This window comes from Euprymna scolopes, chromosome 8 (assembly GCF_053919585.1).
Source record: "Euprymna scolopes isolate OS-2025 chromosome 8, ASM5391958v1, whole genome shotgun sequence".
Lineage (NCBI taxonomy): Eukaryota > Metazoa > Mollusca > Cephalopoda > Sepiida > Sepiolidae > Euprymna > Euprymna scolopes.
Genome location: NC_136489.1, coordinates 169,843,058 through 169,915,146, shown reverse-complemented (window position 1 = coordinate 169,915,146; position 72,089 = coordinate 169,843,058). Strand labels below are relative to the sequence as shown.

The following is a 72,089-nucleotide window of genomic DNA, read 5'->3' as shown; positions in this document are numbered from 1 at the left end:
AAATTTGAACATACCTGTTCCCTATGGACCCATGAGCCTAGTAACACTAATGAGTCTCATGACATTTTGGTGGGAAAATAAAAAGCAGTACTCAATTTGGACATTGAGGGGTGTAGTTTCTTAGGGGTGTACTCATTTTTGTTGGAAGGAGTTTAGCTTTTAATAGTTACATTTTGAAGGGAAAATAAATTAACTTAGTTATATAAGCTGCACACAGACTACTTTCATTGTCATTTTGTCAGTGTTGTCCAATGAAGAGATATACTTAAATATCTGCAGAAACGTAAGAGGTATACTCACTTATGTGATGCACTATATATATATATATATATATATATATATATATATATATATATATATATATATATAAATAAATAAATGACAATGTATCTATATTCAAAATTCCAAGATGTTGTCCATCTTACCATTTATTTCATGCTCAAAGAAACTTACCTAGTTGTAAAATACACATACCGAATATTTTGGTGTACAAGACAGACGGGTAAATTTACAGGTCCATTCTTCTTTTGTCAGGAGGCGGGGGGGGGGGAAATCATGGCTTGTTTACTATCTTTCATCTCATTAAAACTTTCAGTCAATATTTATCTTTTAAAATCAATTAAACAAACTGATATTTTAACTTACTTTTTATAGACTTATGTTTTTTTTCTGTGAGTGTAGTAGAAAGAGCGGATGACAAGTTACAAGTACTTCTATGCTTAACAACTGCCGTATTTGTTTGTCTTTCTCTTCCATGTGGAATAGAAAATCAGTTGGCCTGAGAGTTTTCATGAAATGTGAATAAAATATTGTTGGAAGTGATGTTAAGGCATTTAAACTATTGAATAGAAAATCAGTGGGCCTGAGAGTTTTCATGAAATGTGAATAAAATATTGTTGGAAGTGATGTTAAGGCATTTAAACTATTGAATAGAAAATCAGTGGGCCTGAGAGTTTTCATGAAATGTGAATAAAATATTGTTGGAAGTGATGTTAAGGCATTTAAACTGTTGAATAGAAAGTCAGTTGGCCTGAGAGTTTTCATGAAATGTGAATAAAATATTGTTGGAAGTGATGTTAAGGCATTTAAACTGTTGAATAGAAAGTCAGTTGGCCTGAGAGTTTTCATGAAATGTGAATAAAATATTGTTGGAAGTGATGTTAAGGCATTTAAACTGTTGAATAGAAAATCAGTTGGCCTGAGAGTTTTCATGAAATGTGAATAAAATATTGTTGGAAGTGATGTTAAGGCATTTAAACTGTTGAATAGAAAATCAGTTGGCCTGAGAGTTTTCATGAAATGTGAATAAAATATTGTTGGAAGTGATGTTAAGGCATTTAAACTGTTGAATAGAAAATCAGTTGGCCTGAGAGTTTTCATGAAATGTGAATAAAATATTGTTGGAAGTGATGTTAAGGCATTTAAACTGTTGAATAGAAAATCAGTTGGCCTGAGAGTTTTCATGAAATGTGAATAAAATATTGTTGGAAGTGATGTTAAGGCATTTAAACTGTTGAATAGAAAATCAGTTGGCCTGAGAGTTTTCATGAAATGTGAATAAAATATTGTTGGAAGTGATGTTAAGGCATTTAAACTATTGAATAGAAAATCAGTTGGCCTGAGAGTTTTCATGAAATGTGAATAAAATATTGTTGGAAGTGATGTTAAGGCATTTAAACTATTGAATAGAAAATCAGTGGGCCTGAGAGTTTTCATGAAATGTGAATAAAATATTGTTGGAAGTGATGTTAAGGCATTTAAACTATTGAATAGAAAATCAGTGGGCCTGAGAGTTTTCATGAAATGTGAATAAAATATTGTTGGAAGTGATGTTAAGGCATTTAAACTATTGAATAGAAAATCAGTTGGCCTGAGAGTTTTCATGAAATGTGAATAAAATATTGTTGGAAGTGATGTTAAGGCATTTAAACTATTGAATAGAAAATCAGTTGGCCTGAGAGTTTTCATGAAATGTGAATAAAATATTGTTGGAAGTGATGTTAAGGCATTTAAACTATTGAATAGAAAATCAGTGGGCCTGAGAGTTTTCATGAAATGTGAATAAAATATTGTTGGAAGTGATGTTAAGGCATTTAAACTGTTGAATAGAAAGTCAGTTGGCCTGAGAGTTTTCATGAAATGTGAATAAAATATTGTTGGAAGTGATGTTAAGGCATTTAAACTGTTGAATAGAAAGTCAGTTGGCCTGAGAGTTTTCATGAAATGTGAATAAAATATTGTTGGAAGTGATGTTAAGGCATTTAAACTGTTGAATAGAAAATCAGTTGGCCTGAGAGTTTTCATGAAATGTGAATAAAATATTGTTGGAAGTGATGTTAAGGCATTTAAACTGTTGAATAGAAAATCAGTTGGCCTGAGAGTTTTCATGAAATGTGAATAAAATATTGTTGGAAGTGATGTTAAGGCATTTAAACTGTTGAATAGAAAATCAGTTGGCCTGAGAGTTTTCATGAAATGTGAATAAAATATTGTTGGAAGTGATGTTAAGGCATTTAAACTGTTGAATAGAAAATCAGTTGGCCTGAGAGTTTTCATGAAATGTGAATAAAATATTGTTGGAAGTGATGTTAAGGCATTTAAACTATTGAATAGAAAATCAGTTGGCCTGAGAGTTTTCATGAAATGTGAATAAAATATTGTTGGAAGTGATGTTAAGGCATTTAAACTATTGAATAGAAAATCAGTGGGCCTGAGAGTTTTCATGAAATGTGAATAAAATATTGTTGGAAGTGATGTTAAGGCATTTAAACTGTTGAATAGAAAGTCAGTTGGCCTGAGAGTTTTCATGAAATGTGAATAAAATATTGTTGGAAGTGATGTTAAGGCATTTAAACTGTTGAATAGAAAGTCAGTTGGCCTGAGAGTTTTCATGAAATGTGAATAAAATATTGTTGGAAGTGATGTTAAGGCATTTAAACTGTTGAATAGAAAATCAGTTGGCCTGAGAGTTTTCATGAAATGTGAATAAAATATTGTTGGAAGTGATGTTAAGGCATTTAAACTGTTGAATAGAAAATCAGTTGGCCTGAGAGTTTTCATGAAATGTGAATAAAATATTGTTGGAAGTGATGTTAAGGCATTTAAACTGTTGAATAGAAAATCGGTTGGCCTGAGAGTTTTCATGAAATGTGAATAAAATATTGTTGGAAGTGATGTTAAGGCATTTAAACTGTTGAATAGAAAATCGGTTGGCCTGAGAGTTTTCATGAAATGTGAATAAAATATTGTTGGAAGTGATGTTAAGGCATTTAAACTGTTGAATAGAAAATCGGTTGACCTGAGAGTTTTCATGAAATGTGAATAAAATATTGTTGGAAGTGATGTTAAGGCATTTAAACTGTTGAATAGGAAATCGGTTGGCCTGAGAGTCTTCATGAAATGTGAATAAAATATTGTTGGAAGTGATGTTAAGGCATTTAAACTGTTGAATAGAAAATCGGTTGGCCTGAGAGTTTTCATGAAATGTGAATAAAATATTGTTGGAAGTGATGTTAAGGCATTTAAACTGTTGAATAGAAAATCGGTTGGCCTGAGAGTTTTCATGAAATGTGAATAAAATATTGTTGGAAGTGATGTTAAGGCATTTAAACTGTTGAATAGAAAATCGGTTGGCCTGAGAGTCTTCATGAAATGTGAATAAAATATTGTTGGAAGTGATGTGAAGGCAATTAAACTGTTGAATAGAAAATCAGTTGGCCTGAGAGTCTTCATGAAATGTGAATAAAATATTGTTGGAAGTGATGTTAAGGCATTTAAACTGTTGAATAGAAAATCAGTTGGCCTGAGAGTTTTCATGAAATGTGAATAAAATATTGCTGGAAGTGATGTGAAGGCATTTAAACTGTTGAATAGAAAATCAGTTGGCCTGAGAGTCTTCATGAAATGTGAATAAAATATTGTTGGAAGTGATGTGAAGGCATTTAAACTGTTGAATAAAAAATCAGTTGGCCTGAGAGTCTTCATGAAATGTGAATAAAATATTGTTGGAAGTGATGTTAAGGCATTTAAACTGTTGAATAGAAAATCGGTTGGCCTGAGAGTTTTCATGAAATGTGAATAAAATATTGTTGGAAGTGATGTTAAGGCATTTAAACTGTTGAATAGAAAATCGGTTGGCCTGAGAGTTTTCATGAAATGTGAATAAAATATTGTTGGAAGTGATGTTAAGGCATTTAAACTGTTGAATAGAAAATCGGTTGGCCTGAGAGTTTTCATGAAATGTGAATAAAATATTGTTGGAAGTGATGTTAAGGCATTTAAACTGTTGAATAGAAAATCAGTTGGCCTGAGAGTCTTCATGAAATGTGAATAAAATATTGTTGGAACTGATGTGAAGGCAATTAAACTGTTGAATAGAAAATCAGTGGGCCTGAGAGTTTTCATGAAATGTGAATAAAATATTGTTGGAAGTGATGTTAAGGCATTTAAACTGTTGAATAGAAAGTCAGTTGGCCTGAGAGTTTTCATGAAATGTGAATAAAATATTGTTGGAAGTGATGTTAAGGCATTTAAACTGTTGAATAGAAAATCAGTTGGCCTGAGAGTTTTCATGAAATGTGAATAAAATATTGTTGGAAGTGATGTTAAGGCATTTAAACTGTTGAATAGAAAATCAGTTGGCCTGAGAGTTTTCATGAAATGTGAATAAAATATTGTTGGAAGTGATGTTAAGGCATTTAAACTGTTGAATAGAAAATCAGTTGGCCTGAGAGTTTTCATGAAATGTGAATAAAATATTGTTGGAAGTGATGTTAAGGCATTTAAACTGTTGAATAGAAAATCAGTTGGCCTGAGAGTTTTCATGAAATGTGAATAAAATATTGTTGGAAGTGATGTTAAGGCATTTAAACTATTGAATAGAAAATCAGTTGGCCTGAGAGTTTTCATGAAATGTGAATAAAATATTGTTGGAAGTGATGTTAAGGCATTTAAACTATTGAATAGAAAATCAGTGGGCCTGAGAGTTTTCATGAAATGTGAATAAAATATTGTTGGAAGTGATGTTAAGGCATTTAAACTATTGAATAGAAAATCAGTGGGCCTGAGAGTTTTCATGAAATGTGAATAAAATATTGTTGGAAGTGATGTTAAGGCATTTAAACTATTGAATAGAAAATCAGTTGGCCTGAGAGTTTTCATGAAATGTGAATAAAATATTGTTGGAAGTGATGTTAAGGCATTTAAACTATTGAATAGAAAATCAGTTGGCCTGAGAGTTTTCATGAAATGTGAATAAAATATTGTTGGAAGTGATGTTAAGGCATTTAAACTATTGAATAGAAAATCAGTGGGCCTGAGAGTTTTCATGAAATGTGAATAAAATATTGTTGGAAGTGATGTTAAGGCATTTAAACTGTTGAATAGAAAGTCAGTTGGCCTGAGAGTTTTCATGAAATGTGAATAAAATATTGTTGGAAGTGATGTTAAGGCATTTAAACTGTTGAATAGAAAGTCAGTTGGCCTGAGAGTTTTCATGAAATGTGAATAAAATATTGTTGGAAGTGATGTTAAGGCATTTAAACTGTTGAATAGAAAATCAGTTGGCCTGAGAGTTTTCATGAAATGTGAATAAAATATTGTTGGAAGTGATGTTAAGGCATTTAAACTGTTGAATAGAAAATCAGTTGGCCTGAGAGTTTTCATGAAATGTGAATAAAATATTGTTGGAAGTGATGTTAAGGCATTTAAACTGTTGAATAGAAAATCAGTTGGCCTGAGAGTTTTCATGAAATGTGAATAAAATATTGTTGGAAGTGATGTTAAGGCATTTAAACAGTTGAATAGAAAATCAGTTGGCCTGAGAGTTTTCATGAAATGTGAATAAAATATTGTTGGAAGTGATGTTAAGGCATTTAAACTATTGAATAGAAAATCAGTTGGCCTGAGAGTTTTCATGAAATGTGAATAAAATATTGTTGGAAGTGATGTTAAGGCATTTAAACTATTGAATAGAAAATCAGTGGGCCTGAGAGTTTTCATGAAATGTGAATAAAATATTGTTGGAAGTGATGTTAAGGCATTTAAACTGTTGAATAGAAAGTCAGTTGGCCTGAGAGTTTTCATGAAATGTGAATAAAATATTGTTGGAAGTGATGTTAAGGCATTTAAACTGTTGAATAGAAAATCAGTTGGCCTGAGAGTTTTCATGAAATGTGAATAAAATATTGTTGGAAGTGATGTTAAGGCATTTAAACTGTTGAATAGAAAATCGGTTGGCCTGAGAGTTTTCATGAAATGTGAATAAAATATTGTTGGAAGTGATGTTAAGGCATTTAAACTGTTGAATAGAAAATCGGTTGGCCTGAGAGTTTTCATGAAATGTGAATAAAATATTGTTGGAAGTGATGTTAAGGCATTTAAACTGTTGAATAGAAAATCGGTTGGCCTGAGAGTTTTCATGAAATGTGAATAAAATATTGTTGGAAGTGATGTTAAGGCATTTAAACTGTTGAATAGAAAATCAGTTGGCCTGAGAGTCTTCATGAAATGTGAATAAAATATTGTTGGAACTGATGTGAAGGCAATTAAACTGTTGAATAGAAAATCAGTGGGCCTGAGAGTTTTCATGAAATGTGAATAAAATATTGTTGGAAGTGATGTTAAGGCATTTAAACTGTTGAATAGAAAGTCAGTTGGCCTGAGAGTTTTCATGAAATGTGAATAAAATATTGTTGGAAGTGATGTTAAGGCATTTAAACTGTTGAATAGAAAATCAGTTGGCCTGAGAGTTTTCATGAAATGTGAATAAAATATTGTTGGAAGTGATGTTAAGGCATTTAAACTATTGAATAGAAAATCAGTGGGCCTGAGAGTTTTCATGAAATGTGAATAAAATATTGTTGGAAGTGATGTTAAGGCATTTAAACTATTGAATAGAAAATCAGTGGGCCTGAGAGTTTTCATGAAATGTGAATAAAATATTGTTGGAAGTGATGTTAAGGCATTTAAACTATTGAATAGAAAATCAGTTGGCCTGAGAGTTTTCATGAAATGTGAATAAAATATTGTTGGAAGTGATGTTAAGGCATTTAAACTATTGAATAGAAAATCAGTTGGCCTGAGAGTTTTCATGAAATGTGAATAAAATATTGTTGGAAGTGATGTTAAGGCATTTAAACTATTGAATAGAAAATCAGTGGGCCTGAGAGTTTTCATGAAATGTGAATAAAATATTGTTGGAAGTGATGTTAAGGCATTTAAACTGTTGAATAGAAAGTCAGTTGGCCTGAGAGTTTTCATGAAATGTGAATAAAATATTGTTGGAAGTGATGTTAAGGCATTTAAACTGTTGAATAGAAAGTCAGTTGGCCTGAGAGTTTTCATGAAATGTGAATAAAATATTGTTGGAAGTGATGTTAAGGCATTTAAACTGTTGAATAGAAAATCAGTTGGCCTGAGAGTTTTCATGAAATGTGAATAAAATATTGTTGGAAGTGATGTTAAGGCATTTAAACTGTTGAATAGAAAATCAGTTGGCCTGAGAGTTTTCATGAAATGTGAATAAAATATTGTTGGAAGTGATGTTAAGGCATTTAAACTGTTGAATAGAAAATCAGTTGGCCTGAGAGTTTTCATGAAATGTGAATAAAATATTGTTGGAAGTGATGTTAAGGCATTTAAACTGTTGAATAGAAAATCAGTTGGCCTGAGAGTTTTCATGAAATGTGAATAAAATATTGTTGGAAGTGATGTTAAGGCATTTAAACTATTGAATAGAAAATCAGTTGGCCTGAGAGTTTTCATGAAATGTGAATAAAATATTGTTGGAAGTGATGTTAAGGCATTTAAACTATTGAATAGAAAATCAGTGGGCCTGAGAGTTTTCATGAAATGTGAATAAAATATTGTTGGAAGTGATGTTAAGGCATTTAAACTGTTGAATAGAAAGTCAGTTGGCCTGAGAGTTTTCATGAAATGTGAATAAAATATTGTTGGAAGTGATGTTAAGGCATTTAAACTGTTGAATAGAAAATCAGTTGGCCTGAGAGTTTTCATGAAATGTGAATAAAATATTGTTGGAAGTGATGTTAAGGCATTTAAACTGTTGAATAGAAAATCGGTTGGCCTGAGAGTTTTCATGAAATGTGAATAAAATATTGTTGGAAGTGATGTTAAGGCATTTAAACTGTTGAATAGAAAATCGGTTGGCCTGAGAGTTTTCATGAAATGTGAATAAAATATTGTTGGAAGTGATGTTAAGGCATTTAAACTGTTGAATAGAAAATCGGTTGACCTGAGAGTTTTCATGAAATGTGAATAAAATATTGTTGGAAGTGATGTTAAGGCATTTAAACTGTTGAATAGGAAATCGGTTGGCCTGAGAGTCTTCATGAAATGTGAATAAAATATTGTTGGAAGTGATGTTAAGGCATTTAAACTGTTGAATAGAAAATCGGTTGGCCTGAGAGTTTTCATGAAATGTGAATAAAATATTGTTGGAAGTGATGTTAAGGCATTTAAACTGTTGAATAGAAAATCGGTTGGCCTGAGAGTTTTCATGAAATGTGAATAAAATATTGTTGGAAGTGATGTTAAGGCATTTAAACTGTTGAATAGAAAATCGGTTGGCCTGAGAGTTTTCATGAAATGTGAATAAAATATTGTTGGAAGTGATGTGAAGGCAATTAAACTGTTGAATAGAAAGTCAGTTGGCCTGAGAGTCTTCATGAAATGTGAATAAAATATTGTTGGAAGTGATGTTAAGGCATTTAAACTGTTGAATAGAAAATCAGTTGGCCTGAGAGTTTTCATGAAATGTGAATAAAATATTGCTGGAAGTGATGTGAAGGCATTTAAACTGTTGAATAGAAAATCAGTTGGCCTGAGAGTCTTCATGAAATGTGAATAAAATATTGTTGGAAGTGATGTGAAGGCATTTAAACTGTTGAATAAAAAATCAGTTGGCTTGAGAGTCTTCATGAAATGTGAATAAAATATTGTTGGAAGTGATGTTAAGGCATTTAAACTGTTGAATAGAAAATCGGTTGGCCTGAGAGTTTTCATGAAATGTGAATAAAATATTGTTGGAAGTGATGTTAAGGCATTTAAACTGTTGAATAGAAAATCGGTTGGCCTGAGAGTTTTCATGAAATGTGAATAAAATATTGTTGGAAGTGATGTTAAGGCATTTAAACTGTTGAATAGAAAATCGGTTGGCCTGAGAGTTTTCATGAAATGTGAATAAAATATTGTTGGAAGTGATGTTAAGGCATTTAAACTGTTGAATAGAAAATCAGTTGGCCTGAGAGTCTTCATGAAATGTGAATAAAATATTGTTGGAACTGATGTGAAGGCAATTAAACTGTTGAATAGAAAATCAGTTGGCCTGAGAGTCTTCATGAAATGTGAATAAAATATTGTTGGAAGTGATGTTAAGGCATTTAAACTGTTGAATAGAAAGTCAGTTGGCCTGAGAGTTTTCATGAAATGTGAATAAAATATTGTTGGAACTGATGTGAAGGCAATTAAACTGTTGAATAGAAAATCAGTTGGCCTGAGAGTCTTCATGAAATGTGAATAAAATATTGTTGGAAGTGATGTGAAGGCAATTAAACTGTTGAATAGAAAATCAGTTGGCCTGAGAGTTTTCATGAAATGTGAATAAAATATTGTTGGAAGTGATGTTAAGGCATTTAAACTGTTGAATAGAAAATCAGTTGGCCTGAGAGTCTTCATGAAATGTGAATAAAATATTGTTGGAAGTGATGTGAAGGCAATTAAACTGTTGAATAGAAAATCAGTTGGCCTGAGAGTCTTCATGAAATGTGAATAAAATATTGTTGGAAGTGATGTGAAGGCATTTAAACTGTTGAATAGAAAATCAGTTGGCCTGAGAGTCTTCATGAAATGTGAATAAAATATTGTTGGAAGTGATGTGAAGGCATTTAAACTGTTGAATAGAAAATCAGTTGGCCTGAGAGTCTTCATGAAATGTGAATAAAATATTGTTGGAAGTGATGTGAAGGCAATTAAACTGTTGAATAGAAAATCAGTTGGCCTGAGAGTTTTCATGAAATGTGAATAAAATATTGTTGGAAGTGATGTTAAGGCATTTAAACTGTTGAATAGAAAATCGGTTGGCCTGAGAGTTTTCATGAAATGTGAATAAAATATTGTTGGAAGTGATGTTAAGGCATTTAAACTGTTGAATAGAAAATCGGTTGGCCTGAGAGTCTTCATGAAATGTGAATAAAATATTGTTGGAAGTGATGTGAAGGCAATTAAACTGTTGAATAGAAAATCAGTTGGCCTGAGAGTCTTCATGAAATGTGAATAAAATATTGTTGGAAGTGATGTTAAGGCATTTAAACTGTTGAATAGAAAATCAGTTGGCCTGAGAGTTTTCATGAAATGTGAATAAAATATTGCTGGAAGTGATGTGAAGGCATTTAAACTGTTGAATAGAAAATCAGTTGGCCTGAGAGTCTTCATGAAATGTGAATAAAATATTGTTGGAAGTGATGTGAAGGCATTTAAACTGTTGAATAAAAAATCAGTTGGCCTGAGAGTCTTCATGAAATGTGAATAAAATATTGTTGGAAGTGATGTTAAGGCATTTAAACTGTTGAATAGAAAATCGGTTGGCCTGAGAGTTTTCATGAAATGTGAATAAAATATTGTTGGAAGTGATGTTAAGGCATTTAAACTGTTGAATAGAAAATCGGTTGGCCTGAGAGTTTTCATGAAATGTGAATAAAATATTGTTGGAAGTGATGTTAAGGCATTTAAACTGTTGAATAGAAAATCGGTTGGCCTGAGAGTTTTCATGAAATGTGAATAAAATATTGTTGGAAGTGATGTTAAGGCATTTAAACTGTTGAATAGAAAATCAGTTGGCCTGAGAGTCTTCATGAAATGTGAATAAAATATTGTTGGAACTGATGTGAAGGCAATTAAACTGTTGAATAGAAAATCAGTGGGCCTGAGAGTTTTCATGAAATGTGAATAAAATATTGTTGGAAGTGATGTTAAGGCATTTAAACTGTTGAATAGAAAGTCAGTTGGCCTGAGAGTTTTCATGAAATGTGAATAAAATATTGTTGGAAGTGATGTTAAGGCATTTAAACTGTTGAATAGAAAATCAGTTGGCCTGAGAGTTTTCATGAAATGTGAATAAAATATTGTTGGAAGTGATGTTAAGGCATTTAAACTGTTGAATAGAAAATCAGTTGGCCTGAGAGTTTTCATGAAATGTGAATAAAATATTGTTGGAAGTGATGTTAAGGCATTTAAACTGTTGAATAGAAAATCAGTTGGCCTGAGAGTTTTCATGAAATGTGAATAAAATATTGTTGGAAGTGATGTTAAGGCATTTAAACTGTTGAATAGAAAATCAGTTGGCCTGAGAGTTTTCATGAAATGTGAATAAAATATTGTTGGAAGTGATGTTAAGGCATTTAAACTATTGAATAGAAAATCAGTTGGCCTGAGAGTTTTCATGAAATGTGAATAAAATATTGTTGGAAGTGATGTTAAGGCATTTAAACTATTGAATAGAAAATCAGTGGGCCTGAGAGTTTTCATGAAATGTGAATAAAATATTGTTGGAAGTGATGTTAAGGCATTTAAACTATTGAATAGAAAATCAGTGGGCCTGAGAGTTTTCATGAAATGTGAATAAAATATTGTTGGAAGTGATGTTAAGGCATTTAAACTATTGAATAGAAAATCAGTTGGCCTGAGAGTTTTCATGAAATGTGAATAAAATATTGTTGGAAGTGATGTTAAGGCATTTAAACTATTGAATAGAAAATCAGTTGGCCTGAGAGTTTTCATGAAATGTGAATAAAATATTGTTGGAAGTGATGTTAAGGCATTTAAACTATTGAATAGAAAATCAGTGGGCCTGAGAGTTTTCATGAAATGTGAATAAAATATTGTTGGAAGTGATGTTAAGGCATTTAAACTGTTGAATAGAAAGTCAGTTGGCCTGAGAGTTTTCATGAAATGTGAATAAAATATTGTTGGAAGTGATGTTAAGGCATTTAAACTGTTGAATAGAAAGTCAGTTGGCCTGAGAGTTTTCATGAAATGTGAATAAAATATTGTTGGAAGTGATGTTAAGGCATTTAAACTGTTGAATAGAAAATCAGTTGGCCTGAGAGTTTTCATGAAATGTGAATAAAATATTGTTGGAAGTGATGTTAAGGCATTTAAACTGTTGAATAGAAAATCAGTTGGCCTGAGAGTTTTCATGAAATGTGAATAAAATATTGTTGGAAGTGATGTTAAGGCATTTAAACTGTTAAATAGAAAATCAGTTGGCCTGAGAGTTTTCATGAAATGTGAATAAAATATTGTTGGAAGTGATGTTAAGGCATTTAAACTGTTGAATAGAAAATCAGTTGGCCTGAGAGTTTTCATGAAATGTGAATAAAATATTGTTGGAAGTGATGTTAAGGCATTTAAACTATTGAATAGAAAATCAGTTGGCCTGAGAGTTTTCATGAAATGTGAATAAAATATTGTTGGAAGTGATGTTAAGGCATTTAAACTATTGAATAGAAAATCAGTGGGCCTGAGAGTTTTCATGAAATGTGAATAAAATATTGTTGGAAGTGATGTTAAGGCATTTAAACTGTTGAATAGAAAGTCAGTTGGCCTGAGAGTTTTCATGAAATGTGAATAAAATATTGTTGGAAGTGATGTTAAGGCATTTAAACTGTTGAATAGAAAATCAGTTGGCCTGAGAGTTTTCATGAAATGTGAATAAAATATTGTTGGAAGTGATGTTAAGGCATTTAAACTGTTGAATAGAAAATCGGTTGGCCTGAGAGTTTTCATGAAATGTGAATAAAATATTGTTGGAAGTGATGTTAAGGCATTTAAACTGTTGAATAGAAAATCGGTTGGCCTGAGAGTTTTCATGAAATGTGAATAAAATATTGTTGGAAGTGATGTTAAGGCATTTAAACTGTTGAATAGAAAATCGGTTGGCCTGAGAGTTTTCATGAAATGTGAATAAAATATTGTTGGAAGTGATGTTAAGGCATTTAAACTGTTGAATAGAAAATCAGTTGGCCTGAGAGTCTTCATGAAATGTGAATAAAATATTGTTGGAACTGATGTGAAGGCAATTAAACTGTTGAATAGAAAATCAGTGGGCCTGAGAGTTTTCATGAAATGTGAATAAAATATTGTTGGAAGTGATGTTAAGGCATTTAAACTGTTGAATAGAAAGTCAGTTGGCCTGAGAGTTTTCATGAAATGTGAATAAAATATTGTTGGAAGTGATGTTAAGGCATTTAAACTGTTGAATAGAAAATCAGTTGGCCTGAGAGTTTTCATGAAATGTGAATAAAATATTGTTGGAAGTGATGTTAAGGCATTTAAACTATTGAATAGAAAATCAGTGGGCCTGAGAGTTTTCATGAAATGTGAATAAAATATTGTTGGAAGTGATGTTAAGGCATTTAAACTATTGAATAGAAAATCAGTGGGCCTGAGAGTTTTCATGAAATGTGAATAAAATATTGTTGGAAGTGATGTTAAGGCATTTAAACTATTGAATAGAAAATCAGTTGGCCTGAGAGTTTTCATGAAATGTGAATAAAATATTGTTGGAAGTGATGTTAAGGCATTTAAACTATTGAATAGAAAATCAGTTGGCCTGAGAGTTTTCATGAAATGTGAATAAAATATTGTTGGAAGTGATGTTAAGGCATTTAAACTATTGAATAGAAAATCAGTGGGCCTGAGAGTTTTCATGAAATGTGAATAAAATATTGTTGGAAGTGATGTTAAGGCATTTAAACTGTTGAATAGAAAGTCAGTTGGCCTGAGAGTTTTCATGAAATGTGAATAAAATATTGTTGGAAGTGATGTTAAGGCATTTAAACTGTTGAATAGAAAGTCAGTTGGCCTGAGAGTTTTCATGAAATGTGAATAAAATATTGTTGGAAGTGATGTTAAGGCATTTAAACTGTTGAATAGAAAATCAGTTGGCCTGAGAGTTTTCATGAAATGTGAATAAAATATTGTTGGAAGTGATGTTAAGGCATTTAAACTGTTGAATAGAAAATCAGTTGGCCTGAGAGTTTTCATGAAATGTGAATAAAATATTGTTGGAAGTGATGTTAAGGCATTTAAACTGTTGAATAGAAAATCAGTTGGCCTGAGAGTTTTCATGAAATGTGAATAAAATATTGTTGGAAGTGATGTTAAGGCATTTAAACTGTTGAATAGAAAATCAGTTGGCCTGAGAGTTTTCATGAAATGTGAATAAAATATTGTTGGAAGTGATGTTAAGGCATTTAAACTATTGAATAGAAAATCAGTTGGCCTGAGAGTTTTCATGAAATGTGAATAAAATATTGTTGGAAGTGATGTTAAGGCATTTAAACTATTGAATAGAAAATCAGTGGGCCTGAGAGTTTTCATGAAATGTGAATAAAATATTGTTGGAAGTGATGTTAAGGCATTTAAACTGTTGAATAGAAAGTCAGTTGGCCTGAGAGTTTTCATGAAATGTGAATAAAATATTGTTGGAAGTGATGTTAAGGCATTTAAACTGTTGAATAGAAAATCAGTTGGCCTGAGAGTTTTCATGAAATGTGAATAAAATATTGTTGGAAGTGATGTTAAGGCATTTAAACTGTTGAATAGAAAATCGGTTGGCCTGAGAGTTTTCATGAAATGTGAATAAAATATTGTTGGAAGTGATGTTAAGGCATTTAAACTGTTGAATAGAAAATCGGTTGGCCTGAGAGTTTTCATGAAATGTGAATAAAATATTGTTGGAAGTGATGTTAAGGCATTTAAACTGTTGAATAGAAAATCGGTTGACCTGAGAGTTTTCATGAAATGTGAATAAAATATTGTTGGAAGTGATGTTAAGGCATTTAAACTGTTGAATAGGAAATCGGTTGGCCTGAGAGTCTTCATGAAATGTGAATAAAATATTGTTGGAAGTGATGTTAAGGCATTTAAACTGTTGAATAGAAAATCGGTTGGCCTGAGAGTTTTCATGAAATGTGAATAAAATATTGTTGGAAGTGATGTTAAGGCATTTAAACTGTTGAATAGAAAATCGGTTGGCCTGAGAGTTTTCATGAAATGTGAATAAAATATTGTTGGAAGTGATGTTAAGGCATTTAAACTGTTGAATAGAAAATCGGTTGGCCTGAGAGTTTTCATGAAATGTGAATAAAATATTGTTGGAAGTGATGTGAAGGCAATTAAACTGTTGAATAGAAAATCAGTTGGCCTGAGAGTCTTCATGAAATGTGAATAAAATATTGTTGGAAGTGATGTTAAGGCATTTAAACTGTTGAATAGAAAATCAGTTGGCCTGAGAGTTTTCATGAAATGTGAATAAAATATTGCTGGAAGTGATGTGAAGGCATTTAAACTGTTGAATAGAAAATCAGTTGGCCTGAGAGTCTTCATGAAATGTGAATAAAATATTGTTGGAAGTGATGTGAAGGCATTTAAACTGTTGAATAAAAAATCAGTTGGCCTGAGAGTCTTCATGAAATGTGAATAAAATATTGTTGGAAGTGATGTTAAGGCATTTAAACTGTTGAATAGAAAATCGGTTGGCCTGAGAGTTTTCATGAAATGTGAATAAAATATTGTTGGAAGTGATGTTAAGGCATTTAAACTGTTGAATAGAAAATCGGTTGGCCTGAGAGTTTTCATGAAATGTGAATAAAATATTGTTGGAAGTGATGTTAAGGCATTTAAACTGTTGAATAGAAAATCGGTTGGCCTGAGAGTTTTCATGAAATGTGAATAAAATATTGTTGGAAGTGATGTTAAGGCATTTAAACTGTTGAATAGAAAATCAGTTGGCCTGAGAGTCTTCATGAAATGTGAATAAAATATTGTTGGAACTGATGTGAAGGCAATTAAACTGTTGAATAGAAAATCAGTTGGCCTGAGAGTCTTCATGAAATGTGAATAAAATATTGTTGGAAGTGATGTTAAGGCATTTAAACTGTTGAATAGAAAGTCAGTTGGCCTGAGAGTTTTCATGAAATGTGAATAAAATATTGTTGGAACTGATGTGAAGGCAATTAAACTGTTGAATAGAAAATCAGTTGGCCTGAGAGTCTTCATGAAATGTGAATAAAATATTGTTGGAAGTGATGTGAAGGCAATTAAACTGTTGAATAGAAAATCAGTTGGCCTGAGAGTTTTCATGAAATGTGAATAAAATATTGTTGGAAGTGATGTTAAGGCATTTAAACTGTTGAATAGAAAATCAGTTGGCCTGAGAGTCTTCATGAAATGTGAATAAAATATTGTTGGAAGTGATGTGAAGGCAATTAAACTGTTGAATAGAAAATCAGTTGGCCTGAGAGTCTTCATGAAATGTGAATAAAATATTGTTGGAAGTGATGTGAAGGCATTTAAACTGTTGAATAGAAAATCAGTTGGCCTGAGAGTCTTCATGAAATGTGAATAAAATATTGTTGGAAGTGATGTGAAGGCATTTAAACTGTTGAATAGAAAATCAGTTGGCCTGAGAGTCTTCATGAAATGTGAATAAAATATTGTTGGAAGTGATGTGAAGGCAATTAAACTGTTGAATAGAAAATCAGTTGGCCTGAGAGTCTTCATGAAATGTGAATAAAATATTGTTGGAAGTGATGTTAAGGCATTTAAACTGTTGAATAGAAAATCAGTTGGCCTGAGAGTCTTCATGAAATGTGAATAAAATATTGTTGGAAGTGATGTGAAGGCAATTAAACTGTTGAATAGAAAATCAGTTGGCCTGAGAGTCTTCATGAAATGTGAATAAAATATTGTTGGAAGTGATGTTAAGGCATTTAAACTGTTGAATAGAAAATCAGTTGGCCTGAGAGTTTTCATGAAATGTGAATAAAATATTGTTGGAAGTGATGTGAAGGCAATTAAACTGTTGAATAGAAAATCAGTTGGCCTGAGAGTCTTCATGAAATGTGAATAAAATATTGTTGGAAGTGATGTGAAGGCAATTAAACTGTTGAATAGAAAATCAGTTGGCCTGAGAGTCTTCATGAAATGTGAATAAAATATTGTTGGAAGTGATGTGAAGGCAATTAAACTGTTGAATAGAAAATCAGTTGGCCTGAGAGTCTTCATGAAATGTGAATAAAATATTGTTGGAAGTGATGTGAAGGCATTTAAACTGTTGAATAAAAAATCAGTTGGCCTGAGAGTTTTCATGAAATGTGAATAAAATATTGTTGGAAGTGATGTTAAGGCATTAAAACTGTTGAATAGAAAATCGATTGGCCTGAGAGTTATGAAACCTCATAAGAGCTAAGTTGAAAAGCTCTTGTTTTTAGCTGGGAAATTGATTAATGGAACTAAAGTATGCAACCTGCATCATGAAGCTTGAATCAAAGAACTCGACTAAACAAGTGTAAAACGATTTATGAATAAATTATTGTTTCGTTATATAAAAATGTCCCAGAGTTTTTCCTTGTTTCTCGCTTGCCGGCCTGAATGAAAATGCAGTTTGTTTCAGGTATGCCCTGACGCCAGATGATGAAGGAGACAGACTGGGTCCAGCACGAAGCCAGAGTGACGGCCGAAATTAACGATGTTGCCACACGGACTTAGGGTCATGCACATTTCGCGTGCCCTGAGCAGCAGAAGGATATTTTCCAGTGACCAGTGAGAGTCTGGTCACCCTTGAGGGGTCCACCACTAGACAAGTAAGAATGTAGCCCTGCTGGGTTGCATCTATGGTCCTGTGAGCTGGGAGCGACGAACACGGCCAGAAGTACATCACAAGTATGCTCCAGTGAACCAGGATAGCGACGGATGCGGCCTGGTCCTCGGATGAGAGAGGGGTAGGGTTATATTATACATGGAAGTAAAAAAAAAAAAAAAAAAAAAAAAAAAAAAAAAATGGAAAAAAATAAAGAAAGACAATTAAACTGGCAAAATCAACTGGGATTATTTGTTTTTGTGAAGCAGAAGATATCAAGTAGAAAATACACTGGGGCTTCTATATCGTGATTAGGCCCAATGTTTCAAATTCAAAGACAGATATCAGGAATCAGCAAACAAAATACTCAAAGATATGTAAACTTGATTATTGATTTGCATTGGATTAGTTTTTTTTTTTCATTACTTTTCATGGTTCCAATAATAGTTCGTACACTCATGCTTGTCAAACAATTTCCTTCCATTACATGTAAACAGTCACAAAAATGGATTCAAAATTTTGAGGACATCAGGGACTTACCAATCCAATAACTTTCAAAAGATGCCCTCAGATACCTTCAGACTCAAGTCCCGAAAGCTTTTCTACAACTCAAAAAGCAAAAATTTCTACCCAGTTGAGACATGAAAGCAGGAATGGAGAAACAATACTTCCAAAGGAGAGGACATTGTTGAAGACCCAACTTTGTGCCTCCCAGGTTTTGCTACAAATAGTACGAAGCAGTGAGTAGCTGCAAGCTGTATCAGAACAAGACATTGCAGGACTGCAGTAAACAAACACAGGTAGCGACAAATAGACTCCCCAATCTGTTCAAAGTGCAAGGAAGCTCACCAGGACACAGACCACCTGATCCTAAACTGTCGAGTCACCTGACTGGAAAAAGGCTACGCGACAGTTCATTTATCTGAAGACAATTTCTGAGAGTGGTTTGAAAAAAAAAAGTGGTATAGAGTTCTAACCCATACGATACAACGGGTCACAAATAAATATCAGTAAAAAAATAGAAACTAACAAAATCATTTCAATATTTCCTTTTTTTACAGGGAACGATTGCTTTCCTATACGAATTTAATGAATACCCATAACCAAAAACAGTTATTGTTAAGTCTACATATATAACTGATAATAGAAGTATTGGTCTGTGTGTGTAGGGGAGGGGCATGATAAAAGCGACTACTTCTCAGTGAAATATTAAAAAAAAAAATGATCATGCAGGAAAATACCCGAGTTTGGTTAAGATTGAAGATAATGAACTTCAACAAACAATCTACATAATATAAAACAAACTTTTCTTTTTAACCAAACTTATCCTTCAACTAAGTTTCATTTCAAGCTTACAGAGGCAACAAAAATGCTTCCTTAAACAATGTTTTCTGCACATCTTTTTATCGTAAGAAAAGGATTTAATAGAATATTTTAGGTTGCACTGGCAAAGGAGATAATAAAATCTCAACAAATAATTTCTTTTTAGAAAACGACCCCAGACTTTTTGACATCTGGAAACATAGTTCAGTGGTAGAGCATTCGACTGCAGATCGAATGATCCCCTGTTCAAGCTCAGGTGTACCTCACCATTTTATTTTAATTTTTTCTTATTAATAAATTCAATTTACGATAAAAGAGATACCATTTAAAATTGTTGCAAATCATTTGTTTGCATATTTTAAAACTAAACATTAATAAAAAGTGACTTTTCCAGGGCATTCATCGTCAAGCCCAAATATCAGCTGACGTGATATTGTAAACAAAAACAGACAGAATTTGATGAATGAGATTATCATTTTTAATTATTTTATTTTTTTGTTTGCGAATTAGTCAACCAAGCAAATTATTCCTTGTAATATATAATCTATATCTATAATATAAATCTCACCTGTCTGTTTAAATGTATGTATGTATGGCTGCCTAAAACTTCGACAGAAGCGACGGATTTTCACGATGAAAAAAAAAGATGATGAAAAAAAAAAAAAGATTGCTAAAATATTGAAAAGGTCTAAAAGCGTTGTTTTTCAGGTTATTGAAAATAGGAAAAAAAAAAAAAAAAAGGTTTGTTATTGACTGAAAAGAAAAAAAATAATTCCCAATTTTAACCGTAATAATCATTGTCAACATACTCCGCAAATGCTTAAAAAAAAAAAAAAAAAAAAAAATTGAGGGGGTGGTAGTGTCAGTAGGTTGGGTGGTTGTTTTACGGCATATCAACCCTTTTCAAGTTATTTAATGCCGAATCCAGTGATTTTGGAGAAAAAGTTTTTAATAGAACATGTTTTTTTTTTTTCAAGTCAGTTTCTATTTAACCCATAATTGGAATCCTAACAGGTACTACAACTCCGCGTCAGAGTGAACCTGGGAGCAGTGGCAATTATGGGGTGGCTTCACACTCGCCAAAGCCCGCAAGCTGGGGCTTCACCATTGGATATAGTTTAAGGTCATATCCAGGACCGTGTCAGTAGGAGAGAAATAGACTTGTTTATCACGTGTGTGTGTACAAACCTGGCAGCTAATGAATACAATGTATGATACAGGTCTTTATGTCTCTATAAGTACTGATCTCCACAAAATTTGAATGAGATTTTCTTAATAATCATAGTAGAAAAACCTATAAAAGGCGTCATTCTAAAGAAAATTGTGGAAGTGGATCTAATGTACAAACTTACCCTCCACCAAAAAACAAAAAAGTTAACGTGTGTGCAATTTTGAGAATCAATCCCGAAAAGAAATTTAAATAAAATACTCCACTGAATTTAATTCCCTAATTATTCAAATTAACGTAAAAAAAAAAAAATAAATAAATAAATAAATAAAAAAGGTATTTGCTTGTTTGGTTATTGGCCTTTTGGTCAAGATCAAAGTGTAGTATCTGTTCTTCAGATGCTGCACTTCCATTTTTTGTTCTCTTTCGGTGGAGGAGAAATCCTTCACGACTGAGACAATTTTTATTTTTGTACCTTTTCTCCACGTTAAAAAACGACCCTGGTGTCTAACTCTGTCCCGTGGGGAGGCAAAGTAAATAGGTACATTAAAATTTATGGAAATGCCTAAATATTTAGATATGGCTACATTTCCATACTTTGAAATATCTTACAATCTGCCATAGCAGTGTCGTCCACGTGTTTACGAAATTTGAAATTCAGATACTTATATTCTAATATTTTTGCATATTATTATAGCAAATCATCATATGAAAACAATCCAGTAAAAACAGTTGCAAAATGCTACGGGTGTAATGGCTCGGATCACATACATAAGCAAACAAGATGTCCAGTATTTGGGAAAAGAATATAGCTACTACAGAGTAACAAATCACTTTGAAAAAAAAAAAAAAAAAACATGCTTAAAAACATTGACTATTGTGGTCATATCCAGGCTGATAGACCAACCTCTAGTCTATCCCTTTTAGAGTATAAAAACATTCTCTAATCTAATAAATCAGGTACTGTCTACCAAACTCCAGCCCCATCACCACACTGTTGAATCCATGGTCTTCGTCCACTAGTACTTTCATGAAAATGTGCCCCGATGAACTTCCTGTACTTTGACACCTGACGACAAACTATCCTTTCACTGTAGAGGTCCCTCAGATGCCAGAAAACATACTCTTGCCTTTGAAATTCCCTCCTTGCTCTCCAACTATACCAATATGCAGAAATTTAAATGTAATGTGAACAAACGTCTTGCTGCCCAACTCAGAATACTCCCTATAAACCTGACTCCTAATGTCTCAGTTACAATGTGCCTAATCTATAAATATAAAAGCGAAAATGTGTGTATGTGTGCCTGCTAAAAACTTTCGACAGACACGACGAAAATTCACAAACTCGGTATCATATTGAAGCCCCATCCTTTGCTCGAAAAATATCAAAAAATTGGCCAAAAACATTAAATTTTTTTCACCCCGAAATCGACAATTTTTGACAGGGTGTCAACAAAAACGGTCCTCTTGCGACGACGTCATGACCTGATTTACTTTAAATAGTTGAAAAAAAAATGACTAAATTTCATGTAGGTCATGTTAGCTCAGTTGGTTAGCGCGTTGGTTCGTTATCCAGTATTCGTTTTGGGTTCGAATCGTGGTGTGAGATATCTTTTTTTTTTTTTCAATTTTTTAAATTTAAATATTGAACCAGTGTTATTTAAGCCATTTTTCACGTAACGTTCGTTTTTCTGTTTTTTTTTTTTTTTTTTTTTTTACTTCGCTTATCCACCCCCGACCACACACCCGGGTACCCACAGATTTTTAAAAAATTTTAATATCGAAACAGGCTTATTTAAGCCATTTTTCACGTGTTCGTTTTTCTGTTTTTTTTTGTTTTTTTTCGATTTTTACATTTAACATTGTTCGTTTGCCTTACGTTAGTTTTTTTTTTTTTCGATGTTTTGATTTAAACCTTCGCCACTTCCGGTTTGGCAATCCATTGCAACAGCAAAGACATCACATTTTTTTTCACGTTATTTTCCTCCTTCACAGTACGGGTTCGAGTCTGCCTGTCTATTACCACACTTTTTTTTTTTTTTTTTTGATCACCACACCTCCAAACATGCGGGAGATGCCGGGCATCCAGGCTAGTTTGGGGGGGGGGAGAAAAAAAGTTACTAAGAGATTTTGGATATTTGTTGAAGAATACAACTTATACCCGTTATGTAAAGCCGATAGTAGCAAGGAAAAAAAAGACAAATAAATATACTGTGACCTCGTGACCTTTCAATTATAACAGCATCAATATTTATTGCGGTGATGCGACACTCTCCAGTTATTTGTTTCTGCAACAATAGAAAATTTCCAACTGCTGAAGTGATGAATATTTTGATATATTCTCTTGATGCATTGGTTCATCTGTGTTTCAAGCTGACCCAAACTGCTCAGTTTTTTTTTTTTAATCAGCTCCAAATGGTCTTTTTATTTCCAGGTTGACCATCTTGTCTAAATTAAAAATAAAACATGCGAAAGGCCCCAGAACTTTGAAGAGTTGAATCTTTTTCATATCCGTTCAAACATATTTGCAATGCAAAACAAAAACTGACCCAACATTTTACGTTAGGTCTGAACTATTTTATTTAATGTTGTGGAAATTTAGTTGGAAATTACTTATTGAATTAAAAGTATGCTTTAATGATCCCATGGCCAGATGAGACGTCATTGCCATTGTTTTTATAAGTATCATGTTTGTCAAGCACTGCAGTAGTTGGAATGTTCTATAGCCTCTGCCGTTTCAAACTTTTATAAATGCTTTAATAGAAAGCTTCTATTGCTTTGAGAACGTTATCAAATTTAAGAATATCCTTTAACAACCACCTCCCCATCAAGTCATTACAGAGACAAGTGAAGTTTTTTTTTTTTTTTTTTTGCACAATTTTATTATGAAAATAGAAAAATAAAAAAATTCTTTTCATCTTTGGACTTTCAGATGACAAAAATAAAAAAATACAAAATGTCTACACATGATTGATATTTTGAACTTTGGTTCCATGAAAATCATTTTGAAAAAAAAAAAAAAAAAGATTTAAATGATTTACAATAAAATCGAGAATAATAATTATATCTCGTGAAGTTAAAAACATTTGGAAAAAAAAAAGACATTTTGATAATTATGATCTGAAGATAGAATATTTGTCTTTTATGCGTTTAAATAAAAATTCTGAAAAAAAAAAAAAAAAAAAAAAATGCGAATACAATGAGCTCTTCCCGAGATAAGAAGCATGTTACCAAATGAGAGTATTGACAAATTATGAACAAAATGTACATACTTATATTTCTTGATTCAATATTTCACTTCAGTTATGAAACTTTGTCAAGAATAGCATTTTATTGTACAAAGTCAGATGAAATATACAAAAGCTTGGAGAAAAATCTTTAAGATGGATGCGTGAATGGGAGAATGTTTTTCTTGGAGGATGGAGGTGGGTTGTAGATAAAAGGTATGTGAAAGATGAAAGATTTAATGCATAGATGATAGAGGTGCATATAGGCAGCTGGATACAAAAAAAGAGTAAGATAGAATGATATGTTGAATGGTGGACCAGAAGGGAAGAAAAAAAGTTGAAGTGATGATGCAGACTTTTTTTTTTTTTTTTTTTTTTTTTTTTTTTAAAAATACAAAATGGAAATTTATATTTTTGTTTTTATTATATTTTTAGCTACAAATGCTGCTATTTGAAATAATCCCTGTCTTTGGTTGATGTGATATTTTAGAATATAGTTTAGTCTCGTAATATATATATATATGTAATGCTTTCTCAAAATCTTTAAATGCTGCTTTGATCATTATAATTCAAGAAAATAAAAATGATTTTAAATGAACAGATTGAATAATTACAAAATGGTTTTAAAACAGATTATTTGGGCATCACACACAATATAAAATTGCCCAAATTTAGACACTCAAATATTTTTTCTTCATTTTTTTTTTCAAATCCAAAATCTTGGAAAATTAATGCTTACTATAACAAAATACAAAAAAAGTTAGCATCACTAATTTTTCAAAAGTAACCAATAGGTTTCCACATGGTAACATCACCACAGAAAAGATTAAAAAAAAATATTGTTTGAAGAATTTAAACAAAGAATAAATTTTGTAAACTTCTTTGATTGTAAACATTTCAGATCATTTAATAAGTAACTGAAAGAAATACTAGAAACACCAGAATTTGTAAAAATCATTAATGGGGGCTCACATGAAGAGCATAGCATCTCCAAAAAATTCTTCACAACTATAAAACAAACATTGAAAATCAAATCAGTGAACAGAGATTAAAAGTGGCAACAAGGCCAACATTTTTCTTATAGTAGAAAATGTAATTATTCTAGAAAGCTTAATTTTTACATAAAATAATGTAAAGTGAATGATTGAATACAGTTTTTAATCAAAATATTTATAAACTTCTGATAAATTTGATTCATAAAATTTTATCAGTATACACCCAATCAATTAAATATGAAGCAGAAACAGAAATATTGTTAATATCATGGTTGCCAGTAAAGACTAAGAAAACATCAGTTTCTTCTTGCACCCTCCCTCCAATTTTTTATTTCCTTTACAAATTTAACTGATTATTAGGCATATTCTTACGACGTGCAGCCCAGGAAATGAATTTATCAAAAGTTTATAAATATTTTTTAAATTATGTATTGTCCTCAGGTTGTGACAATGGCAAACCTCTGGAAAACTATGATTTGAGAAATTTTAAATGCTTGCAGATTGCTGGACAATTTAACTAAAAGAGAATAATATATATATATATATATATATATATATATATATATATATAAATATGCAAATAAAAATATCACCAACTTGAGCACTTTTCCTGCCTAGTAATAATGAGATGTTCTTAAGAGCACCAACTTGAGGTAAATATTTGAAATAATTTTTTTTTTTTTTTTTTTTTTAAAACAAATTTTGATCTTTTTACAAAACGTTTAGAAATTATACCATGCCAGATTCAAGCACTGTTAGAAAGAGTTAAAGGGGAATAACTCTAGGGGAATGACACTTAAATTGGTTATAGTTCTTATACTGTTTATAAGCAAGTTATATTTACTTTTACGTTATGATGAACAATTACATCAGACACAAAATGTCTCACACTTATTTTACCATTTTCAATTTGGAAAAAATGCATATACATAACTAGTGTAAGAACCATGCAAATATGCAGGATATATAAAGGTTATGTTTTTATCAGTTGTTGAGAATAATTAACTAGAATTGAAGTAACAACAGAAAGGATTTTAAAGAGACGTGTCAAACATGTCAATTAATAACTGACATTAATAGTAATCATATTTCATAAAAAAAAGTTTTGGTAAGGTTAGAGTTATCTCCCTTACATATTTGGACAGAGTCTAAACAAGCTTACTTCCCTTTGCATGTGATTGAACACACATCTGCCGTCACCCTTGTTACTGATCAAAAGGCACACCTGTTGAATAAATTTCTTGCTTCAATCCATTTCCAACAATTTGTTTATTATTTTAGTTTCTTCTATGATAAACGCAAACTCTTGTCAGTCCATTTTTGTTCTTTAACAGTTATTTCAATACCAAAATTTGTCAAAATGTGTATCTTTATATATGCTTAAATTTGTAGGGTTATCTCTTGGTAGTTATAAGGTATAACCGACTATACATGTACTTTTACCAAAATTGCAAATGGTTGCTTAGCAAAATAAGGACGCTTCTATATTAACGGAAGAATATTGAATTTCAAGTGAAATAAATGGTACCTTTGTAATTATCAGGTCTCAAATAGTAATATATCCAAAAATTACGAAAAACGATATGATAGAAAAATAATTCTTAATGAAAAAAAGAAATTTGAAATGGAGCGAAATCATTGTTATCAGGTCTCAAATAGTAATATATCCAAAAATTACGAAAAACGATATGATAGAAAAATAATTCTTAATGAAAAAAAGAAAATTGAAATGGAGCGAAATCATTGTTACGGTTACTAAAAAGAAAAGAGATAAGTTGAAAGGGGAGATAATTAAGTTCTGTCGCTTACATCAAATAATTCAAAATGTCGGACAAATTTTATTTATCATCTAAACTTTATCGAAAACTTTCATTTATAATTTTTCTACCTATCGTTTTTCGTAATTTTTGGATATGTTACAATTTGCCACATGACAATTATGTAGGTACCATTTTTTTTTATTTGAAATTCAATATTTTTTCGTTATTATAATATAGTAGCACCAAAATAACTATTGAGGATTTTGTTTCAAGTAGGTGCATTTGAATGTTAATCACATTCAATCCAACGCTAACCACAAATCAAAGGAAAAAGATAATGCCCATCTTTCGTAATTCGATGAAGGATATGAGATTTGAAAAAAGAAACAAAATTCAGTGAAATAACATACAGAAAAAAAGTTTGTCTAAAATTCCCCCATATTTGAAAAAAACAAAAAAATCTATGATGTAATGTACCTGTGACAAAACAAATGTCATATTCCAAAACTCACATAAATTGATCAAGTAGTTTTAAGAAAATCAAATTTTATGAGCAAGTAAAAATGGATTGTATCGTGTGACATCTTGAAGAAACAAGGGCAGATAACCCGGCAATGTATTACATCCCATTACACACTTAAAATCGCTCAAAAATTATTTTCTGTATAAAAACATAACTACTTGACCCATTTACATGATTTTTTAAAATATGATTTTTTTGTTCAGTTACAGGTATGTACACGATAAAGATTTGTATTTTTTGTTTTAATATAGAGAAAAGTTTTGACAACTATCCAGAAAAATGGAATGGAAAAAAAGAAGAAAAAAAAAACTCAATTGTGCATTTTACGTTCGGAGGACATATTTTTGGTTTTCAGTTTTGAAGAATTCTAAGGGTTACATGATTCAAGCATTTGTAAAAGTTTCAGATAACACTAGAAAAAGCTAAACACACTGAATTAGAAATAACAAAAATAAAACATTTGAACATTTATTGAATTAAAATAAAATTTAGATTTTTAATTACAATTATCATTCTTTGTATTAAATAAAAATTTATGACTAAAAAAAAAAAAAAATTAAAAAAAAAATAATAAAAAAAATAAAAATTAAAAAAATAAATAAATCAAAAAGAACTTTTTGAAAATGTATGACTTTTTAAACAAACTCTTAAATGAACAGTCTCTCTAAAAAAGAAAATTCTGCAATAAATGAAATTGATCATATAAAAAATGTACGGCTTCAAAAGAAATTTTTGTAAAGCCATTTTACAAAATTCATCTTTTGTAATAAATCAAAATAATCATTACAAAATTATAAACTTTAAGAATTTCTTGAATTATCTCCCCTTTAAATTCTTTGAAAATAAAAACAAAACTGTTCTCCAAACAAAAAAGTACAAAAAAGTGCAAGGAAATTAAATGAATGCTTAAAATTTCTTCTCCACTTGTTTACTTCTATGAATTCAATTTTGGATGTTAATATTTTCTTTCATCAATTCTGCTGGTAACATATTCCAGTCAATTGGTTTTTTGTTTTGTTGTACCAGGTAGTCGTTACACTTGGAAAAATGGTGACAACCAAAAAATCCACGATGGGCAGATAACGGGGATGGATGAACTCCTTTCAATACGCAGTGTTTCTTCTATAAAAAAAAAAAAAAATAAATAAATAAAATCATAAGATCAAACTTTAACAGCTTTCGTTAAGGGTCACACTTGTTGGTTTGCATAATAATTTGGTGGAAATGACGTCAGAAAATTTTTTAAATACGGATGACCAAAATAAAATATAAAAATATGAAAAGTTGAATAAAACTTCTAACAAAATTATAAACTTAATAAAAACATGTTTATACATTTTTTTTTCTTTCAAAAATCAAATATCAGGTGTTAATTTTTTTCCACATCAAACATAGAAATAGAACTTAAAAAAAAAAATATTTAACTATTTTTTTTTTTTTTTTTAATCTATTTATGTACTGTTTTTATCCCCCAATATAGTTTATGATTTTTTTTTTCGTTTTAAAAACAAAATATTTTTTAAACAATATCTCGTTGGGGGAAAAAAAGAAAAAAAAATGGTTCATAAATATTTTTCATAAGTTATATTTATAAAAATGAGAGGTAGTTTGCTTGAAGCATTGTGTGAGATAGGTATATACAAGAGATTTAGAAAGCTAATTGAATGCAGTAGGTGTTGAGGAAGAAATAGGTATTCAAGAGAAAACTCACAAATTTAACAAGTTATTAAGAGTGCTCAATAAAAAAAAAAAACAAGATATATTTTTATTGATATAGATAAAATTACATGGTCACGATACTGGACATGTATCACAGCTCATCAGTTCGACTGCCCGTACGAGTTTCGACCAATTACGCTAAACTGCCGCTGCTGTGCAGGTAGTGAATTAATGAAGTTTTGACATCATCCGAATACCTAAGCTCGTTTTGTTTACACAAAGAGCATCGCTTAATACACTAATGGTATATCGTGAATCACTTCCCAATATGTTCAACTCAAGATAAGGAGCATTATACAGGGTGTTTCAAAAGTCTTGGGAACATAAAGATTTTTAATAACTCAAAAACTATTAGGAGTTAAAAAATGAAATTGGTACCGTTGGAAAGGTTAAAGTTTCAAGTTTTGTGGGGAATCTTAAAACTTGCTCAATATGAGCACCATTCGTCACACGGCAGACATCTAGTCGATAGTCCATTTCCTGCCAAACGCGTTCCAGCATCTTGACGTCAATGGTTCCCACAACTGCCGTTATTCGAGTCTTTAGTTCGTCAATATCTCTTAGAAGGGGCGGCACATAGACTTGTTGCTTGACAAAGCCCCAAAGGAAAAAGTCACACTCAGTACCCCATATGCGAGTGCTATGCTTGTTAACTTTGCCATTCAGATAGAAGGTCGCCTCATCGCTAAAAACAAGCCGGTCATCAAAGCCGTTATCTTCCAACTTCTCTTGCATTGCAATGCAAAAGTCACGGCGAAGTGGCTTATCAGTGTCCTTCAACTTTTGGACCAACTTGAGCTTGTAAGGTACCATTTGCAGTCGTTTCCTTAAGACACGCCAGACAGTTGCTGGAGCAAGCTGAAGTTCCCTGCTGGCTCTTCTCACTGATTTACAGGGGCTCTGCTGAAAGGCTTCCGGACTTGCTCAACTGCATCTTCTGAAGTTGAAGGGCGACTTGTTCGCTTACTTGGGCATAAACATCCATCTTTCACAAATTTAGCATGCCATCTGACAATGGGTTTCCTTTCAGGGACTTCTTTTTTAAATTTCCTGCGAAATGCATGCTGAACACATGTCCACGATTCAGTCTTTGCAAATTGGAGGACGCAAAACGCCTTGTCTTGTTTAGAGAACGCCATTACTGCACATGGAAAGATAAGACGAAAATCATTAGTATGACCAAAAATTTGATTAAGCAAGCTTTAAAATGGCACCAGTTTCATTTTTCTACCTGGAATAGTTCATGAGATATACGCATTTGTAATGTTCCCAAGACTTTTGAAACACCCTGTATATTAGCCACTTAATATCTGAAGGGTCTTCTTTTATTATTTTTATTTTTTTAAATTTGTTTATCTTTTTGTCATAAGTAGTCCCATAATAACAATGGTTATTTTTATATGCCAGCCTGAACTATTTAATTATTACTCCTAAATTTGTTGACTAGTTAATTGTTAATGATTTATTTTTTATCTTATTTACGGGATTTTATGTTATTGATGGGAATGTTTCTATAAAAGAATATTATAATATTTAATAGTTGTGTCAGTCATGATATGTGGTTTTAGTAGTTCATTTAGTGGTTGCTATCTAATATTGATTTTATTAACTAATTTAATTTTAATACTTATACATCCTTTGAACTGGATGTAACTCAGCATTCGCTCAACTTTCTCCAGAACACAACGTCAACAGTTCGGGTTTAGCTGCTGTTGGACGTAACATGGAAATCAGCCAATCACAACGCTGTGCGCATGAGCAGCAAACAAGAATTTGGATACCAATTGTAAGAAAAAAAAAAAAACTCCACCTTACATTTGGCGAGATTATTTTGTCAGGAATCCCTGGCAGATAGGAGACCCACGCCATATGGTGGAGACAGATGAGTCCGTTTTTAACAGACGCAAACACAACCTCGGCAGACTACTCACATTGGATATGACCCCACTGATAAGGATGGTTTCTTAGTGAGCGTACCAAACCGAAATGCAGAAACCCTAACCCTTCCGCTAATTTAAAAAAAAAAGAAAAAAAAAAATTCAAAGTTAAAAACATGCACTAGTACCAATTTTAATTTATTTTATTTTTTTAAATTTTATTTTATTTATTTTTTTTTATAATTCAAATTAATTTTTACCTTTTTTTTTTATTATTATTTTGTATTATTTTTATTATTCTATTTAAATGTTATTTGGATATTTTCCTTTCAGGAAGTTTAATTAAACATATTTAACTGTGTTTATTAGATACCTTGATTTGATTAGGCATGTTAGCTTAACTTTAAGATTAGGGTTATTAGTTTATTTATGTATTTATATTTTGTTTTATTAATTTACTAGCAGGAGTGCCTGACATTGCCCAGGTGTTTGAAGGTATGTGTCGAGCAAAAAAAAAAAAAAAAAGTGGTAGTAGGCAGGCAGGCAGGCTGGAACCTGTGACGCAAAGAAGGAAAAGAAAGTGAAAGAAAACCTGACATCTTACTGCTATGCTATGACGCGACAGGAAGCAAAAAGCGTTCAAATTTGTTGATGGCAATCAAAAAGTTGCAGAAATGGATAGTTAAGTAAATGAGTTCACACAAGCGTTAAGCTTTCAGCTTTCTGCCTTGTAATTGTTTCCCCATGATGTTGGGGAAAACCAGCTCCCCACAAAGAAGGGGAAATGCTGGCAGTGTCCAAAGGAATAGCAATTGTCCGATATGAAGGATTTTCCCCACATTGATCAAAGCTGTTCGCCTTCAAGATGTCCTGGCCATGAAGGCCAGCGAGTGACTTTGCTTCAGTTAGTTTCGCTTTATTTACACGAGAAAGAGAAAAACACTGGAAATCAGGGATTTGTTAAAAAGTCGATCAAAATAAAGATAGAGACGATGTCCGTCCGCAAATCGGAGATATTACAATCTATGGAGTATAAGGAAACTTCTCTAAAATAGTAACCTTGTCGAGAACCCCCGCGAAAAAAGAGAGCCTTTTTTGTACATACAAAAATGTGCACAGCCGTTTTGCCTTTTATATATATATATATATATATATATTTTAATAGTAAAGCCATATTTGTACTAGTAGGTTAGATGTAAGAGAGGGATGTAGTGGTATAGCCATATCTGTTCTTGTTAGAATAGTAGAGTATGGGGAGATGGTCGTGGTGGAAGCTATATAGAATGCTACATAACGAATCATGAACTGAGTTCTAGTCTGTTAAGTTCCGTCTGTAGTGATTTCTTTATACAAAGACTTCCAACGTTGTGTTCTGTGGTTAAAATATCAACTTTAATAGATCTATTTAAGTTTCTGCTGAGGTGTTTGTGGAATGATGATGCTTGTATCTGTGTGTGTTCTTTGATTCTTATATGTAGGAGCGTCATAGTGCTACCCATGTAAAATTTTTTGCAGATGGAGCACTCTAACCTATAGACTTATGTGTGCAGTGACAAATGTTTGTGGAGTATATAGAGCAATGTGTATAGAGATGGGCCATCATTGTGCTTCTGTTTAGAGAGCTGCTGTCTAAGGAATGGACCAGAGTGGGCCAATTGCATATTAAAGCAATCTCTTCTGATAGTCCTACAAATAGGTGTCGTGATCCAGTCGCTGAGGTGGGGTATTTTAAGGAAGCAGGTATTGGAAGGGAAGCTTTTTGCTCTTTTTTTTTTTTTTTTTCCCCCCCAGAGGCGTTCGGTGAGTGTTGGGATATCCATTCGTTTCCAGCACCTGAAAGAACTGTTTAGTGCATTCTATCTTGTCTGCTGTTTTACTGCACTTGTTTTGTATGCGGATGACTATTCGCTGCGTATCTGATTATGGCGTTAGTAGGGAGGGCTGACTTATAATTTACAAATATGTTTTGGCTGGCTATCGGTCTTTAGAATTTTGTAGTGATAGTCCCCTCGTCTGAGATTTTGATGTTAAAATCCAGGAGTGAAAAGGATCAATCAGCGCCAGGGTGTTCAATGGTGAATTCTATTTGTGGGTCGGTATCAGAGAACATGGCGTAGATGTTCTCAGCATCAGCGCGTGATGATCTGAGGATGAGGACGTTGTCGACATATCTTGAGAGAAATGCGACCAAATTGCAGGTGTTCAGAGCTCGACATTCTAAATCTGTCCATGTACAAAAACAGCAAGAAATTCTTAGAGACTGGATCCCATAGGCGGTCCTGTGATTTGTCTGTTTGGTGCTGGAATATGAAGAATGTGTTATCGACTATTATGAGTAAGAGCTTGTGGATGTCTGAGGGAGTAAGGTTGAAGCACTATAAGTCATCGGAGGAGATGTGGTCAGTGAAGCTGGGTGTGCTGTAGTGTAAAGGGTAACTACATAGAGACCAAAAGTGCATTTGTTTTGTCTAAGTTTGAAGGGTGTGTAGACATCTGAATACTTCATCGGAACTGATGACATGTCAAGGGAAGGAGAAGCGTAAGGATTTGAATAGTTGCATGAAAAGCCAGATCTTATACAAAGGTCCTTCGATACTTGACACTATTGGTCTAATTTGTGGGGTTGACGTGGTTTAGTGGGTTTTAATGAGGTGGTAAAAAGTAGAGAGCTAGCTATTTTTAGTGATGAAGTTCTGTTTATGTTTGTTGGGGAGGTTTTTACTTCTACATATGTTGGTCCATGCAGAGTTTATATGATTTTGGATCTGTGTGGATGTGAGGTCAGCTACTGGTGTGTATAGGGTGTCATTTCTTAGGTGCACAGGGTTTCATTTCTTAGGCGCACAGGGTGTCATTTCTTAGGCGCACAGGGTGTCATTTCTTAGGTGTGTGAGTGCAAGATGTGTCTTGGGGTATGATGTAGAACTCCTTCCCTTTATCGGAAGAGAAAGTCTTCATTTTTGAGGCTCTCAAGTAGGCAGCGTTGTTTGTATGAGATGTTTTGTACAATGCTTGCTTGTCTGTGTTTGATAATGTCGAAAATGTTGTGTTTCAATCTTGAGAACTTGATGTCTAATTCTGGGTCATTGGGTGGAGAACGCAACGGGTGATCTAGTTGGGGAATCCGCCAGTAGTGTGGGGAGTGCGAGTGTTGATAGTGGATAGCCATTTTAGGTTGTAGACTGCACTGCAGAAGTGTGCTATTAAGTTGAAAAGAGTGTCATTAATTTTCTAGGTGATAATGAATTTGGGTTGGATACTAAGAAGGTCCTTTTCCTCGTGTGTGACAAAATTCCTGAGGTCTGTGACTAGGGTGTGCATGAATATTAGGAGTGGTGCCCTCTTGTCCAAGAGGGTGTGTGGGGTTGTTTTTGTGTAGTAGCCATGTGAATTTGTCTAGTGGTAACATTGGTCTAAGGCTGTAATTATTTTATGACGCATAAATATAGAAGTTATCATTAGTTTAGGCTCAGTGGCGTTGAATTCTTCAATATGTTGGTGAAGATATTAAAGGAGTTTCTCCATGCAGTTTGAGGTTTCGTGATGGTTTGAATTTAGGTAAGTGGAGGAATGAAGATAGGTGTAAATTGTTGGTGTTGATGCAGCGCTTGATGAAGTTTGATTTGTCATCCAGTTCTAGCACGTAAAAAAAAAAAATAAATAAATTACCAACACCTCTAATGTTTGATTAAAAAAAAAAAAAAAAAAAAGAACACAGTTCATAAACATATTTCTATAATAAAAGGTTATAATTTTGTTATAAAAGTTCGGGTTTGTATTACTGTACACAGATTCGAAAAAGTTGTCAAAAAACAAATATATAACAAATAAATGTTATTAAAGGCAAGATAAGTTACTTTTCTACCTAACTGGATAATTTTTTGTGTTTTTATTTAATGTAGCATGTTTATTCAGCTCGAAAAACATACTGTGTTTACCGATGTATTGGAAAATTCAAAATGGCGCCCGACTCTCTCGTTAACGCGGTAAGTTTGGGAAAAGGTGCTATAAATATAAAACTAGACAAAATACTGTTAGAAACTTGCTCAATATGTTACCGTGACATAGGTTGACATATATTCGGTGGGTTTTTAATAGTATTTTGTCTAGTTTATAATTTATAACACCTTTTCCCAAACTTACCGTGTTAAAAAGAGAGTCGGGCGCCATCTTGAATTTTCCAATACATCGATAAACACTATGTTTTTGGGACTGAATAAACATGTTACATTGACTAAAAACACGAAAAATATATCCAGTTTGGTAGAAAAGTAACTTATCTTGCCTTTGATAACATTTATTTGTTACATATTTGTTTTTTTGACAACTTTTTCGAATCTATGTGTACAGTAATACAAACCCGAAAGTTCAATAATTTTGTTATAAAAGTTCAAACAAAGACTGAATAAAACTACATCACATACAGTGCTGGTCATTTGCAACTTAAAATTTTTCTGATGTCACTTCTGCCAAATGGCTTTGTAAATAAAGTGTGACTCTTAATGAAAGCCACTTTAATATGTTTCATCACTCATTTCAGGTTTTAAAAACATATCAACTCTACCAATAAGCTACCCTTGATAAGAAAACAAGCACATATCTTATCTTGAAAGTGACGTCAAACATGAATCCTATGTGGTGGCAGATACTATTAATAAAAAAAAAAAAAAAAAAAAAAAAACCCAACTTATCCAGAATTCCTGCCCTACGAAACAAACAAAAAACAAATATATAGAAAAATCTGTATGATGTACGTACCCATGACAAAAAGAAAATATCTTTCACAAAAGACCACATAAATTGATCAAGTAATTTTATTTTTATAAAAAAAGAATTTTTAAGTGAATTGAGTTTTTTCAATGCTCTCCATAACCCACGTTAAGAATAGTTTTCTAAAATCTTGATATGGAGTTATCTCCATTGTTCCTTCAGACTGTTTTCAAGATACTGCTGCAAGATCGGCACTAGTAGTTTAGTCATAAAATTTGATTTTCTTATTTAAAAATAAAACCACTTAATATGATTTTTGGTATACAAAATGCTTTTTTCCATCACTGGCAAGCACATCCTTTTTCAGATTTTTATTTGAAGGTTCATGAGAGGAGAATTCTGAACAAATACAAAAAAATAAAACTTTTTTTAAGCTTTCTGAATACGACAAAAGTTTATAGATTGAAAAACACAACTTAATGCTTCATTGTAAGCATGTTGTTTTTTGGCATCATACAAATTCTACTAGTAAGCCAGCCTTTGTTTGATAAAAAAGAAACCAACATCTTAAAAAGTGACAAACCATAAAACTAAATCATATTAAATGATGCATCTGGAGGATATATCACTATATCTTCTAGTAGATAAGACATTGATGAAAGTAAAAAAAACTGAAAACATTAGGAGGTAGGTGATGACACATTGATAATCTGAAAAAAAAAAAATTACATGAAATACAAGGAGCTCCTGCTGAGCTCCAAATTTTATTTCAAGTGGAACAAGACTAGCATGTGGAGTCCCCCTCCATTAGTGAAAAATTTACTTTCACTATGACTAATGTTTGTGCAAAATTTCAAAAAATCCAAGGTGTGGTTATTGAGACAAGTGCAAACAAACAAACGGACAAACGATTTTGGGAGCAATTTTACAACTATAATGTAGGTTCGTTTTGGGGATTAAAAAGAAAAAAAAAAAACAGTTTGATTTTTATCTGGTCTAAATACTGGACCAGTACTGAATAAATTTTAATTTGATTTCCTTGTAAAAAAAAAATATATATATATATATATATATATATATATATTGGTATTGAATCATTTTTGATCAGGATACAAATGCGGTGGTCGGGTCATCTTGTAAGAATGGATGACTCAGAGTTCCTAAGCAACTTTTTTATGGGCAACTGACAAATTCTTGCTGTTCAATCGGCCGTTCCCTGCTTCGTTACAAAGATAAACTAAAAGACAACCTGAAACGTTGTGGAATTTCTGTGAGTTCCTGGGAGAGTGCAGCAGGGGATCACAGAGAATGGAGGAAGATGTGTTTCCTGGGAATCAAAGAATTTGAACATAACCGCCTTTGTCATAGGAACACCCTTCGTACAAATATGAAGGCAAAACACAAGAAAAATCCACCTAAAAATGAATATGTATGCCACTGTGGTTTCAGAGCACGCAGCAAAGCAGGGTTATCTGTTCACTCGAGAAGGCATCTTTGACTGACGAGCATATGAAAGTTCACCATCTGCGGAGGAGTGTGCCGGATGTCTACAGGATTGCAATTATACATGTGGTGGCACAGAGCTTAGAAGCTGCTGAAGATTGCATACCGAATCCTCATTCATTGTCTTCGATGAGAGAATCCACCATATATATATATATATATATATATATATATATATATATATATATATATATATACACACACACACACGTCATTTTTTTTTTTTTTCCATCAAACAAAGACATTTTTTCTTGCTTTAAATGTTTTTTTTTTTCATGTTGGAATGCCACCTCCAATTTGATTTCAATGTCCTTTTTGATTCAGTATTTTTCATCTCATAATTCTGCGTCGACAAAAACTAATTTAGTTTGATTCAAAAACCGTACCAGTACCAAAAGTTTATTAAATGACATTTTTGGAAAAGATGTAATTTCAGTTTACACGACACGAGTTTCATATGAGATTGCTTCTTTTTTTTTTTTCTCCTTAATTTCTGTAACTTTTTTTTTCTGCTTCAGTTTCCTTTTCATCATTGTGCAAGTTTGGGAATTGTTATTTTAGCAGATTTTGTGAAGGTTTTCTTTGATCTTTAAATTTTCAGTTTTCCCCTTTCAACGTGAAGCCTACAATTATATCTCCCATATGATAAAACCTGTAATCCCAAAACACTTATCACGGATTAGAGAAAATGACTTTATAGTTACTTTGAATTCCAAACTTACAGCAACAGGTATTCCAAAATTATCACAGGTCTCAGTACTGACTAGCCACATGTTTCCTAACGTGTTATCTGATGGAAATGCGAAATAATCACGATGCATGTAAGTACATTGTTTACATCTCATTCAATTTTGTGCAAACGAAGGCCCCACAATATTATTGGCATGAATAAATAAAATTATTTAAAAACATGCATGTTCACACACTAAATATATAGTTTTCTTGGTTTTATTTGTTTAAAAATTGGCTAAGATCAAAGTGTAGTACACGTTCATCACAATATCAGCATCATTTGATGCCATAACTTTTCATATAATTATATTCTTTGAAAAATTCAAAATACAGACATAAAGAGAAAGGTATTAGGTATTTAATTTTTTTCTTCTTTTTTTTAAAGATTTTCTTTTTCTTTATGGATGTTTAAGTTTGACCACACTCAATTCATCAATAAAAATTACGCACTATTTATAAATACCCGTGTGATAACTCGTGTTGGGATGATTAATTTGCAGTATCAGAATCGGTATCGGAAAACTTTGAGCCTATTTTCTGATGCCAAAACCGATTCCTTAAATTATCTTTATTTGATTTTAGTTTAAGAAACATCTTCCACTGCTTGTAGCAATAATAAAATAAATATTTATTGATTTAAACTTCCAGTAGGACTAAAATCTCTTGATCACACCGTCACAAATGTGTTTTACGTTTGATAAAATATATGCACATTTAAGATGTGGTTTTACAGTAATCGGGACAAAATAACACTTCTATAGCTAAATATTTAGAGATTAATAATGAATTGTATCGGAATTGGGGAAAATATTAGAATCGTCCTATCACTAGTGATAACTAATGATACAATAAATAAAACTACATGAAAAAGTATACCATCATTTTTGACACTGTGATAATTTTAAAACTTATTTTGATTAAACTGTGAAATTTCTATCGGTCTTGCTGGTTAGGATAACAAGACTTACCTATGCATCCATTCCTTTTATGGACTGTTGTTTTCATAGTTTTTGTTTCACCACATTTCAACCAACTAATCCTCTGGTTTGCTTGGCCAGGATGGAAATCAGATAATGCTCACCTGGAACCATAGAGATGCAACACCTTTATCCACTGCTTCAGGGCCCATGACACAGTAGATGGAGGAACCGAGTCTCTATGGTTCTAGGTGAGCATTGGCCGAAGATAGCGATTTCAATCCTGCTCAAGCAGGCCAGAGAATTGGTTGGCGAAAAACATGACAAGACAACAACTATAGAAGACAGTAATTACTGTGGCTAAGTTACAAAACTCGGCATTCCTATGTTGCAATTAATCACCTGAAGAAGGCCAGAAGAGGAATTGGCTGAAGCGTGGTAAAACAAAAACTATGAAGTCCGCAAAAATAATGAATACACAAATTATGGAGCCTCATAGCAAAGGATTAAAAAAAATGATTTACCTGATCGATAAAAGATCCTTTCTTTTGAGCATATGCTCCCCACAAAATAAAGACAAGACCAGAACGGTTGCTATTCAGCCATTTGATGACGGCATCAGTTAGTTTTTCCCAGCCTTTGTCCTTGTGAGAATTTGCTTGCGACGCACGAACAGTTAAACACGCATTCAGCAATAAAACACCTATAAAAAAAAAAAAAAAAAAAAAAAAAAAAAAATTAGATTTCAAAGTTTGAGATGAGGATTGATAATCTCCTAAATATTAATTTACTTGTCCATACATCCAGTATCACAAATAAAAATTAAAAAAAAAACATCAAACATTAATTAATGAGAAACGAATTATCTCCCCTTGTAGTCAATCTTTATTCTTACTTAATTGAACCTTTTCATCTAATTTTTGTTTATACTAGAATACATAAATGAAAGCAGCAAAGAATTAAAAGAAAAATCTTGAAACTATTCTGTATTGATATTAAAGTAATGATTAAGTAAAATAAAAAAGGCTGGTGGGTTCTGGTGATATTTAAGCTTCAAATGTTTTTTTTTTCATTTATCACTCCTATATTTGAACGTGCCACTGTCTTAAAGAACCTTCTGTTGAGTTTATACACCGGGCCTTACTGCTTGTGTGGTAATAAGACTTCAAATACACTTTTGATGTTAAATTATATAAAAGTGTTAACTTTGGTCAAAATCAGAATTCCTTCTTTAATAAGATTTTTTTTGGATTATCGATACTTATTGAAATCATTCCGATATAAAACCTATGCAAGAACATTCCCAGACACATGAAGTCCATATGTGTGAAATTTAAATAAAATCAGCACAGCTGTTTAAGTCCATAGGGTACTCATACAAAATTCATTTTATATAATAGTAGAGATAGGAACATATACAGATGAACAACCCAAAGACAGATTATTTGAATGCCTAACTTGCATAAATATTTTTTAAGCAGCCTATAATAAATAAATTAATGTTGGTGTTTGTAATTCTATTGTTCTATTTTTCCTATACAATAGTTTTGCTGATATTGATAGTTAAACTAAAGTGATTTAAAAAAAAAAAAAAAAAAAAAAAAAAGAAAAAGTGTGTGGGGTGGATTAAAAAACTTAAAATATGCTCATTAATTTTCAAGGGAGATAATTTCCATGAAAGTAATATATTGGTTGGTTGGTTTTGTTTTACGGCATATCAACCCTTTTCAGGTTATTTACTGCCGAATCTAGTTATTTTGAGGAACGATTTTTAATGGAGTATATTTTTTTTTTTAAGTCAGGTTCTATTTAACCCATAGTTGGGACCCTAACAGGTACTACCACTCCAGGTCAGAGTGGACCTGGGAGGAATGGTAATTAAAGGGTGGCTCCACACTCCCCAAGATCCGCAAGGTGGGGCTTCACCATCGGATATAGTTTTAGGTCATATCCAGGACCAATATATTGGTGATTAAACCAACACATTTCGGGTGAAAACATTATGTATTCACGCATCATGATGAAATCAATATAAACTGCAAAAACTATGAAAAATGATCCATTAGAACATGTACTAGAAGTATTTGAAAAAAAAAAAAAAAAAATCAGTCACAATTACATTCTGAAAATGTTGATTTAAAAATGGCAGCTCCTTAATTTAAGGTCAAGGGTTATCTCCCTTGTTTGTCACACGGACTTGTCACACACAAACCTCGTAATTCAATAAATTGTATTTTTACTTGTAATTATTTTTCTACTGAATCATTTTTTGTAATTTATATTAATTTCCTCATGATTGATAAGTACATAATGTTTTCATTCGAAATCAATTGGTTTAAAAAAAAAAAAAAAAAAATCACCAATATAAATAACTAGCTAAAAAGATATACCAATAAAGCATAAGAATTCATATTGGACATGACTGCCCTCTTTTTTGTTTGTCCCCTCACTATATTAATACCAACATTTCCTTTTTAAAAATGTTCTTCCTCTTGCCCCAACATACACCATCACTCAAGTGAATCGATTTCTCCTTTCTTATAGTCTTATTTAAAAAGATAAATTTAGAATAAAGAGATGTAGACATTTTTCAAAACACTGTTTCTGTTTTTTTTTTTTTTTTAAATTTTCATGAAAGAATAAAAAAACAATCCTGCAAGACTCCCCCTCAATCAAGCAAGCAAAATGACAAAAAAGAGGATGTAAATCTAGCAATTCAAAGAAAGAAAAGATAAATAAAAATTGAGACTTCTATTTTTTCTGATTTGCTAAAAAGTGACAGTCTCACATTTCTGAGAAATTCATTACTTTGTGGAAAGTAACTGCAGAGCTTTCAGAATTAGGTTCCTAGGTCGGTTTTTAAGGAAAAAAAAAATGGTCTCAGTCGTGAAAGATTTCTCCTCCACTAACCGAGAACAAAAAATTGAAGTGTAGCATCAGAACAGATGCTACACTTTGATCTTGGCCAGAAAGTTTTTCAAGGTTAAGTAATTAAGTTATAAAAAAAAGTTAATGTTTCTGTTGACTCCCTAAAAGAAAACGTGCCTATATTCTTTTGGGAACCACTTATATAGACCAAATCAATTCAAAGCTAATATACTTACCTTGACTTGCCCAGCCAGTCAAGCAGCCATGATCTGGAGATTTAAATTCAGGAATATCTTTGGAAAGTTCTTGATACATATTTGCTAAGCTGATAGCAAAAATAAAAAAAAGAGAAAGAAAATTATTTTTAAAATTGCAGAAAAAGAATAACCATTTAATTGACAATTAAAAAGTACAAACATTTATACAAAAAAGAAAAAAATAGTTACAAAATGTTGGTATAAAAAAACAAAAACAAAAGTTATTGTACAATGAACATTCTGTATACAAGTGTTGGGAACCAGAATTATCTCCCTTAGATGTTTTTTAAAGTAAGAGGGCGCTACGGTTAAGTGATTTTGTACACTTGTGTTGACCATCTTTGTAAATTCAGACCATGAAGAACAGTAGGAAATAAGCCATACATCATCTATTATGATTATGCCATTCCTACAGCTACGTATCTAGAAAACAGAGCTATTAAACCCGACATAGAAAGAAGCAACCTTAGAAGTTAGTGTATAGGAACTGAGTTCTCTACACAAACGATCACACAAACACAAACGGATGACTTGAAGCCAAACATGATTATCACTCTTTAACTCTGGTAATATCATTCCTTGCCACAAGATGGCGATACAGCCTACCTTCACTTTCAGTTTATATTCATTCTCTTTTCGCTGGACCTCAGTGCAGATGTGACAGAAAACAACTTCCCAGTTTTGGCAAATGGCCAAACCGATGTTCGACCTCTCATCAAGGATTCTTAAGGTCAAAACGCAAGTAACATTACTCATACATCTTTCACCATGAACTTTTACAATCTTTAATTTGTAACTATGCTGTAAATAAATTTACTTTAGTTGTAATATTAATATCAGCAGATTTCGTGTCTTCATTTCATGGCAAAAGGAGACCATGTGACTTTTCTTCAATCTCATACCTAACAAGAGAGGATGATTTTGCCAACTACATTAAAGTGTTCCCAAGGATTAAACAGCCGAGAGGGAAAAGATAAAATACAAAGGTCTTATGTACGACATAAAAAGAAATTGGAATCTTAGGAAGATCTCTATCATTCCAGTAATTATAGAAGCAACTGGACCCATGAAAAAGAATTTCAAAAACTACCTGATAAATATACTAAGTGAACCAAGTGCAAGAGAGATTCAAATAATTGCACTTAAAGGGGCAGTTAGAATCCTAAAAAGATCTCTCTGCTGGAATATACGAGATAGCAGGCAAATGTCTTACATCTGGTAGGATGCCCCATCCCCAGCTTAAAATAAATAAGAAAAACTTAAAAATAATGAGATTTCTTTCATTAATGTGACATTCGAACTGATGAACATGCTATTTAAACCAAAATTAACTTTGTTTATTAAGGTTGTTTTTCTGAATGAGTCAACAGACTCGGTCAAGAAATGAAACCGACTGTTCGTATTTTCCGTGTGGCATATCACCGTTATTGAGACTATGTAGATGAATTTAAAATTTTCTGTTCATTTTATTTTTATTTCATCTAACTTCATTTTTGCCACATCATGGAACTTTGTAGGTTTTCTCCATTTTTTTGTATTACACACAACGAATGGGCACCAGGACAAACAATGTTTTGTTTTATGGCATATCAACCCTTTTCAGGTTATTTAATGCCGAATCCAGTTATTTTGGAAATAGTATTCATGTTGCATTCAGTTATTTTGTAGAAGGTTTTTATTCTTCAAGCTTTTTGTATTTTCAATCATTAGTTTGTAGTGTTTGATAGTGGATTTTATCGATTTTGTTTCCTGTCCTGCAGAACATGAAGGAGTTTTGCAATGGGAGAGGAAAAAGGGTTACAGAATTAATTTTTGGTACATTTGAAGTTAGGAAACTAGTCAGGAAGTGGGGGAGATAGAAAGAGAGGAAAAATGGGAAGGAAAAGTGTATATATATATATATATTCAACAATATATATGGTTTTTGGTTTTGCAGAACATAGTTAAGTTTTGCAAAAGGAAGTAGATAAACAAAAAGCATCTCAGGATTGGTTGGTTGTTTTTGTTTTATGGCATATCAACCCTTTTCGGGTTATTTAATGCCGAATCCAAAGATTTAAGAAAAATTTTTTAATAGAATATATTTGTTGTTTTCAAGTCAGTTTCTATTTAACCCATAGTTGGGACTCTAACAGGTACTACCACTCCGGGTCAGAGTGGACCTGGGAGCAATAGTAATTAAAGGGTGGCTCCACACTCCCCAAAGCCCGCAAGCTGGGGCCTCACCACTGGATATAGTTTAAGGCCATATCCAGGACACCCATTGAGGGACTTTTACCCTCTGCGGGGGGGGGGGGAGTCAGTGTATTCTAATGTCCCACAGACAGGGCCTTCATCTCAGGAAGCCAATATCTTTAGACAGCTTGATACCACCAGTGATCAACATGAACTCAGAAACTGGGATCTTGGGAAGATATCAATCATATTATAGGTGCCACAAAGCTTATGAAGAAGAACCTGAAGTCCTACCTAACTAATATTTCTGGTGAACCAAGTGCAATTGCACTTAAAGGAACAACGAGGATACTAAAAAGAGCTCTCGACTGGTTTTAATAAAAAGCAGAGCAATGTTGGCAGCTGGTTTAGCTGCCTTATACCCAACATTACATTCTCCAAAGGAAGAAAATGAAAAAATAAAGACACACATATTATTCTAACTCATATCTACTTGAGAGTAAGGCCATGCAAATGTTTTGTTTACTTTATATATATTCGAATTTATTAATGTTTTGATCTATCTACTTTCGTAATTTATATGCTTCTGGATGGTAGATAGACATCAATTTAATGTCCGCTGTATTGATCGCCAAGGAAAAAAAAAATAAATAAATGGAGTGGTAAAAGTAGGAAAAGAAATAATCACTCCGAACATGTACATGTAATCAATGGTGAAAAGATTAAGTTCACATTTTTTGTTTTTTTTTAAATGCATCTTGAATGCTTGTCACTTTAGATTGGTGAAAAATTTATGCCAGGATTACACCAGTTGGTATTACTTGGAGGAGGTAATGTTCAGGAGGATGGCTTTCAAGGACTGAACCAGAACCATACTCCACTAATTTAAGCCTGAAAGCCACCAATCAAAATGTGTGTGTGTGTGTGTGTGTGTGTGTGTGTGTGTGTGTGTGTGTGTGTAGACATAGATGTTGCTACGTTTGTGGAAACTGATTTCACCTTTAAAAACATATCTGCAGTCATTTAGAGGACTTTCAAACCAAGTGAAAGTCATTTTGTATTTTACCTCCTTTTCTCAAATGGAAATATTCAATGCTCAAACATAAGCAGAGTTTAGAAATTTATATTTTAATGAGACATTAACTGCTTATATATCTTTGTTCAATTGTTCCTTTTACAAATAGTATGTTAAAATTTAATTTCATGTAAATCTGAACGATTTTTTCTTGTTTTCTTAGGCATGTTCATTTGATAGCATTAGGACTATACAAAATGTTTTCAGCTAACAAAAAAAGAAAATTGCGTTTCCACACAACTGATACCCCAACTATTACAATAATACACACAAACATTAACAAAAAGCAAATAAATCACCTAAATATTGTAAAACTTGATTCCATCCTTGCATCCTGTTTGATCATAAAAAACTTTTGTGGGCTTATATTTGCATTTCTGCAAATACAATTTGGCAGAAATGTTAGTATTGCACTTCTGCAACCTATTTCAAAACCTTTGATTCACCCGTTGTATTCAAATATTTTTTAATTCATTATATTAATTTAAGATTTATTATAAGAATGTTTACTGACCTTGGGGGACGCTGAACACCAGGCTTCACACTAAAACACAAACCTACAGAAAAAAACAAAAACTGAACTTAGCGGGAAATTAGATATGCAAGAGATTCAGATAACTGATAAAGAATATTCAAAACAATATAATAAGACCTACGTAAATGGGGAAGAGGTCTCAATGCTGGAAACTGAAGATTTCTAATCTTATTTATAAATGTAATATTTTGTAGGTTTTGACTAAGTCTGAGGTGGTTCGTCCAATTTGTTTTTCACTTCCTCTCATAACTTGAAAGTGATTTTATCCAAGGTCTAGAAAAAGGCATGTCTTGCTAACTTTTGAGTGACAGAAGTGCGTGTGTAAGAACGTTTAAAATTAAAAAATGTTTAAATTCAACGTTTATTTCACGCGGTTAATGGTGTCCGAATGGATACGGTCTTTGCTAATCAAGCCAGAGATGGCTCGTGGTGCTGAGTTTGAATCTGTCAACTGGTGTTAATCGTGACACCCTACACTGAAGATTCTCGAAAGGATGAAACACTAGTGTCTGTAGGTATTTAATTATTATAGTAAATATATATATATATATATATATATATATATATATATATATATATATAAGGTAAAATTAAAAGCCAAGAACAATGCGAGATTTTTTTTTTTATATATATATATATAGAGTAAAATTAAATGAAAACAAAAGAAATAAATTTCTTTTTTTTTGTTGCTTGTTTTTTCTTTTTCACACAAATTTTAACTCTGAACAACATTAAATTTTTTTTTTTTCTGTTGTATTCAATGGTGTTATAAATCTCAATATATTTCAGACTTCTCTTGAAAAAGGACTAATAGGTCTGAAATATATTGAGATTTATAACACCATCGAATACAACAGAAAAAAAAAAAATTTACTGTTGTTTAGAGTTAAAATTTGTGTGAAAAAGAAAAAACAAACAACAACAAAAAAAGAAATTTATTTCTTTTGTTTTCATTTAATTTTACTCTATATATATATATAAAAAAAAAAAAATCTCGCATTGTTCTTGGCTTTTAATTTTACCTTATAATTTTCTTCAACAATGCTTCAAGCAAACTACAATCTACTTATATATATATATATCTCAGTAGTTTTCATTCCAAATGTCAAAAGATGGAATTAATTGACTCATAAATTTTTTTTTTTTAAATTTTTTATTTTTATCTTTACATACTCCTATGTTAGGCAGATGCCTCAATTTTTGTAGCGGCTGATGTTTACACCTCAGCATCCAAAATCAAAATACGTAAATTCGTTTGTATGCACGTCATGCGCACATACACTAGCCTGAATAAAAACACCAAATTATATTTTGGACCCATCTGAGAACTTTCTGAATTTATTGGATATGGTCTTTCTGGGAGCCACCTAAGTCCTTTAAAAAGCCAGATTTTTATTCAATAAACCAATGGAATCCAGTTGACATGAATCTATAGATCGATATTGCTGGGCACCCCTGAGCTGGGTTCTCATCTCTACCATGTCTCCACTCATAAACATTAATGATCGACTTATTATCGTCTGCCAATCCGTAGAAACTTCATTCATCGAATTATTTCCGATTTTTCTCAATGAACTACTTTTCTAATATAAAAACAAATGAACACTGACTCATATGAACAACTTTCAATGAATTACAATTTATATAAATGAGAGCAGAAAAGTTTTGATAATTTTTCTGACCCAACTAACTTAAGGCTCTTAATAAATTCAGACTTCTTCAATGTCTCAGTTAATGAATTTACCCTTGTTTTACAAGTATTTTAATGGATGCTCTGATGAACTACAAGCCCTTGTACCCCACTCGACGTAAATACCCCGGCAAGCAGCAAAGTCCCACCCCTACACAGTAGAGATCCCTAGATGTAAGAAAGCCTTCTACTCTAATAGTTTCTTCCCCAGAACTGCTAGACTTTGGAATCCCCTTCTGAGTTCCTACTTCCTCAACTCTAGTGACATGCAGAAGTTCAAGTGTAATGTGAACAGACATCTTGTTGCTCAACTCCCTCCATAGTATCCCTGCAATTGATGTCCCTGATAGTAGTCCTCTACATCAAAGTGGCACTGTGCCTTGTTCGGGGTGAAAATGCAATTAGAAAAAATAAATATCCACACATCTATGTTTTCTTATTGCTGTAAACTTTCATTTTAAACGTAGAAAATACCTCTATATGCCTTCTTAACTAATTTTGTTTTGTTTAGCTTATGATAAGGTCTTCTTTTTCTTATATTTGGTTATAAAACCTGCAAATCTTTTTTGCTGAAAATATTTCTCTGCAGCCAGGTCACCCCAAAAGTACTTAGCTCATTAGAAAACAACTTAAAGACCACAAAACTGGTGTAGAACGCATTCCTTAGAAACTGGTGATCCAGACCACCTAAATTTTTATTATATTTGCATTTTACACGTCTTTCGTTGGATAGCGGAAATTATTTCCCCTGTATCACTGAACACCGAGGAGATGAATAGATATTCTTCAAAACCTGCTGCAAAGTTCAAGATACGAAATGTAAAAAATTAGAATTTGAAGGAAAAGGAGATATGCAAAACCTGTAAAAACAGAAATTGAAAAACATGGATGGTAATCTTCACAGAAACCAAAAATCCCCAAAATCCATGCTTCTGTTTACTCTTGAAAGACAATGGATACCGCCTATAAGGGTAATTGTGCGTGTAATTGTGAGGCAAGGGTAACACAATCTCCAACCACACCTCTCCTCAACTGGCACTGTTTGAGTCCAGTAGCTCAATGACTGGAAACAATGTTGAGATAAGCGGAGAGCACATACAGCACCTAGAATTCCCAAATGGTCACCCATCTAGTACTGACCAGATTCAACAGTGCTTAACTTTGGTGATCTAACCAGTGTGTCAACATGATTATGCTGTATATTCCCAAAATAATAGTCTTCCAAAACAATGGAGAATTTCTCACAATGCTATATTAGAATATATTATACTAGCGAGGGGTACCCGGCGTTGACCGGGTGTTTGGAGGTGTGTGTGAAACCTCTGGGGGAGGGGGGGGAAGTAAGTATGAGGATCGAACCCGAACTCTTGAGGCAAAGTTGTAAATAATTAAAGTGTGAAAGAAAAAAAAAATAAAAAAAATGTTTTGGTAGGTAAGTATGAGAATCGAACCCGTACCCTTGAGTTGGACATTACCCATTAGGCCACCGCAACATACAACATACCCAGGTTTGAATTTATTTATTAAACTATAAAAACAGGCGTGCGCAATAAAAGTTAACTCTGCTGCTTCCATTTGACCTAATTAAGAAGGTCAAATAGAAGTCACGCAGTTGTTTACCCAAGTTTGACTGTTTTTGTTTTTTTCCCCCAACAGATTTTGGGGGGAGGGGAACCAGCTCCCAATTGTCCAGATTGAATAACAATTGTCTGATGTACAACATTGATCAAAGCTGATTGCTTCTGGACATTTCCCGGCGCAATGCCGAGAACGTTGTTTGTTGTTAACTTTGAATTAGTTTCGCTTTTTATACGAAAAAGCCTTATCAACATGCGAGAAGCCAAAATAGCAATAATTTTGTAAAAGTCGACGTAAATAAATCTAGATGCGATGCACTTTCCCAAATCGTACATATTATTATTTAGGACCCATATAAACAGTTGTAAGCGATCGTAACGACCTCGGAACCGTGTACAAGAAAAGCCTTTTGAAGACATACACGAAATGGTCACACACACACATTTTGCCTTTTATATATATATAGATAGATTATAAACTAGCCTAGGTGTTTAGAGGTGTGTTCAGCAAAAAGAAAAAAAAACAAAACATTTTTTTAAAATAAAAATAAACTAGTCGTAGGCAAGCAGGTTCAAACCCATACTGCGAAGGAGAAAAAGAATGTGGGGAGGGGACATAAAAAAAAAAGTGACGTCTTTGCTGTTGCGTCCATCACTAAACCGGAAGTGGCAAAGGTTTAAATTAAGGCTTGTCAATCGAAAACAGGGGATGACTGTCAAAAAAAGCTTTTGAAAATATTGGTGAAAAAAAAAACTACCCCTCTCTGTAGAAAAGTACCCAGTTGAGGGTAAAGGAATTAATGTTTTTAGTCAATTTTTCGATATTTGCTGTCTGAAGGGTTAGCTTCAAAACGATACCAATCTCGTGAAAATCTGTCGCCTCTGCCAAAAGTTTTAGGCAGACATACAAACATACATACATTTAAACAGAAAGGTGTGATTTATATTATAGATGTACTTACCATGGGCTTGGTTTGGACCATGATATGGATCTTGTCCAATAATCACAACTTTGACCTGTAGAAATATGAAGAAGCAAGGTTAAAACTTTTGTTTGTCAGTTGAGAGAGACACTAAGTAAATCCTCCCCCAAATAGTATTCTGAGGAGATGGAAAATTGGACACATAACAAACAAAACTATTATGATTCTCTGTAGAGAAATGTGTAAAAAAAAAAAAAAAAAAAAAAGTGAACCTAAAAGGAGTATGTTGTCTTATGCCTAATACGTAGACTGGTACATATGTTGGCCAATGCAAAAAGAAACTATTATAACAAGTATAGTACAATCGAAGAAAAAAAAAAGGCAAACAATATGCATACTCCTGTAATGTGGCTGTTACACTCAAACAGTGTCATTACATTTCAACAACCATGTGGACCCACACGTTGTTTAATACTTTGTTACAAAAGTTTAAAAAAAATAAAAAAATCTAGGTACTTGTACAGTTTAATCAAGACATTAAAAAAATGAAAATATCGAAAAAAAAAAGTTTAAATTGTACGCATCCATTATGGAATGAAGTTCTCAGAAAAAAAAAGAAAAAAAAAATTCACTTAATTTCATCAAGTACTTTTTTTTTTTTTTTTTTTTTTTTTTACAGCGAAAAACAATTTGTTATACCAAGCAAAAGGTTCGATTTTTAGGAAGAAAAGCTAGTATTAAAGATGGGAAGGGAGGGTCGGGACTTTAACTGGAGTTATCTCCCCATGGTGTTCCTAAAATTCAAACAAAAATTTACAAAAAATCCAAGATGTCTGCCTTCAACGCGCTCTCATAAAAATCTGTTTTTCCGCTGTAAAAAAAAAAAAAAAAAAAAAAACTACTCGATCAAATTAAGTGAAATTTTTGCAGAGATCTTAAGTTCAAAACGGATACGTACAATATAACCTTTTTTTTTCTCTCGATATTTTCATTTTTTAATGTCTTGATTAAACTGTACAAGTACCAAAATCTGAATCTGCATTTTTTTTTTGAACGCTAATGAAATGCATTTATATGGGGTTCTTCCAACATTAATGCATTTCATTATCTTCCAAAAGTCTTCGTTTTTTTTTTTTGACCGTGCAGCGCATTCTCTAACCACATAAAATAAAAAAACGCACTTCCTTTACTCAACCATGTGCTGTCCATTTCCTGCCTTTCTTCTCCTATCCTGTGATGTCAGTGCATGCACATTTGCTTAATTTGCATATGTGCTAAGACAGCTGCTGCTGCTGTTAATATTTTCACTAGTCAGCTATTCTTAGGCTGCTGCTGATCTTGTCACTTGCACTATGTTACACTGCAACTACAATTACCAGCAGATGAATAAGATACAGATGCAACTAAGTTTGCTACTATGAGATGTCGGGGCACATGTAAGCAGATGTTTAAAATCGTGAAAAGATTTTTGCGACAGATAATGCTACACCCATGTTGATTTATTTAAAAAAATAAGATGCTTTCTTCATAGTGGGGCGATTTGTAAACAATATTAATACAGACGTGTCTTATTTCAATATACATATTCTGATTCAGTATGATCTCAAGGTGGTTATGCAGGGCTCTACATTGCGAGTGAAACAGTCGCATTTGCGAGTGATTTTTCAAAGTAGCGACTAGAAATAATGAAATGCTTATCTTTTGGCAATTGTATTTCTTTCACTGACAATCTTCCAAAGCTCACTACTGAGTGAAAAATATCTTTTCAACTTTTTTTTTTAATAAAATGAACAAAGCAAATTATTTAAATAAAAGTTTAATAGAATAATACTCTTTTTTTTTTTTTTAATAAAGGCTGTTTAAAAAATATTTGATGAAAACAATGTTTATATCTTCAAGTATCAACATAAAATTTGTTGTATATTTAGAATTACACTTATTTAAAAATATACAGAAAAATCTTTATGATATGCATACTCGTCACAGAACGAAGATGTCATATTCTAAAAATCATGTGGGTTTGGCTAGTAACTTTTCTATTTGGCTAGTAAACGAAAATATTTAGTTGTCAAAGGTCAACTGAAGATAAATTTGTCCATAGAGCCCTGATATGGTAAAAAAATCAAATTAAATAAAGTATGTATATTCATTCCTTTGAAGTCATTATAATAGATACGAAGGAGTGGAGGTAGGATGAATGGAGTACCCACACCAAAAATTTGCTCATTTAAAATTAAAACATTTTTTTTTATAAAGAAAAAGAAAAGCAAAACATTTATGAAATACAGACTTATCCGGTCTCATGAAGAAGAGGATAAAATTTAATGAATATCGTTTTCATAATAACTAGCGGGACCCATGGAAATTCTACAGTGGACTCTTTCGTATGTAATATATTGATGTTGGCATTCTGTGGATGTTCAGTGTAAGTGGAGTTTTGTTAAAACTGCAAAAGTATTTATCTAAGCTAGTAGGGACCCCCGGCATAGCCGGTCGTAAAACACGTTTAAATTTATTTTAATTTATGCAGATTTTGTATATATTACAGTCAATTTTCTATTGATTCCTATATATTATATACAGTTGTGATTTCAAAAATAAAATATATATCTATGACTGTTAAGGCTAGTTAGTTATCTCCCTTACACCCTCACGTTTTAGTGAAATCAAAACAGGCTTACTTCCCTTTGGAGATGTACACCGTGATTTGAACGCGAACTTACGAGACTACACACTGTTGACGGGCGGTCATCTTTGTTTTTGATAGTGTTACGTGCGCAGAGCCGTGACCATCGTCATAGATAGCCTGTCAGCTTAAAAATGACGTCATCGCCATAGGTCCTAGCAAGCAAGATAAGTCGAACACAGACTGTGGATAACGAGCAGACATTTTCTACAGAAAGCGTTATAAAACTTCAAAATTGGATTAAAAAAGATAAATATGATACTTTGTACTGAAACTCATCCAATATTAATAAAAAACGAATTGAAAGGGAGAAAAGTTTTTAAAAAGTTTAAAAAGAAAAGGAATACGATTTGATTTGTATGAAACTGAACTTTATTCAATAGAAATAAATAAAAATGAATAAATATTTTTTAAATAAAAAAAAACAATATTTTAAAATCAAAACTGAAAAACAAACGATAAATTAGTTTAACCGAAATACGAACAATAAATTAGTTTAACTGAATAACGAACAATAAGTTAAAAATTAAATTCAAACAAATATTAGTATAAACAAAGTTACTAAGGCAGAAATATTTCAAACATTGAACATTAAAACTTTTCAAAAATGTGTTGTAGAATTTAATTAAAAGTTTGAAATTTTCTTTTTCTGCTATATATATATATATATATATATATATATTTACTAATATTGTCATTCTCTTTGCGACAAAAATTGTTTATAAGGGAATTCGATGAACTCCATATCAGCATTTTTTTAATTTGCTGAATAGTGTGACCCTCATCACAAGAGTCAACATGAAATAATCGATTTTGATCAGCCAAAATATTTAAAGTTATGTACATGGCTAATTTTCTCTGATGAATTGAATGTAAAAAAGAATTGCATTTTGTAAGTTTGTTTATAACTATATAATTATATAAGACAAAATTATTAGTTATATCATTTGAATTAAACAGCTACTTCCAGGGTATTAACAGAGAACCTCTGTTAATACGCTGAAAGTAGCTGTTTAATTCAGCTATTTCTTCAACAGCCTCTCTCCCGGATATTAAATTTTTGCAGCTATTGCATTTCAGTTTTTTGAAAACTGCACAACAGCAATAACCTGCTAAGTATAATATAAAAGGAAGTACTTTCTTGCATTGATTAACATCATCTTCTGTTACGTCTATGTTAAATTTATAAACATGTAAATCTTGCTCCCTTGTCATTTCATCCTTGTTAGTTTCTTTTAAATTTTTCAATTCAATAGTTCGATTATTAATTGGTAAGCTCAATTTGAAAACTGACAACATTTTGAGTTTTTTTTCACATTCATACACCTGACGTATTGATATATTATACTGATCTCCACTAAGTTCTCAATACTGGCCAAACCTTGCCTTAAGGTTATCTGTCTGAAAATTTCCTGGTAATATATACATTTATACAATATTTAGTCAATTCTAAAATTGCGTAAGTAGTATGGTGCAAAGCAGTATATGTTTCCTTTCTTAACTTACCATATCTTCCAGAAATGCTATACCAAGTTTCTAACCAGTCACAGAACACATTTAGGAAACTATAATTATCACTATTTAATGTAAGTGGATTAGCATATTTATTATGAAGTCGACAACCTTTATATGGTGTTTTAACATTCAGTATTGTCCACCAATTATAAAATATTTGAATGTAATCTGCGATTTCTGCATAATTTGGCAAGCATTCCTATTTTCCTAAGGTTAGCAACCCTTGAATAGTATATTCGGTGAAAATTTGCAAAACCAAATTAACATTTTGCCTTTCAAAAGTTGTCGGAGAAAGAGCTTTTGAAGTCAACTTATAGCAATATTTCACAAGTGATTGAGATTCTAGAGCATAAAGTTTATGTAAACTAGAAAATGGAGCACTTTGGATGTTATCTAATTCATGATTTCCATTATTACAAAATTTTGGGAACATCATGCATTTATGTTCATCTTTTTGGCCAAGCGAATTGTTTCTAATGCATTTTAATATATGCACTGAGTCGAATAAGAAGAAAAGAGGGCTAGACGTTCTAACTGGATGGGGATATACAATTGAAAGCTTTGATTGGCTACAAAAGAAAGATATAGCTTTTTTATTTATTGCATTATTATCTGTTATAACAGATAATACCTTAAACCCTATATCTTCTAAGCCAATTATTACACGTTTAATTATGTTAAATAAGTTCTCAGCTAGAAGACATTTAGTTGGCATAACATGCACAACATCCTTATATTGTGAGAATACACTGTTAAGCATAAAAGCAAATATTACCACCTTTATATTCAAGATAAGGTTTGAGATGTATTTCATCAACAAGTAAAGATACTGTGATGTCATTCTGCATTAGTAACTTGAATTTACTTTTAATATACATGAGAAAATCGTTATTGTGTTGTTCAATGACAGGATTCATAAAAGTTAATAAGATTAATCTTCGAATGATTGAATAGCATGGTAAAATTACATTTTTAGTGTCTCTTAACAGTCTGTACCCTATAGGGGAGCAGATATATAATAAGGAAGAAAATACCATCATTTCACTCGAATAATTAACCTTATTCATTGTCATTATGTTAATTTGTTCATATATGAACTTAATGGCATTAAAATATTTAAATTATTCATCTTGCACTAATAGCTAAACTGATAAGATAAATTTTAATAAAGAACTTATATTAGAAGTTTTCATTTCCTGTTCTTCGATGTCCATTTTTTCATGTTTTCCATCAAAATCTACAGTTACATGTTTAGGAATTCTATACTTTTTTTTTTTACACGGTGGTCACCACTTATCAAGGCCCGGAAGCCACTCAGGGATAGGGGTTATTGCAAGTACAGTACGTTAGTGGAGATTTAATGAAGTGTTTACTTAAGGGGGCAGTTCATTAGGAATTTTTTAACGTTGGACTTGAAGACATCCAGGTTGTAGTCAGGTGGGAAGCAGGCAGACGGAACAGAGTTCCACAGGCGTGCACTTCTAAGAAAGAAGCTTTGTTCATGGAATCTACGTTTTGATTTAGGCACAGATAAAGAGTGGGGGAAATTTTTCAGTGGATTCAGCTAGACGAGTGTTTTTCGTGAAAGATTGGCGAGGGGGGACCAGAGATTGGAGTTCAGATGAGCACCTGCCATGGAAATAACGATAAAACAAAGATAGGCTCGCAACGTCTCTTCTGTGGGAGAGAGGTTGCAGGGTAGAGAAAAGGGCATTCCCCACTAAGCCATGAAGTCTATTTTGTACTCTGTCAAGGCAGGATAGGCTGTTTTTAGCAGCTCCTGCCCAGATATGGCAGCAGTATTCCATCCTTGGACGTACTTGGCTTTTATATAGATAAAGAATTGCATCAGTAGTGAGATATCTTCTGGAGCGGTAGAAGGATCCCACCATCCTTCCAGCAACCTTGGCAACAGACTTGATGTACGTGTTCCATTTCAGATCAGGAGTAAAGGACAAACCCAGAAGCTTGTCAAAACATGGGGCTTCTCCTAGACGAGAGCCATCTATTTCAATTGATGTCAGATGGGGATCAGAGCGTTGATGATGTAAAGATAGGAGTTTGGTTTTAGATGCATTAAAAGGTAACCAGCCACGTCTTCCCCCACTGAACCACGTGCTCGAGATCAGAGGAGAGAGAACTTTGTCATTTACAGCCTTTGATGTGTTGCCGTAGATATACTCCCCTATAGCACTCATTTCCACATCACTACAGAATACTCTAACGGCCAAGTCCAGTTCAATCACCATAGATATTTTTATTTTGGGGCATGGGCATCTCTTTAAATGGCATATAATGATGGTATTGTCTTGCCTAATGGAAGTCCAATAATTTTTATCTATAAACATTAATTTTTTTTTCTAAATCATCAATATTATGGAAAGTTTTACGTTTCCGTAACTAACTCGTCAGCAACACTTTCACATAATGCACGCTTAAGAGCAGAATTTTCTAAACGCATTTTCTTTGCGTTAGGAGACTCTCTAAAAGTGGTTGATGACGATAAATAGGAGGGACAGTTTGGTAATATTTGAGGGATAGCACCATCCTTAAGATAGGGATTTTTTAATTTAACACTAATTGTCTTTCCAGTCCTTTCATCAAATGCTGATGTCTCTCGCTGTATGTCTTCAGGTCGAAAATAAAGTTCACATACCTAAAGAAATAATTTAAAAGAAAATCGTACCGTGTTTGACTTAATACAAAAAAAAAAAATTTTTTTTAAAATTACATGACAAAAAACGATAAAATAAAAAAAATAAGGTAAATGCGCAGAATTAGTCCACCCTCGAAAAATCCGTTTAAATTACCACTTTTATGTTTTCGAGGGTGCTAAAAACAAAAATAACGTTTAAAATTACGGCAAACTAGTAGTTTTCAAGATATAAAGAGATGTTAGTTTAAAAAAAAGTGGGGGGGGGGATAATTTAACCCTAATCAACCACCCACTTTATGGCCAATTTTTTTTTTTTTTTTTTTTTTTTTCATGGGCAACGAGCAATTTTTTTTAAAATTACATTTTCGCCTCAAACAAGACAAAGTGCCTCTTTGATGTAGGAATGACCACAACTAAACGTAAAATGAGCACCTACAGTTGACCCCCTCTCCCCGACAAAAATTCTGTTTACACTTTTTGAAACGGGGGTGCTCATTTTACGTTAATCTGTTCATTGTACGTTGACTCCCAATCCCCAACATAAAGGTGGCCATACTCATTTTCCTTCGCTTTTATTTAAAAAGAAAGCCCCCTTAAAAAAAAAAAAAAAAAAAAAAAAAAAAAACGATGGCCATAAATTGGGTGCTCATTTTACGTTAAATCTTTATAGAAAAGTGATACCCCATTTTTTAAAACTAACATTTCTTCATATCTTGGAAACTACTCGTTTGCCGTAATTTTAAATGTTATTTTCATTTACATCACCACTAGCAGTATCAGAATTTTGGGGGAATTTTTGACAACCCTAACACAAAACTGCGAATAACATATACAAAACTCGTAATTTCTCCGTTTAAAGTGGGTTGTTTATTTTCTTTATGGAATATACTTCAAAAATAAACTATTAAAATTGTTAAAAAAAATAATAGAAATATTATTTTTTTTATTGCCGGCATTTTGTAAATACTGCTTTAAATAAAAAATAATATTTCTATTATTGTTTTAAACAATTTTAATAGTTTATTTTGGAAATATATTCTCCAAAATTCTGACACCTACAGGGCCACAACATTTACCACAAATAATTATTAAGCTTTTGGGATAACAAAAACGGTCATAAACTTAAAAAAAAAGTTTAATCTATTTCACGCTGAGATAAATATTACACAGTAAAATAGTTGAACTAAAAAGATAAATATTTTTTCTTATTAATTCTAAATAAACAGGGAATTCTGTTCTTATGATATCGCTTTTATTAAATTGTTAGGTGAAAGTACATAATATTTTCACCATACTCCCCATTTTAAATAAGTTTCTAAATAATAATTTATTATTTCAGTACATAACTTAAATTACATGTAAAATTCATTTTTTATATACATATTTTCATTTTTATTTTAAAATACGTTCTAAAAAAATAAACATAAAAAATTTTTTTTTTTTTTTTTTTTTTTTTTAAATTTCTCAAACACTTTAACACTCTGCTATATTTAGATGGAGTAAAATCCTTTCTTTTTATTGCATTAATCCACTGGTAAATTATTTCTTTTTTTTTTGGGAAATGAAGACACAGTAACTTTTGGTCCAACAAAATAAACCATTCATTTAAATGTCGTTTGGTATGGATTTAGTTGAATCTATATAATTATAAAACTCAAATGACCTTGTAACAAGTGATGTACCTAATTACTATGCCTCCCCACAGGACAGAGTTAGACACCAGGGTCGTTTTTTTTAACGTGGAGAAAAGGTACAAAAATAAAAATTGTCTCAGTCGTGAAGGATTTCTCCACCGAAAGAGAACAAGAAACGGAAGTGCAGCATCCGAAGTGATGTAACCCACTTTCCAGTTTACGACATCCGGTTGCACATGCGCGCATAAACATTAACCCATAACAATTTAAACAAATAAACACAAATCGCTTCTTTTGCAGATTTTGACCTGCGCACTGAAATATTAACATTATTATTTTGAAATTATTATTTAACATGGGAAGAGTGGGGGTGTTTTGCAACTATTCTTTATGACAACTATACTGTTGCTATTTTCTTACAACTAAAATACTTTAACCCGTTGACAAACATAAGAACAATTGTAGTAAAGCCAACACTACTACTACTACTCTATCTGTCCCTTTTCCTTCTTTCTTTTTTTTATTTTTTGTTTACATTTCTAGACACAAAATAGTTGTGTGAGAACGGTGAATTTATTGACACATTTACTAATCTGTTTCAATATTAGTTTTATTTTATTTTATTTAGGTTTTATTTTTTTGCTTCAGGTTTTATTAATTATTTTTCTTTTTAGATTTTAAGTTTCTATAACTTGATTGAAGGATCCAAATATGGGTTTTTCATTCTTATATTTCTCATTGGTAGGTTCAGGTGCGTTTTTGCTGCTAAATGATTTTTGTCGGCGTTCGATTCGTAGGTAAATAATGCTTAATTTTTTATTTTTGAGCGATTATTGGGAAAAATAGGTAACTTTACATGAATAGGGAGGACTTTTTTCTTCACGTTTGAGTGATCCGTCCGTGATTTTTCATTTTAATATACTTTCATAGAAATGTGTCCGTTATGTCAAAAAAATATATTTTCTTTACGTCACAAGTGTCACGCTCATACATGAATTCCATAGCTAATATAACATACTGATCCAACGGGTCACGGGTAGTCTAGTATGATATTAAAAATCACTTTATTGGTACTTTTATGCACTTATGTTACCGGGCCGGCGGGCGTTTTGTGACTATTCTTTCACCTAAGAAAGTAATAAACAAAAAGACATCGTAAAACTTGAATTCATTTTATTATATATATTTTGGGGGTGGGGGTGGGGGTGGAGGAATTAAATTAGCGAGATAAAGGACCGTTTGAATAAATTCACAATGATTTAAATTTGTATAAAAAAATCATTTTCAGTTGTGTGCACTTATATTACTGAACTGGTGGGTGTCTTGTAACTATTCTGTACTTTCACCTAACAATTTAATAAACAAAAAGATATTGTAAAACTTGAATTTAACTTGAAAATACTATTTAAAAAAATAGCATGGTAACAAATACATAAACACCATTTTATTTTACAGTTCTGTAACATAAGTACACGCAATTGAAAACATTTTTTTAAACTGCTTCTGTGGTACCAGTTTACAAAAATTCTGGCAAAAGACCTGACCTGTTAAATTATCACTCCATTAGCCTCCTCCCGCTCTCCGCCCAAATATTCAAGTCCCTACTGAACCAAGCTCTAGTCCATCACCTTACAACTGCTAAACTTCTGACTGGCCAACAATACGGATTTAAGCAAGCACTTCTACAGCAGACATCCTAACTGTAATCTCTTAACATATATACCATACACTGGACAAAGCAGGGGAGGGTAGAGCAGTAGCCCTAGATATATCTAAGGCTTTTGCCAGGGTTTGGCACAATGATCTTCTCAGGAAAATCAGATCATATGGTATCGCGGGACGAATACTTAACATAATCAAGAGAAAAATAAGAGAAAAGTCACGGTTGTCCTCGATGGTCGTACATCTAACCAATAGGATATAAATGCGGGTGTACCACAGGGGTCTATCCTTGGACTTTCATTATTTCTAATATTCATAAATGACCTCCTTGATAAAATTGTCTCTAAGATGGGTATATTTGCAGATGACATCACCCTCTATAACAGGCACGAGGGGAAAACAAATGAACACATATCTAAGGAAATGGCAGAAACACTAGAGGATGACCTCCAATCAGTGGAATGGGAACAATTATATATATTGAGCACTCTTGAATAATCATGCAAGTTTCATTAGGAAACCAAGCGATGCAATCATTATATATATATATATATATATATATAACTTGAGTTTCTTCAGCTAAAATCAAAACCGAAACCAAAATCATGAATTCTTGGTAACATTATTACACTAATGCCAAACTCAGAGTTTCAACAGAGTTTATTTACATCTAACCAGATGTGTCGGAACAAAATTCTAAAGAGAGAGAAAGAATATTAAATGAGATTTTGTAATGTGATGGGCAGTGAGTTAATGATCTGCTGGATAATAGAAACTGAACTGATACTACGGTAGTAATCCTGACTCAAACTATTCATTTGTTGGTTGAAAAGTGCTTCCCTTTACTAGTGTTTATTATTATTGCAGATTCCAAGCGTGCAAAAAAAAAATATAAAAAATAAAAATAAATAAATAAAAATAAACAAACTATAGTTCATAGTAATCAATATTGGCTTTTGTTTAACATTTGATACTATTGAAATCTCTTTAGATGACAATCTATTTTGTAAATATCTGTTTATATATATATATATATATATATAAGCGAAAATTTATGTATGTATGTATGTGTGTTCGCTTTTTCTGTGTCTACAAAAGGCTTCTTTCAGAGAAGCAGTCGCTCGGTTCACAACTTTTTAAAACTTTTTATATCACATAAATCGTAATATCTCACACTTAACGAAGCTCACCTGCCTATTTAATTTGCTCGATTTCGGGAAGATAAATATTCAATATTTGTCGCTCGCCGCATGTGGGTTAGTCTTTTACCTATAACGTCTTGGGGGGGGAAAAAAAAAGTGTTTAGCAGTAAATGAAATCCCGCAGTCAAACTTGACCTCATTAACTCATTAAAACGTGCACCTGCTAAATCCAAATAATTAAATAAATTCAAACGTGTTTCCGTAAGCATGTCGCGGTGGGGCAATGGTTAACGTTGCACTTTTTTTTTTTCCACAACTTTGCCTCAAGGGTTCGAGCCTCATACTTATTTTTTTTCTTAACCCCCCCCCCACCTCCAAACAACCGGGCAACGCCGGGTACCCCTCGCTAGTATATATATAAGTGCGAGTCTGTTAAGCTACATTGTTCATTGCCTAAAGTTTCCAACCTAATGCATAAATTCTTTTTCTCCAGACTTCTGTGTCCCTTCCTATTCTGTTCATGTTATTTTTACATTTGTTTTGAATTTCCAATGCAATATTTTAAATAACATGAATTGCTAACTATTTCATTACTAATTGATCATTGTCCGCTGACTGAGGTCATACCAAAAGAATCCAACATAATACTTTTACATTTGTTTTTCATTATATGGTTTGTCCTTAAACGTCTACTAACTTGGCTCACCTTATTACAAATTGACATAAGGACATACATGAGGATGTAGATAGAAGCACGAAAAACACTCGTCTAGCTGAAACCACTGTCAATAATTTTCCCCAATCTTTATCTGTGCCTAAATAAAAACATAGATTCCATGAACAAAGCTTCTTTCTTATAAGTGCACGCCTGTGGAACTCTGTTCCATTTGCCTGTTTCCCACCTGACTACAACTTGGATGTCTTCAAGTCCAGCATAAACAAATTCCTGATAAACCGCCCCCTTAAGACACTTTATCAAATCTCCATTACTAATGATTATCCCATTGATTATTGTACACGCAATAACCCTTATCACAGAGTGGCTTCCGGGCCTTGATAAGTGATGACTACCATATAAAAAAGAAAAGAAAAAAAGCATGTTGCATCATAAATATGCAGTGTGCAGCATGTTTTGGTGTTGCATAAAAATAGTAGACATTGCAGATAATAGATCAGGAGTGCCCATTACGTTGATCACGATTGACTGGCCGATCACAGAGACACTGTGGGCAGATTGGATGGTATTAAAAAAATAAAAAGTTGCCGCTGGCAAACTTCCACAACCTCTGGGCAGAGTGGGAGACACGAGCAGTCATGTGTGCAGCATGACAGAGCATGCTACACAAAGAAAATTGGCGATTGTTTGTTAGCGATCGATGCTTTTAAGACCTTGCGTTATTCATAGCTCGAGTATTTTTTATTTTTATTTACAAGAAGTGAACAGTTTTACCCACTAGAGTCACAAAACTGAAAAAAATGCTGTTGTCATAGCCCTAGTTATCATTCAATCCTGGGCAACGTTGGGTCTCCCTGCTAGTATAGTTCAAATCAATATTAGAATAAGAAGTCTTACCTCATTTAATGTACACATGCGGGTCCAGGAAAAGACTTCATCTGTTGGTGGATAGATTGTGTGCTTGCTCCTTTCACTTGCAATAAATTTGCAAAGCTACATTAAAAAAACGAAAAAAGACATTAAACAAGGACAACCTTTTTAAATATTTATAATATTGCAATTCATGACACACAGAAAACTCAGTTGTCTTCTTTTGTCCAAGTAAGAGTACCATGGATTGGTCGAAAACTAAACCCAATTATTGATTCCTTAGGTATTTCATGGCAAGTGCTCGTCTGAACCCCAATCTATGGTCCCCACCTTGCCAAACTTTCATTAAAAACACTTGTCTAGCTGAAACTACTATCAATAATTTCTCACACTCTTTATCTGTGCCTAAACCCAACTGTAAATTCCATGAACAAAGCTTCTTTCTTAGAACTGCACGTCTGTGGAACTCTTTTACGTTTCCCTGTTTTCCAGCTGACTATAATATGGTCGTCTTCAAATCCAACATAAGATGAGTCGTCCCCTTAAGTAATCCAATTTACCGAATTTCCACTACTGACAATTACTATGATTATTGTCCCATTGACTACTGTACAGTCATTAACCTTTATCCTCAAATGGCCTCTGGACCTTCATAAGTGGTGACTCCTTTGTAAAAAAAAAGTATTACACGAATCAACTTATATTTGTTTACAGAAGTCATTTGCACATACGAAGACCAAAATCTGTTCTATTGTTTTTTTTCACTTGACATGAGTCAGTTGAAGTCCTTATTCTTTTCTTGGTCCAATGCGATTTATGAAATTATATTTACATCAACTGCATTCATTTGATGAAGGTAAAGTAATCTGTCAAGAATTTTTCTACCTAAAGCTGAATGATCTATACTTAGACAAATCTGAAAGATTATCATTCAAACACGGTAGTTTTGGAATGTATGGTTAAGTGACAGTTTTAGAACTGCTTTAAAGCTTCACTGCTCACTCATTTTTCGACCAAATTTAAAACAATTACTGGTATTCAAAATCATAAAAAACTGGTTTCCATAGAGACTACTGTTGCTACCAATTCACTGCTCTCACGAAAAGAGAAGTAACAAGTGAAACAGAATGAAAGGGAGATAATTGAGGGATTTTATTGAAAGCAGACAATTGCTGTACATATGTGTATGTTATGTTTATGGAGGCAAAAAAATAAGACAAATTAAACAAAGAACAAATAAATTTACTGGAAGCCTGGAAAAATCATGGTTTACAATAGAAAAATGTGAGCATGAAAAGTAATATGGTTAAGCTTAAACATGGAAAAGTAAAGGACTAGTTAAAACTGAAAAAGAAAACGACAAGATATTCTAGTAAAAAATATAAATTTATAACTTAAAATATTGCAGCATTTTTTTTTTTGATGTGTTAAGACTTGATTATATAATGTTATAAATTGAATTAAAAAAAATTCTTAATGCTGCAATATTTTAAGTTATAAATTTATATTTTTTTTTTACTAGAATATCTTGTTTTCTTTCCCAGTTTTAACTAGTTCTTTTACTTTTCGATGTTTAAGCTTAACCATATTACTTTTCATGTTCACATTTTTCTATTGTAATAATATATATGCATAAGACCCCTCCACTCAAGGTACAAACTGTCGAAAAATCTGCCCACTTTCATCATGATTCAGCAAGATAATGATACAATCAGCTTATTCACAATGTATCACTTGCGACTTCCTGTCCGTCATTTAATATCTTACAGTATAATTCTAATTGTGATTATACTTCTACTGGAATTTTCTACCCTTTTTTTTTTTATATAAATCTATCCTAATCTAAAATACTGATTTTAACTTTTTCTTCATTTTGTTTAGCACACACAAACCTAACATTGTTAAAAAAAAAAAAAAAAAAAAAATGAAATTCTAGTTATTCTATTTTAATATGGAATTAAAGCATACCCAGTGATAACGCATAAATTTATGAGTTTATTATTGTTGTGTCAATTTCAAGTTATCATTACTCTCAGGTTTACTCTGACTTGTAATACCCATCAATGTTTCATGTGTTATTTGAATTTGCCACAGAAACCCTTGAGCAAGGTATTCATCTACCCCAAAATTTATCTTTCCCACACTTTGTTTTTTTCCCCCCCATTCTACCTACCTTATTTCCCGACCCAATATCTCTAGCTCTAACCATCCTGGGTATAGCACTGAACTGTTTAATGGTGGTGGGAGTCATTCCTTTAGTAATCATTACTCCCACCTCCACGCTGACCAAGTGGTAGTACCTACTAAACTCTAGTCTGTGAGTTGAATAGAATCTTTCCTGCGAAGAACATGAAACAATAGATATTGTTGGGGGGGGGGGCACCCATACAGATTCTGACAATGGACTATTCCTGACGTCACATGCGGTGAACCCAATACTCAGAGAGAGGCAGTTGTAACATTACAGTTGAGTGGCGTTCCCACTCAACTAACGTCGTTTCTGTATTTTCTGTTTAATATATTTTTCATTTTACTGTTTGCGAGTCTTCTCATTCTTTCCGACATTTACACCATAACAGATATACATTTACATCATGAATGAATTAGTTAAATGTTAAGAACTTGAAAATGACTGAATCTGGAAAAGGGCTAATATGTCATCAAACACAAAAAAAAAAAACAGCATAATGTACTAAAAACTCTAAAAAGATCTCATTTACAAAAATTAATTACAGAATTAAATCCACTAGATTACATATTGGTTTATTTGTCCACAAGTTTGCGATTACTTTTTTGCTAATACTTAAATTACTTTGTATTGTATGCTTTCAAAAATTCAAAGGAATTTGGAAGCATTTAAACTGTTCATTTCTTGCTTTAAAATTCTCAGCAAATCCCATTCACATCTAATCAGTTTATAAGCAATATTAAACAAAATTACTTACACTTTTATAACAATTTCGTTTGATTCATAAGTTTATAACAAAGTAGGAAATTTAAAAAATTTAAATTTAACTTCCAATTATAATCAATTAACATACTTCCTGACTTCTGGCATAGTGCTACCGGAAATGGTAACAAATCAAATCAATTCATTCACTTTTATTGTTCTTCAGTATTGAAAAATATACAATAAAAGTTAAAATTATACAGATAGAAATAATTAGTTTTTAAGTTTTTATTTTACTTGAAATTTTATACGAAAGATGTTTATGAAATTATAAAAATAAGTTTTTTGAATTTTAAAAAATTATTTTATTTGCATTTATATAATAAATGTTTATGAAAGTATGAAAATAAAATTATTGAAATCACAATAACAAAATTTCAAACATAAAAATAACATTATGTATACATAATATTCCTAAAATATAGTTTTAAAATATTTTAAAGTTTTTTTCATTAATTCTTAAAAAATAAAATAAAACTAATTTCAATAATTCTTAATTAAAAGAAGACTGGAAAAAAAAAAAATAAATAAATAAATTTTTTTTCAAAAATATATCAAAGAATGGAAAAAAGTAAAAAAAAAAAAAAAAAAAGAAAGAAAAGTACATGCACATGGGGAGATATAGGCGTGAGAAAAAAAAGATGCTAATGCACTTACTGATCTGCACTATTTTTTAAATCGTATTTCCAAGTTTAATTAAAGTTTTATGTTTTTTTTATTCAATTGTAAGGTTAAAGTACAGAATAGGTACAAAACACCCTCCCTTCTCCATGTTAAGAATGGCTATTTAAATATTAACGTTATTATTTCAGCATGGATCAATAAGTGCATGAGTACCTAAAAAAGTGAAGGAACTGATTTGCCTGTCACTGCTTCCGGTAATGCTACACCGGAAGTTAGGAAATATGTTAGTTGACTATAACTTAAAATCTTATGAAAGTGTAAAAAAACTTTCAAAGGATTTTGGAAAAGTCTGGATTTATGACACCGTTCACCAACAATACTTCCTAAAGGAAAGGGAGCAGAGAAATAGAATATATAAAAAGCCAAAAGTGAACAGTATAAAAACTTATGTCCATTATGTAAAAAAAAAAAAAAAAAGGAGGCGTGGGGGGGTTGTGATACTTACAGATTGAAAATATTCCTTTTTGATTTCTGGTTCAAGTACCTTCATCCATGATGGCCCAACATTAACAAACAAACCTTGCGTACGCGACTGATGCAACTTTGCAAGAGCGATTATACGATTCTCTTCTGCCCTGGCTAACTGCACTGGAGAAGGAGGAGGAGAAGCAGGAGGAGAGTTTTCAATTTTTTTAATCTTGGGAGACTTCTGAAAAAAATAAATAAATAAAATTAAGAAAATAAAATCTACTTATGCTGAAGTGATTAGCACGGGTAACCATTTAAGTGCTAAATTCACCTTGGTACTTGCTTAAATGGATCTTGGTTTTAATGACTCACAGGAACAATTAAAATGTAAAACAAGTTGAAATGGACAAAAAAAAATAAAATAAACGATAAAAACGGTTGTTGTGTATGAAAAAATTTCAAGCATAAGAAACAAAACATTTTTACAAATATTGAAAGATTGTCTAGTGTTTTTTTTAACACAGGAATCACCACTTATCAAGACCCAGAGGCCACTCGAGGATAAGGGTTAATGGGTATACTATACATTAGTCAATGTGATTATAGTGTAGTAAACATAAGTAGTGTGAACTTTGTAAATTGGATTACTTTAGGGGACGGTTCATCAAGAACTTGTTTATGTTGGACTTGAAGACAATCAAATTGTAGTCAGCTGGGAAGCAGGCAATCAGAAGAGAATTCCACAAAGAAGCTTTGTTCGTGGAATCTACATTTAGGTCTATGCACAGACAAGGAGTATGGGAAATTATTGATAGTGGTTTTTTGGCCAGACAAGTGTTTTCCGTGAAAGTTTGATGAGGGGGGATTGAAGCTCAGATGAGCGTTTGCCATGAAAATAATGATAAAGCAGAGACAGGCTCGCAACGTCTCTTCTGTGGGAAAGAAGTTGCAGGGAAGAGATAAGGGCATCCCTCACGAAGCTACAAAGTTTTCCATGATTGAATCATATTTTTAAGGAATTAATTCTCATTTCATTCACCTAAGCTCATTTGAGTCGACAAATCGCAAACAAGAGTCGGATTTTGGGTTTTATACAGCAGCAGCAGCGGTCTTCTTTTCCTCTCCCCCAACAGACCGTAAACTCACCGTGAATGAAATGACATGTAACAGAGTGCATGAGAAAATATCAGCAGGAGCTGTAAGACGGCTGACTTATGAAGATATTAGCAGTAGCCAAAAAAGCACATATGCAAATTAGAAAGTGTGCACGGACTTGCATGACAAAAAGAAAATAAAGGACACCACATGGTAGAGAGAATTGAAGTGCACGTTGAACAAGATGGACGTATAAAGTCGAAGACGAGAAATGGTTGGTGTGCGGTTGGAGAGAAAGAAAAACACGGCCACGTGAGGTGGACATTTGGCTCTGCAGTGGCAATGACTTAAACTGGTGGAGTTTTAATTTCATGACAGACGAAATAAACAGTGAGAAAAAACAAGAAGCAGGCATTGTTTGGAAAGTACTGGTAATAAATGCCTTTTGCTAAATCAGGGAGAAAAGCAGAATTAAATTTATTTTTGCTTGGTCCTTTTCAATGGTGCTGAGGTCCAAGAGAGGTTTAAACTCTAATGAACAAAGTTTGAACGTTATGGCCATGTTACACACATTAAAAAAAAAAAAAAAAAAGTCTGAACCGCTGACCAATTCGCAAAAATCGTCTTTACGTAAACCATACCACAGCAGCAACTCTCAACATTTTTGCTCTCTTTCTCTCTCGGTTGTTCCAACATTTTTTTACATTTGACAGATTTAAAGAGTCGAGCTTGGTTCTTAGAACCGATAGGACACAAGGCATGTATTAAGTATGTAGAATTCTTTCTACAAAGACATCAGGGATTATGGGAAGTACCGCATGAAGGTTGCCAACATCGTAAGTGAAAGTGATTTTTGTGGAATGAACTGGATTTGAACTTGGAACACCCAGGTGGTCATTTCATGTCGTCAACCTCTAGACAACCATCTACCCCCTCTCAAACTGAAGTGTTATTACTCAAAACAAGATATTTCTAATGTGTTGATAGAAAATCCTTCAGAAATTTCAATTCCCTTCATTTGGTACCAGTTTTCAAGAACTTTGGAGAAAGAACTTACCTGCAAAATTATTGCCTCATAAGTCTTGTCCCATTCTTTGATAAAATTATTGTCCCATTCTTTGATAAAATTATTGTCCCATTCTTTGATAAAATTATTGTCCCATTCTTTGATAAAATTATTGTCCCATTCTTTGATAAAATTATTCTCCCATTCTTTGATAAAATTATTCTCCCATTCTTTGATAAAATTATTCTCCCATTCTTTGATAAAATTATTGTCCCATTCTTTGATAAAATTATTGTCCCATTCTTTGATAAAATTATTCTCCCATTCTTTGATAAAATTATTCTCCCATTCTTTGATAAAATTATTGTCCCATTCTTTGATAAAATTATTGTCCCATTCTTTGATAAAATTATTGTCCCATTCTTTGATAAAATTATTGCCCCATTCTTTGATAAAATTATTGTCCCATTCTTTGATAAAATTATTGTCCCATTCTTTGATAAAATTATTGTCCCATTCTTTGATAAAATTATTGTCCCATTCTTTGATAAAATTATTGTCCCATTCTTTGATAAAATTATTGTCCCATTCTTTGATAAAATCTGAATAAACTTAGTCGTGCATCATCATAAAAATGGACTTTTTTCTAATCAGCTTTACTTGCTTCCCTGACATGCAGAAATTTAAATGTAATGTAAACAAACATCTTGCTCGTCTGTAAATATAGGTATAGTTCCAAATAGCCTCTTACGGTCTATGTGCCCCCTCCCTCCCGAATAAATTATAAACGAGAGCATAAAAAAAAAAAAAAAAAAAAAAAAAAAAAAAAAAAAACTTTTCTTGCACTGATGATACCTCCAATGGCGATTTCTCTCCCCGTCCTCCAAAAATAAAATTTGGGAAAATCAAAAATGAAACCGGGTTGACTTTTTCCTCTTTCTTGTAAATTACTTGCTGAAAATTTTAAATGTGATATTCGTTCAAAACAGATCCAAATACACATAAAAATCAATTTTTTTTTAATTGTAAGTCTTCATTTGGTCTACCAAGCCACAAATAACTAATTTGCTTTTTTATTATTATTATTATTATTATTATTATTATTATTACTGTTGTATTTATATATATATATATATATATATATATATATATATATATATATATATACGAGAACAAATGATTGATAAAACATGTTAAAACATCTTGAAAAAGAGTTAAAAACATATTTATTTTTAAAAAGGAAGCACAAGATAAGTGGATAGTTCTTAATCCGCGGAGTTTCGAAGAAATACTCTCCTCCTCATCAGCAGGCAGGAATTAGCAAAATGCGGGATCGGATTTTGCATGTAAAAGTATTTAATGAAACCACAAGTAAGTCACAGATCTTACTTGGTTAAAAAAAAGGTGAGGATAGGGGAATAGGAGGTAAAAGAAAAAATGATAAAAAGATTTCACATGAATGGATAGTCCGGTGAAGGGTAAAAAATCCAAAAATGGTAAAATCCAAACACGGTCGAATTAAAAACTTCCAATCCAACAAGTAAGTCCCAAAGGAATCGCGTATCCACTTATCTTGTGCTTCCTTTTTAAAACTAAATATGTTTTTAACTCTTTTTCAAGATGTTTTTTAACATGTTTTATTAATCATTTGTTCATATCATAAGCTCTATTTCCTTTTCGGTTTTATTGAGCTTTTACATCTGGTTGAGACTACTTCACTTGTAAATATTAACGCTTTAATATTTATAATATATTTTAAGTTTACCATTTTGATTACCTTGGTAAACTTATTGCAATTTTTATTTCTTATGAAAATAAAAATCCAAATTTTTGTTTAAATAGGTTTATTAAAATTTTTTGTAAATATATAAACTAGTGACGGTGAGAATCCTATAGACCAAGCCTTCTCAGATTGTATTCAATTGAAAAATTTCTAAGTCCAAACAAGAGGGGATGTACGTATAGATAGGTGAGAATCCTATAGACCAAGCCTTCTCAGATTGTATTCAATTGAAAAATTTCTAAGTCCAAACAAGAGGGGATGTAGGTATAGATAGGTGAGAATCCTATAGACCAAGCCTTCTCAACGTGTATTCAATTGAAAAATTTCTAAGTCAAAACAAGACGAGATGTAGGTATAGATAGATGACAATCCTATAGACCAAGCCTTCTCGGATTGTATTCAATTGAAAAATTCTAAGTCGAAACAAGAGGGGATGTAGGTATAGATAGATTACACTCCTATAGACCAAGCCTTCTCAGATTGTATTCAATTGAAAAATTTCTAAGTCCAAACAAGAGGGGATGTACGTATAGATAGGTGAGAATCCTATAGACCAAGCCTTCTCAGATTGTATGCAATTGAAAAATTTCTAAGTCCAAACAAGAGGGGATGTAGGTATAGATAGGTGAGAATCCTATAGACCAAGCCTTCTCAGATTGTATTCAATTGAAAAATTTCTAAGTCCAAACAAGAGGGGATGTAGGTATAGATAGGTGACAATCCTATAGACCAAGCCTTCTCAACGTGTATTCAATTGAAAATTGTAAGTCCAAACAAGAGGGGATGTACGTATAGATAGGTGAGAATCCTATAGACCAAGCCTTCTCAACGTGTATTCAATTGAAAAAATTCTAAGTCCAAACAAGAGGGGATGTACGTATAGATAGGTGAGAATCCTATAGACCAAGCCTTCTCAACGTGTATTCAATTGAAAAATTTCTAAGTCCAAACAAGAGGGGATGTAGGTATAGATAGGTGAGAATCCTATAGACCAAGCCTTCTCAGATTGTATTCAATTGAAAAATTTCTAAGTCCAAACAAGAGGGGATGTAGGTATAGATAGGTGAGAATCCTATAGACCAAGCCTTCTCAACGTGTATTCAATTGAAAAATTTCTAAGTCCAAACAAGAGGGGATGTACGTATAGATAGGTGAGAATCCTATAGACCAAGCCTTCTCAGATTGTATTCAATTGAAAAATTTCTAAGTCCAAACAAGAGGGGATGTACGTATAGATAGGTGAGAATCCTATAGACCAAGCCTTCTCAGATTGTATTCAATTGAAAAATTTCTAAGTCCAAACAAGAGGGGATGTACGTATAGATAGGTGAGAATCCTATAGACCAAGCCTTCTCAGATTGTATTCAATTGAAAAATTTCTAAGTCCAAACAAGAGGGGATGTAGGTATAGATAGGTGACAATCCTATAGACCAAGCCTTCTCAACGTGTATTCAATTGAAGAATTTCTAAGTCCAAACAAGAGGGGATGTACGTATAGATAGGTGAGAAGGGATGTAGGTATAGATAGGTGACAATCCTATAGACCAAGCCTTCTCAACGTGTATTCAATTGAAAAATTTCTAAGTCCAAACAAGAGGGGAGTTAGGTATAGATAGGTGAGAATCCTATAGACCAAGCCTTCTCAACGTGTATTCAATTGAAACAATTCTAAGGCCAAACAAGAGGGGATGTAGGTATAGATAGATGAGAATCCTATAGACCAAGCCTTCTCAACGTGTATTCAATTGAAAAATTTCTAAGTCCAAACAAGAGGGGATGTAGGTATAGATAGGTGAGAATCCTATAGACCAAGCCTTCTCAGATTGTATTCAATTGAAAAATTTCTAAGTCCAAACAAGAGGGGATGTAGGTATAGATAGGTGACAATCCTATAGACCAAGCCTTCTCAGATTGTATTCAATTGAAAAATTTCTAAGTCCAAACAAGAGGGGATGTACGTAGGTGAGAATCCTATAGACCAAGCCTTCTCAGATTGTATTCAATTGAAAAATTTCTAAGTCCAAACAAGAGGGGATGTAGGTATAGATAGGTGAGAATCCTATAGACCAAGCCTTCTCAACGTGTATTCAATTGAAAAATTTCTA

General features: G+C 32.4%; 1 protein-coding gene across 1 annotated transcript; it reads right to left on the bottom strand.

Moving 5' to 3' along the window:
- Positions 1 to 23,418: 23,418 nt before the first annotated feature.
- Positions 23,419 to 66,350, bottom strand: LOC145284020 (uracil-DNA glycosylase-like). Its single transcript, XM_080133109.1, has 7 exons — positions 66,137 to 66,350; positions 62,085 to 62,180; positions 49,256 to 49,310; positions 45,006 to 45,048; positions 41,221 to 41,309; positions 38,641 to 38,819; positions 23,419 to 27,780 (listed from the first exon to the last, which is right to left on the bottom strand). The coding sequence occupies exons 1-7, from the start codon at positions 66,179 to 66,181 to the stop codon at positions 27,601 to 27,603; spliced, it is 687 nt and encodes a 228-aa protein (XP_079989235.1). The 5' UTR covers positions 66,182 to 66,350; the 3' UTR covers positions 23,419 to 27,600.
- Between the last annotated feature and the right edge of the window lie 5,739 nt (positions 66,351 to 72,089).

Excerpts from the sequence above, each read along its gene's own strand:
- LOC145284020 (XM_080133109.1), bottom strand. The coding sequence starts at position 66,181 with ATGAAGGTACTTGAACCAGAAATCAAAAAGGAATATTTTCAATCT. Across the intron at positions 49,311-62,084 it reads GCATGTGTACATTAAATGAG|GTCAAAGTTGTGATTATTGG; the intron begins GTAAGACTTCTT and ends ATATTTCTACAG. Across the intron at positions 38,820-41,220 it reads GACTGGCTGGGCAAGTCAAG|GTGTTTTATTGCTGAATGCG; the intron begins GTAAGTATATTA and ends TTTTTTTTATAG.